Here is a 72,089-nt window from a genome sequence, read left to right as displayed (position 1 = left end):
TTTGATTCTCATAAAAACTGAAACCCTAGCCACATTTTGTATTGCTAAGATGATAAAACCCTGATTGGATCAACATAGATTGTTTGCATCATAGCTTGGCCGTGTGGCCTTTATTGCACCTTACTATCATAAGCCGTGTGGCTTGCATAGATCATATCACCTTGATCACATATAGAATCCGAAAGCTAGGATCGTATGCATCATATATCTATCTAGCCGTGTGGCCCTCTTTGCTTGCATCATGACTGTATGGCCGTGTGGCCTTGATTGTATTGCATTAAACCCTCATAGCCGTGTGGCTTACTTACTGATGCATTGATTATTACTTGATTGCTTCCTTGGCCGCATCATACAGGCCGTGTGGCCTCATTGCTATAGCCGTGAGGCTTGTTTATTAGAAATGCATTAACTCGATTGTTTACTTGGTCACACGATTTATTTTCTTATAAAGATTGAGTGATATATGATTACAGATGTCCAAAATCAGCAATCTAGATTATGCTGCCCTAAATCTCTTTGGAGATAATTATTTATAATGGGCATTAGACACAGAGATTGTCCTGAAATCAAAGGGCCTCGTTGAATGTATCATGGAGGACAATAATGTAAGTGAAAGTAATAGATACAGGGCAATAATGATTACTCGCCAACCCCAAGCCAATGTCGCTGCAGAAAAAAAAAATCTAAAGAAAGCAACCACGTCCATCATGATAAACCATACGGCTGTAACCGTGATGGATGGAAAAGACGTGGGCATAGCCAAACCACCTTATACGACCATGGACATAGGAATCACTATAACCGTGGTTGTGGACCTTGTTTTGGCCATGGTTAAGGGAGAGGATGCCGTGGCATTTCTAAGCCACCACACTCGACCAAGTCAGTGTGCCATAAGATATGTAATGGGAAATCATTAGGCTAAAACATCTTATTGTCTAAAAAGAATAATGTTGATTTCGACTTCTGTGTTTGCTTTGCTTTATGTCTGTGATTTTCTTGAATTAAGAACTTATATTATAAGATGAATGAATGATTTTAGATATGACTAAGAAAACGCCAATATATAAGGCAATGTTGCGGGTATAGTCAGTCAGATAAGGGCCTACGACCAGTATAGAATTGCCTAAAGGGCTACGGCTAGACTTAGTACATTGGCGCCTAAAGAGACTAAGTACATTGGTGCCTAAAAAGAGCACGCAGGCTTGAAAGACCTAATGCTCTATATCCACCCATAGAAGAGTTTATAAGATATATGATATAAGAATGGTTTCCATATAGAAACAATGGGCCAATGAAAAAAAGAGTGGTCGAAACTATACCTGCATTCTCTACTGATCTAGACTATGCAAAGATCAGTATGATAGAGGCAAAAGCCATGGTAACCATATTGGTATACCCCACGAAAATTATACACTATAAGGGATGACCGGATTAGCCATCCTGGTCTAAACTTGATGAAAAAGATTGATATTAAAAGGGCACACAGAGTTATCCCATAGTATCTCACGTTGTGTAACATGAACACAAGTGAAACTCATTAGGCTATAATGTCCCAAGCATCTGCAGATTATAGTATGATCATGAGGGGGAGTGAGGACAAACCCGTGGTCCATGACCATACTATAAACACGGATATAACAGCTTGATAACAGCTTGGCCGTACAGGCTATTACCTATAAGGTTCAGACTCTAAAGTCTATAAGCTTGGGGACATCACGAGTTTTACATGTATATAAGGTTAATATGCATCAGGCTATATAAGTGAGCATAGATATTTCCAACTCAGATTGAATACGGGTCATGAGCCAGACATATACAATCTTAAGAGACTATTGAATAAACCACCACAGACATATGTGCCGTCTAAGATGGAACCTGGGAAGAGGATTGAGAATATATGTTGGATAAAAGTATGTCTTTCTCCCACGAGTTCTAAGAGACCTTGAGCCAAATATGGGTGATCAGATTGAGGCCAGGTGCACGGATTGCATGACTAATGAATCCGACTATCCAACATTAGAAGGAGAAAGTTATAAGCTGGTAAAGATTAAAAGAATGATAAGAGAAATATAATGGTATCAACCATCATTGTCTTGGCAAGATCCTCGGACTAAAAGTATGATTTAAGACGTCCAAAGAAAGATTATACAAAGCTAGCTAATTTAGATGTCAGACACTGACCCGAAAAGAAAAGAAAAGAATGACTAAGTCATAACCAGCTTAGCACCAAACAAAATCTGATGTCCTAGAAAGAGACACATTCAAGTTGCTACAGAGTCTATACAAGATAGACCAAAGTGTTCCATAGGATAAGGAACCTCGGAAAGAAAAAGAGAAAGGTGCATAGAATACAAATCCGAGGTCATAAGGAAACCATACCAGACATTGAGAAAAGGCTGCGCAGCTAAACATCTAAGGTACCAAACCATGTAGTTTGGATGCCAAGCTACTAGGTAACAAAGGTCCTGGATAATGAAATCTCAAATCGATTAGATCATGTCTGGAACACAATGGAACCATATATAAGTGTTGACACACAAAGATATATTTGTACATAAGAGAGTAGCACTTGAACATAAAGATATAAACGAGGATCATGAGGCCACGAAAGAGTACTCATAAAAGATTAAAGATCATGAAAAGGAAACGTGGGATTTAAAGTATCTATAAAGAAGAGATAGGCGTATTGGCCATACACATATACAGAAACACCATCTGATATACCAGTGAAATAGATGGGTCTTGTGAGCAATAAGAAACCGTGAGAGATGGTACATGATCACAAGGTGTAAAGGTGTTCATGTTTTCCTACTAACAGCATTAGATCATAGCTTATTACAAAATGATACTCACAGAGACCATGGAACATATTATAAGGAGATAAACTCCTATGTGGTGGATGCTGCTACACAAATTCGAAATTGATAAAGGTCTGGTCATAAGAAAGAAATTATATACTGATGTAGTAAGCAGCATATGGATCACTGGATAAAGAACATCATTGTTCCTAAGCTGTTCGTGGATAAAGAACAACATTGTTCCTAAGCTGTACATGGATAATTAACAGTATTGTTCCTAAGCTGTTCATGAATTGAAACAAAACAGCTGCATATAGTATGTAATACTAGTAAAGGAATTGTATAAGGACAATCCAAATTCAGTCCATACATATACTTATAAAAGAGATTTGAATTCCTTGTGTTTACTTTATACTAAACCAGCCTAAAGAGAGGTTAATTGGTTGATACAGATGATTTATTAAATCTGTGTGGGTGTCTGTCTAGAGGTGTCCGACCCTTCTTCTTTGATCATGGCTAGTGGAAAATAAAGATCAGCCATCATGATTGCCGTCCATAAGCTCGTGTAGTCGAGGTCCATGACCTAATAGATCTTCCGGTGCGTGGTATGATCCACGGCAACAAAGGTCATGGGACACCATCAAGGTATGGATAAAAGACTGCAATAGCATTACCGAATGCAAGAGAGATTACTGATCGAGATCCATGAGTGTGTTCGGCCGAAGAGCCATAGCTTGACGAGATTATAAAACTCATTACAGAAATAATCATGGATCACATCTTGATCTAGAACACTCATGAGACAAGTTATAAACATGTATAGAAGAAGTCTATGACTCAATATGGATCGATCAGATTAGTGCATAGTCGATGATAATAAAGAAAGATCTATGGACAGAGACATTGGTACACATCCGTGTAGTAGATACACTAGAACATAGGTTTACGACCTGAGACTATAAGTTCATAAGTACCATGCTCAGTATATATATTGTCCACAGTGTGTTTAGTCTGTCCGACCTAATCAAGAGTAGTCGACAGCCAAAGGTCCACTTCTTGACCCACGCACACACGATGTCAGAAGACATGAGAAGAGACTGGAAAGGTCAAAGTAATCTAATTGCGGTTCAGTAATGAACTTGGCCGATTTGTTTACTCCCTACCTGCACGTTCAGGAAAGATCACACATCAGATGCGTACACTGAAGAAACCTCCACTGAGGTCCACATCAGGGGGAGTAGTACGTGTTGTACTCTTTTTCCTTCATCATGGTTTTGTCCCACTAGGTTTTCCTGATAAGGTTTTAATGAGGCAACATGAAGCGTACTACGATCCTGAATGGTTATGGCAGTCAGGGGGGAGTGTTATAAATCAATTAGTATATGTCCATAACCGGCCCATACAACAAGAGAGAGTTGGCCACGACTTGGAGAAAGAGAGATAGAGTCGGCCATGACATGGAGAGAGAGAGAGAGGCGGGTTGGAGAAAAGAAAACCATCTTTTTTTTTTCTTGTAATTGTTATCTTTCCATTATTATATATTAGTAGTTTTCCTAATCCTAGTAGATTTAGGTTTTGGATACTTTTCTTTTTACTTATCTTGTAATCCCCTATATAAGGGAACACTTATTCATTAATGAAACACAAAAATATTCAGACCTAAAACCTTCGTTTTACACCAGTATTAATTATGTACTCGCGTCAAATATCTGGTTTACTGGTGTATTTTAATGTTATTATGTCGTTGTCTATAAAAAAATTATCGAAGAGAAGAAAACAAAGAATGTTATCATTGAGTAAGACTTATTACATATTTCAAAATAAATAAATTACGTTTCAAAAGTATAATCATGAGTTTCTGAAACAAAAATGCAAATTTCTATCATGTTTTCAAAATGATTTTTTTTTTAAAAACCTCATTTCTAATACGTTTCCAAAAATTCCAATTCCAAAACGTATCAACCGAGTTTTCATGCAACTAATTAGATTGTAAGGTCCGTTTAAAAAAGAATAATCATGTTTTTGGTTAAAAATAAATAAATAAAAATTAGAGAAAATGAATAGCTTAGGTATTACAAATTTGTGATTCCAAATTGTTTAACTTATCTAAATTGGTCATACATTAAAGAGAATAATTAAAAAAGCATGGAAACAAAATCAATAGGTATTGTTTTCAACACTTAAACTGTGTAGCATTTGTTGTCAAAACAATAAAACACTCGACTTTCCAACCTTTATGAATCAAAGTTTTAATAACAGACCTTTAACAGAGTCTTAATCAAATATGTTTAAGTTGTTGACAAAAAAAAATATAACACACCTAGATCCTTACACCAAAATAGAGAGCTTCACTAAGTAGCGGAGCAATGAAACACATACTCATTTTACCAAGATCCTATTCAAGTGTCGGCTTAGAACAAAGCCAAACACCAGTACATAGTTCACTAGTTCAACGTACTATCTTCTCCAAACGCAAATACAAACTGATTATAATGCAATCCTCTTACAAACCGCACAAACGAAACAAACATTTCAAACCATGAAAATCAGCCTAAGAACCTAACTCAACACAAAAGCAAGAGGAGGTGTTACCATTGTAAGAATAGAGCCGCACAAAACCTTACCAACTGCAGACGGTGAACAATTATCTTGTAACGTTTTGAAGATGCAAGATGTATGTCCTGAAGTAGTCGTTGATGTAGTTGTTGACGCAGACGAATGTAGAGTCAAGATGCTGAGCTGGAATCGTGGAGAATTGAAGAGCAAGAGAGTATCTTGGAGAAAAGGCAAGAAGAATAAACTTGGGAAGTAAATTTATGATTTGAAAGACGTGGAATAAGTGCAATTCTAAGAAAATGAAAGTTGCACTTATTGTTATGGAAGATGTCCATATTCGTGAGGCCTTAGAGAAAATGCATTGAAAAACGTGGAATTAATGGTAAATAGCTCTGAGGATCGTTGGAATAGACAGAGACACGATGGCTGATTTTATAGGGAGAGAACAGCTCTTGAGTGTTGTCTTGGTTGTGCCGAAGCAGTTGCTGAAGTATTTGACGGAAGAGAGACATAAGCGTTGTAGCTTAGGAATCTTTCAATAGCGTGTGTTAAGGCGTTAACACTAAACGTATAAAAACTGAATTAAGCAGGTCTTGTAATAGATTGTTTAAAAGAGATTCTAATAAAACATAAGTGTTTGCTTGTAGTTTTTTTATCTTTCGATTTATTTTCGGCAGTATTATTGCGGTGTCTCTTTTGCGTTAACAACTTTGATGTAGAAAAAAAATTACCAACTGAGCTACATTTTCTTCGCATGCAATGAATAAAACTCTCTAACATTTATATTTAACCTGTTGCAGGTGCAATCCCTTCCCAACACGTGGGTCTGCATCTGGTTCCGTCAAAACTCTATTATTGGATCCAATGATTTGAAAGCTTTCACGGGGTTTGATTGACAAAAGAGGTTCTTTTCCAGAACATACAATCAACAGTGTGAAGGACAACTTTGAGCAGGGACTAGGGAGACTTGATTGGTAGTGGAACCGGAGGGTTCGAAAATCAGCATCAGTAATACTTAAGTTTCTCAAAATAATAATTTTATAAAATAAAAACGACAATTGACAGCTTGCCTGATCAGATTCCCAACACTTTGGACGATCCTCTTAGTCTTGACTCTTCTTGTTCACCTATTTTCTGATTTTCTTTTTTATCATTTAGTTCTTTATAAATCAACCTAAATATCATCAGATGCTTTGATGGCTTAAGTGTTTATGATGCACCAAAACAAAAGAATAAAATAATTTTTGATCAACTTAATTATATAAAATCAGTTTTTTTGGTGGAAGAAGATCCTCGTTATCATGAGATCATAATAATATATTTCTGTTTGTTTACGATTTTCTCCATCCTCTAATAAGAAGTCTCGTTGAGCTGATTTGCGGGAGGAAAGATTCTGGTCTGGTTAAATAGTAACCGTATCATGAAAAAATTAACGAGCACATTAGTGGTCTTTTAAGAGCCTGTACTCTTCTTCTTTGGAAAGTGGAGAACTCCGATCTCTAGACATCTCTTCAATACAGATATCGAGCTATCGAGGGTCGGTCATACTTAGATTTTTGTACACATTCTGAAACGTGCTCGAGATATTGCGTTTCGGCCTCTTTAGATTCTTCCTTGCTTTTGATCATCTATTGATTGAGGATTCCTACTAGATTCGTGGTAAGGTCTTTTTCTTTTGTTCTAAGACCATCTTCTGTTGATAATCGCTTTGATGCATATGTTCGGTTAGCAACCGCTCTTGTGTTGGGCGATCATTTGACTGGACCCGAACTCAGGAGGTCGGGCTATCAGAACTCGTCGTCGGTCTCTTATGGTTTGAGGACATTATCGGTGAAATTCGGCGAGATGAATTGTTTTTATCAGTAACATAGATTTGATTCGGCTGATCGGAACTGAATCTCATGTTCCGTTTCTAGTTACGATCTAGTAAGATCGATGTCATCGTGATGGGATGGTTCGTTTGTCGCGATATTGGACACCATATGAGATGGATCCACTTTTGTGCTTACAAGCCTTAGATCGGGTTCCTAGCAAGGATGTTTTTCGTTTCTCTTCCCCACAGTCGGAGCCAAAATGTAGATACTAAAATCTACACTAAGTATTTGATAATGTTTGATTGTAAAAACTAGGGAAGAAATAACATGGGAAACAATGTCCTCAGAACACAACGATATAATCAGGCCTGAGTCGTCGAAAATGGACTATATTTGTAGGTCGGATATCATAGAGATATCGGGAGAAGGAAGGATCGTGACTGAACTCGGAATCGAGCTGCCTACGTACCCGTCAAGGGATCAAGTCTAAACATAGTTCGGTTATAATCATCTCGAAAGAGATGTCGGTTTCATCGGTCTCGAGCAAGACGTCGGCTTCATCGGTCTTGAGTAAGGCGTCGGCTCAGGTTCAGATAAATAAGTCTAAAGACTTATTTACAGAGATCTTTACCCCTTTAGGTCAAACACCATGTGTTTGACAGGTCGTATCCTTATTTGGGCTCATAACGCATACGGAGACGTAGTCTTCACTCCATATAATAAGTGTAAATAATTAAATATCTTTTCTTCCACTCAAACAATACGAGTGATCGTTGTATGCTTGTAACATTCTTGGTCTTTCTTCTTGATTTCTTGGAGCTCGTGCTTGGCGAGCTCTTGTCTCTTCCTTTCTATCGAGCGGAGGCTTTGATTTTATGATGATGAGAATAGTTCATGGTTTCTTTTCTCCTCCTCTTTTCTGAGAGCCCCCCTTTTACTAGAGTAATGACTTTGTCTTTTATAGAAGCGATTAGTCTCCGCCAAATCCGTAAGGTTGTTGCACGTGCCTCATGAGTCAAGCGCTAGCTTCCTTATTTTAGAGATACCAAGACCGTTTTTTGCGGAGTGTTGTTATTATTTTTTGACTTCCTCAAACAATCATGGAAGAGACTTGGTGACATATTTTGGGTCCAACATTTGCCCCTCAGTCCTTCGAGTGAGGTAACGAAGTCGGAGGACGGAAATCTTCAAGAATCTGAAACAACGATAGACTCCAAGTTGATTTTTCTTCAGAGAGCTCGTAAAGTCGTTTGTCTTTAGATTGCAAAGTCGTTTGTCTTTAGATAGCAAGTTCATGCCAAAGAGACTGTATTGGGCGTTTGATCTAGGGATCTTCATGATTGGAGTCTGAACTTGATTTACGCTATTAAGTGAAATGAATTTAGCCGTTCAAGGTTCGTCTGATCATTGATTGATCGTTTGCGTTGGCGTATTGAGATAGGAGTTTTGTGTAATATGTTGAAAATGTCGCGGGAGAGACGAGACTTGGATGGAGCTTGGGGCTGTGCAGGTAGTGGCCGAGCTTGTCAATAGGATTTTTGATTTCGAGAAGTATGAAGAGTTCCCTTTATCTCTCATGGTAGATTGGACTTGTATGATGAACACATTTATCGAGTTCTTTTGTGAGTTTTTTGATGTGAATCTGGTCATCGATTTTGGGTCGACTCTGGTTTATGTAAATTGTTTGTGTTTGTGTAATGGTGTTGGAAATATATAATCCCAACGAATCATCAAGTCAATGCGAGACGATTGGCTACACGTCGATAGTCAAACTTTTACTTTGGTTCAGTTATAGGAGCAATTTATATTGCTCGTCCTCAAGGTGTTTTGCGAAATAGAAGCTGATCAGGAATCTAACTCGCGGGCCGCCGGTGGCCTAAGGGCGTGGTTTATATGTGTTGTTTTTGATACGGTCGATGAGAGTTTGGGTCGTTTGAGACCGTGAGGTAAAACTCGCTACGAGTTTGAGCTTGTTTAAAGTCGAAAATAGAGTTTAAGGATATTTTGAGCCAATTGAGACCGAAAAGTGAATCTCAATAGTAGTTCGAGCAACTGATAGTGTGAGAATAATGTATAAAACATTTTGCGGTTATATAAATTTATTTATGAAACTGTGATTTGAAATATTGATTTGAATTTGATAATATATAAGTTATAAAAGTAATGCGAGAATCTATTCTCTGATGCAATGTATTTATGTGTCAATAGATTAAAGATAATTATTTACTGACATGGGCGTATTCTGGTTTTAACGACTGTGATCTAGCAGAGAAGAAATGTTGTTGGATGTTTGATCGGTTTTTCCTTGTGTAGTTGATGAGAAGTTGATTATTAACTTGATATGTGCACAACTCATAGTACGCCGTCGTGGACCATGTCGTGCTTACTGCCTCTTGCGGCTTTGCTTTTCTTTGGAAATATCGTTTAGACAATATGTGATCTTAGAATATTTCTGCGTGGTTTGTCCAGATTTATCGTTTTCCTTAACAGGAAATGATTTCATGGTCGAAGCCTTTTAGTGATGCTTTGGATTTTGTTTGTGATTTTCCACGATTCGTTATAGATAAAAACTATTTGCTTCTTCTACGGAAAGAGATATACTGGCCCCTTAAGTAGTTCAAGATCGTTTGAAGTCAGGCGTTCGATGGCTCTTTTCATAATGAAGTGGATGGATTTGTCACTTAAGGAGTGTAGAATGCAAGGCTTGGGCTTTCTTCGCGCCTCTCCGGTATTTTTGTTTCGATCTACTTGATATCATGCTCAATATATTTCTGGAGGCATGATAAGAGCTTGTTCAAAAGCTTACTATCGATATGAGAGTGTAAAGTTTCTTTGGCTCCTTGACTTCAGCTCTTTGGGAATTGTGTTGGTCGATATTCTTGAAGAGTCGAACTCGGCCACTGAGCTGCTAAGGTTCCTTGGACATATGACTCGCTTTTTTCATGGAACAAGATCCAGTTTCGGCTCCTCGAGCTTATGCATCAGAGATCGAACTCGATGCCATTATTGGAGAAGGGTGACTTGTCGATCGTTCGTATTTCACGAGCTCGTTAGAGGTCGAGTCTGTCTATTTTTAACTCGGATGCAAGATCTGTTTGCTTAATGATAGTGGATATGTGTTTCATACAGTTCGTATCTGCGTCATTAGGGTTTCGGGAGCTCGATAGCTCGAGGGATTTTTGTGTTACCTTTGGTCGGTCAAATTGATTGGAGCGCGAACTGGTGGGCTTTCGCGTTCGAGCTAGCTGATCCAATCTTTGCTCAGTCTATTGAGACTTAGGCTGTGGTGGTCTGATTTGGATCGTGGTGCTGTCGAGATGCTTCTACGGTATAGAAATGTATGGATCGTAAAATGGAAAATTCGGGAGCACCTAGAGATTCTCTGTGGCTTGATCGTGTTATGTCGGTGGCGCTCAAATAGGACAAGTCGTCGAGATGATATGACTATAAATAGTGTCTCTCTTTGATCTTTGGTCTACGTAGTGGGACCTTTGTCTTAATTCACGACCTCTGTTTGTTGGAAAAGTCTCTTGACTCTTTTCTTTCCTTTTGAACATGGGCGGTTAAAGGGTTGACAATAACCGTTTTTTTAAATCCTTTGGCGGGATGTTGTCCCCCAGTTCTTCAAGTCAGGTGACGAGGTTGAAGGACAGAGAAGCCTCTAATCATGACTCCGAGCTCCCTTTTCTTTAATGAGAGGTTTTCCTCATTGGTCCTGAGCAAGCCATCGGCTTCGTCGGTTTTGAATGGTACATCGGTTTTGGTTAACGAGTTCAACATCGTGATCGTGATAGAAGAACTTGTACCCTTGTTCGTCTATCTTAGTTATAATATGAGCTTGGCTCTTACTATAATGAATACGAAGATTTTCTTATGTTGTAGGAAGATCGTAACGAAATAGTGTATCATCAACTTGAGATCTTGTTGGGCTATGTTCGTGATGGGAGAGAACCGCTTCCATCGAACACATGACTGTATTTGGCTCTCCTTAGCTAACGAGAGTTTCTTGGTCGTCTGTTTATAACGCATATCCACTTCTCGTTTGCTTTTCGTGCGGCGAATATCAATTATTGAATATATTTCTTCTATAAATAGTTAGAATCATTTAACGCCAACAATCACATGATGATAGGAGTATGGTGATCTTTTTAATGTTTTCTCTTGAGCGGTGAGAACTCTTCTTCGCTTGAAGGTGAGAGAGGGGTGCTTGTAGTCGTGGTTGCCAAACTTGTGATCTTTCGTTCATGGATGTCATGTGGGTAGCAACCCTGGTTCAAGTCTCTTATGATTCGATTTATAATCATCTCAATTGAGACATCGATTTTGTTGCCTTGAATCAGAAGCTTTCTTCATCGATCTCGAGCAAGATATTAGCTTTATCGGTCTCAAGCAAGACATCAAGTTCATGTAAATATTATCATATGAAAACGAGCTCTTACCATCATTTATCAGTATGAGGGGTTCGTTTTCGTAACTTTCTTATCTTCAGCGAACAGAAAAGAACGTATTCTTTGTGAAGAGTAGTAAAGAAATGCATCTCGTTTTCTTCTCGTTGAATAATCGAGTGGTGGGGGAAGCGTTTAACCATTATAAAAACATATTGTTTCAGTTACGCGGGAATGAAGTAATCATCAAAGTCGCTGCTCTTGCTGAGCGAGGGGAATTCTCTTTAACTCACGAGCTTTTCAGCCTTGGGATGTCGTTTTCGGGAAATCTCTCTCGTCAAACTTATTGTAGTGGTGATCCCATCTCATTGTGATAGAAATATGACGGGTTTTTTAGTTGTTCTTCCTTTTCTTATGAGAGCTCCTGCTCTTGTCTGGCAAGAGAGTGGAAGAAGATTCTTATTCTCAAGGTAGTAATATCGTTCTGCTAATATTTCTCTCCATTCTTGGTTTTGTCGAGTTGCTTTGTCGGATGAAGGATTATATTCTGGCCAAACACGTTACCGTATTTGACTCGTGAAGCAATTGGCGAACATGCTAATGGTCTTTAAGACTCAGGCTCTTCTTCTTTGAAAAGTTCGTATCTTTGTTCATTATTATAATGAAAATATGATTCGTTTCTCGTTGTAATATGGACACATTTTTACTTTGTGCATCATGCATAGAATCGAGTGTCTTCCCTTCTCAAATAGTCTGAATCGTTTTGTTGTCAATAATCACGTCTAGGCATACATGGTTTAATGAATGATCGATCGCACCAGGTTGGGAGGATGATTTCATCAGTCTTGAGCGAGACATTAGTTCAGTCTCGAGCGAAGCGTTTCCCTTCATCGGTCTCGAGAAATATGTCGGCTTTATCAGTTTCGTTGTCTCGAGAGAGACGTTGGTTTCATTGGTCTCGAGCGAGACCAATCGACGTGAAACAGCTATATTCCTTCCTTGAGTTTTGTTGATAACCTTCTACAGAGATGTGTTCGTACTGAAGGCTTGATATAAATTTTTCTCCTTCTCGTCCAACCAATCACGTGGTGGAATAGGCTATTTCTTTATTTTATAATCCAATGAAAGACACGTGTTACCTTCGGTGTTGTTTCTCTCGTTGAACCAAAGAAGTCTTTAAGGCCTCGTGCTTCTTCTTTGGGAAGTGGAGAAGTCTTCATAGTGAAAGATGTCTACGATTTTGGCTCCTCGAGGTCCACGAATTCTTGTTTGTCACCTTTCCATCAAACGGTGGTGTGGATATTCCTTGTTTCCTTGTTGGTGTTTTTCTCCAAGAGAGATATGGTGTAATCATCATAAAAAGAGGAAGTCAAAACCAATTCACAGGGCACATAGGACTATCATTTTTTTGGTGGAAGAAGATCCTCATTATCATGAGATCATAATAATATATTTCTGTTTGTTTACGATTTTCTCCATCCTCCAATGGGAAGTCTCGTTGAGCTGATTTGCTGGAGGAAAGATTCTGGTCTGGTCAAATAGTGACCGTATCGTGAAGAAAATAACGAGCACATTAGTGGTCTTTTAAGAGCCCGTACTCTTCTTCTTTGGAAAGTGGAGAACTCCGATCTCTAGACATCTCTTCAATACATATATCGAGCTATCGAGGGTCGGTCGTACTTAGTTTTTTGTACACATTCCGAAACATGCTCGAGGTATTGCATTTCGGCCTCTTTAGATTCTTCCTTGCTTTTGATCATCTATTGATTTAGGATTCCTACTCGATTTGTGGTAAGGTCTTTTTCTTCGCTTTGTTCTAAGACCATCTTCTGTTGATAATCGCTTTGATGCATCTATTCGGTTAGCAACCGCTCTCATGTTGGGCGATCATTTGACTGGACCCAAACTCGGGAGGTCGGGCTATCAGAACTCGTCGTCGGTCTCTTGTGGTTTGAGGACATTATCGGTGAAATTCGGGGAGATGAATTATTTTTATCAGTAACAGAGATTCAATTCGGCTGAAGTCGGAACTGAATCTCGTGTTCCATTTCTAGTTACGATCTAGTAAGATCGATGTCATCGTGATGGGATGGTTCGTTTGTCGCGATATTGGACACCATATGAGATGGATCACAAGCCTTAGATCGGGTTCCTAGCAAGGATGTTTTTCGTTTCTCTTCCCCACAGTCGGCGCCAAAATGTAGACCCTAAAATCTACACTAAGTATTTGATAGTGTTTGATTGTAAAAACTAGGGAAGAAATAACATGGGCAACGATATCCTCAAAACACAACGATATAATCATGTCTGAGTCGTCCAAAATGGACTATATTTGTAGGTCGAATATCATAGAGATATCGGGAGAAGGAAGGATCGTGACTGAACTCGGGATTGAGCTGCCTACATATCCATCAAGGGATCAAGTCTAAACATAGTTCGGTTATAATCATCTCGAAAGAAATGTCGGTTTCATCGGTCTCGAGCAAGACATCGGCTTCATCGGTCTTGAGTAAGACGTCGGCTCAGGTTCAGATAAATTAGTCTAAAGACTTATTTACAGAGATTTTTACCTCTTTAGGTCAAACACCATGTGTTTGACAGGTCGTATCCTTATTTGGGCTCATAACGAGCTCGTTCCTCGACGCATACGGAGACGTAGTCTTCACTCCATGTAATAAGTGTAAATAATTAAATATCTTTTCTTCCACTCAAACAATACGAGTGATCGTCCTATGCTTGTAACATTCTTGGTCTTTCTTCTTGATCTCTTCGAGCTCGTGCTTGGCGATCTCTTGTCTCTTCCTTTCTATCGAGCGGAGGCTTTGATTTTATGACGATGAGAATAATTCATGGTTTCTTTTCCCCTCCTCTTTTCTGAGAGCCCCCTGTACTAGAGTAATGACTTTGTCTTTTATATAAGCGATTAATCTCGGCCAAATCCGTAAGGTTGTTGCACGTGCCTCTTGAGTCATGCGCCAGCTTCCTTATTTTTAGGGATAGAGACCGTTTATTGCGGACTGTTGTTAGTATTGTTTGACTTCCTCAAACAATCGTGGAAGAGACTTGGTGACGTATTATGGGTCCAACGATAACTATTTTCATAAATACTTTAAGTTTATTATAAAAAAGATAAAATTAACCCTTCTAAATCATCTATAAATATTTAAAATTTTTTTATAAAAGTTTATAAATCGAATTCACCCCTAAATATTAAAACCCCAAATAAAAAATAACTAAACAATAAACCCAAATATTAATGCATTTTTGAAAATAGTACGCAAATTAGTATATTTCAATCAATTTATCAAATGTAAATTACAATAATCTATAGTTTTCCTAGAAAAGTATGGACATGTCTATATATGTTATGAGACCACGTAACGTGGATGAAAAAAAAGTGGATGCAAAATCCTTTTAGAATGCTTTTAGATACCTAACAATATTATAATATCTTATATATTAAAACATAAGTCACGACCTTCATTCATGTGTGATTTTTTTAAAAAATGGATCTAATGAACCTATTTCTAAAAAATCATGTTACAGTTAATATCTAATCTTATCATTTAAATTTTGAGCATACCAGAAATTTTTATTGGGCTATGAATAATTAGATTTAAACAATAGATGATCCATTAGATTTATAGATAATATAATTAAATATATATAATTTAATGTTATAATACTATACCTCCATATGTTAAATATTTAAATATTTGTCGATGTTAACTTTTAAAATTATGAAGATTTTCTTTTAAATAAAAAAATCATATTATCTAACAATGATTAATCTTTACTACCTTAAACCAATGAAAACAAATTTTAAACTATATAGTTTATTTTAAAAATTAAACAAAAACTAAATGTTTAATTATTTACTCGATAATATAAATCTATGAAACGAAAAGTTTAATTTTTTAAAAAAATTTCAAATTTGTGAAATGTTACAATTTCTTTGAATATGACAGTAAAATAATAGTTTACTAATTTTTATATATATAGTTACAGTTTTAATAATGAAATAACAGTCCGAAAATATATATATAGAAGAAGATACAAATACATGTGAAAGTTTGAAACAATCTATTCAATGAAAAAAATATACTGTAAATTTATTATGATTTAAAAAATTATAGACACATATATATTAGAATATATATCAATTTAGAATTGAAAACAAAATATTTATATAAAAATAAATGAAAACAAAAATCTGCGCGGTTGTGTGGGTGAAGATCTAGTTATTTCTTATTTAATTAGTTGTTTTTAGTGTTTTAAATATTTTACGTGTCCTCAAGTTACGTAGGACCAAGTTTACAAAAAAAAAAAGTTACGTAGGACCAAATCAATCTTCTCTTTACGTACGATCGTGAGGTATACTATTTTGGAGTTTAAGATGCACCACCACCCCGATAAATAGATAATTGAAACCCAAACTCGATCTTTAAAACCACAAATATTCTTACCAATGTTGACTGTATAGGTTTGTAAATTTACGAGAAGAATCACAACATTCTCAAAAACATATCCCTAATTAATTTTGGAGACCAACATGGCCCGAAGCTGGTCTGGCGTGTACGTTCTCGATCCCATCTTCACTGTAGCTTGTTGAATCATAAGATCATGAATCACCGAAATGCTAGCATGATTCAACTCAACATCCAAATCCATAAACGCATTCATCAATCTCGCTGCAGGATGATTTCTCTTGCTCGATTCCAACCTAACCATCGCATCGCAACCAAGAATCTTCACGTCAATAATCTTCACGTCAATATTAGCCGTTTCATTCTCCGATGCGTTTTCCCCGCCCCTACAGACGCTGGAGTCCGCGTTTCGTCTAGCGATCTCCTCCCTAAGTTTGATGAGCTCCATTTGAATCGCGTTTTTCTTTGATTCCGCGTTTTCCGCCCTCGATTTCAGCTCGTTGATGTAACAAATCGCGTCTCCTAGCAACGATGCTTTGTCCATCTTAGATACGTTTGGCACAGTCGCTCGTAACGCGTAGAATCGCATGTTTAGCTTCTCGCGTCTCAACCGCTCGGCTTGTACGTGATTCAACGGCTCTTTCCTACCGTTTGCAAGTTTTCTCCCGCGTTTCTTTTTCCGTTTGTTATCCCGCACCACGGTAGCTTCTATGTCAGAGTGAACAAAATCATCAATGTGACCGTCATCGTTTTTTATCTGACCGGGATAAGCATCCCGGTTCGCACTATGTATTTCGCCGGAGTGATTTCCCTCTAGCATGTCGAAATTTATTTCCTGAGATAAACTATTCAGGATTTGTGGATAAAATGGACCAGGATACGGGCTAAAGGTTACGGTGCTTGACCCACCACCGTTATCTAACTGTGTTGAGAAAAGCGGGAAGGGGTTTGAATTCGGGTCACCCGAAAAATCTCTGGATCCTTCGAAACTAAAAATGACCCGGATCTTATTAAGAAGATCCGGGGTTTGTTGGATCTCTGCAGTGGATCCTAGCTCCAACACGCCGTTATCCAAAGGAATACATACTATGGTTTGCAACCCAAATTCACCACCTGTTTTAGCACGATCACAACCCGACCCCAATATAAGTTCCGACCCGGTAATCCAAACTGGTTTATACGTAGCAAACGCCTTACCAGGTAACCCGGACCCACTACCAAAGCTAACCGTCATCGAAGTCAAATAAAACCACGATGGATCCGAAACTTCCACATCGTCTTCGTCCTCCATCACTAGCAAAGCTTCGTCGGAGATCATCGAGCTCCCGCAAAATGGTACTCCGGTTCTCATTCTCCGCCACCGTCCTCCTCCTCCACCGGGTCTTATCAGCTTCTTCGCCTTTGTAAATTCCGTCGCCCCATTTGAGCACCGAGTCGCCGGAAAAGTCGTAGTACGACGGTGTCCAGAAAATGGCGTAGGTCCAAGCTTCGTGTGTTCCATTTAACACAGCTTGTAACCGCTTCTGGAGAGCACTGTCTGGGCTGGGATTTGCCGAAGATAATGGCGGCCAGGAATCGGAAGAGGGAGAGTTCATGAGAGCCTCGATCATGGATGCGGTAACGTTTGTATTTAAGTGATCCATCGTATAGATAATTCTTTGATAGAAAGTGTTTTGCTTGGGAAATTTATAGAAAGCTACAGGGAAGGTTGTAAGTTACAAATTATCCCTTATATATTAAAAGAGAAGCACAGTAATAAATATATTCATACTATAATAGACACGTGACAGCCTCACGATTTGATAATAAGTATGTTAACGCGTTCACACTATTCTATATCCATAAATGTGTTCATACTATGTACTTTACGTTTTAAAAAAAAATATATTCATACTATAATAGATATATATATTCATACTATAATAGACACGTGACAGCTTCACGATTTGATAATAAGTATGTTAATGCGTTCACACTATTCCATATCCATAAATGTGTTCATACTATGTACTTTACGTTTTTTAAAAAAAATATAAAATTCACATACATGATTCCAATAAAACTCTGGATTTTTTCGGTTCGAATAAAAATAGATAACGAATCAAAAGCCAAACTATATATATTATTTTTATTGTTTACGGATAAAGTTGAGCAAAATATTTATAAATTTTGATTCGATTCGTTATCTGTTTTGATTTGAACCAAAAAATATGGATATCCGTAACTCTACGAAACAAATCAAATACTAAAATACAATATCCAAAAAAGAATCAAATCACAAATACCAATATTTTTAGGAACATATATCTAACTCGATCTGTTATATAGATATATATATATATATACATATATGTAAAGAATTATATATATATATACGTTATATATTATACTTTATATCAGTTTTACAATATTTTTATGAATTAAATTTATTATATTAGGTACTAGAATTTAAAAAGTTAAATAATGTTTTATTTTTGTAATAAAATGTTATTATTAAAATTTTCAATTATTTTAAAATTTTATTTTATTTACGGATCAAATCGGATATTCTTTAAAATTGTAAAACATTTCGGATATCCGAGTCACCGAATATCTAGGTGGCTAAAGATCGAATCAACACGAATGATTCCAAATACCCAAATATTCGATCTGTGCCCACCCCTATTTACGGATACAATTTTATTTTCTTTATATAAAAAATGACTAGTGTCAAGGCCTTTTTTATTTTAAATTAATTTTAATTTTATCTTTCATGTATTATTTTGAACAAAAATATCATTTAATATTCATTAACAATATCTTTATATATTTGTCAACTATTTTTATATACTTTTTACATACACATACATGTAAACCTTGATGTGAGCACTTTGTAACTAAGTATTCACCACAATTGAAGTATCTAATATTTTTGAAAGTTGAAATATTTTTTCTTAATTCTTCTTTCACTACCGACCAAATTGTAGTGAAATGATTTGTCTTAATAATTTTTTTTCTTAAACTATTTATAGAAACTATAATATTAAACTATTGGTCGACATGACGACTATCTAAAATTCATAACACGAAAATTAACAAATAATATTAATTTTTGGTTTTTACCAGAAAAAACCAAAAAAATCAAATATTTTTACCGAATAAACTAAAATGAATATTAATTCAAAATAATAGTTATATTTTAGAAGATTAAAAACCAAAAAAAAAACTTAAAACAGAACCAATATCCAGATTAAACAGATTTAATGTCTTTTTATTAAAAATAACGAAACTAATAATCACATTCCGCGCTTTACGCGGGTTATTAGCTAGTTTTGTTTGTAAGAACAGGACACAACATTTTATACACCAGTGAATTGTGTGATCAATTGATTTATCAATATTTTACCAATCACATAGCAGATATCATTATCTGTTGTTTTTTTCTTCCTAAATTACTTTCTCTTTTTTTTTATTGTTTTTTTTAAGGCCAATATCTTCTGAAAATGATTGTACGTAACACTCAATATTTTTGTTTTGTTGTTATCATTAAATCTTTGTTTGCTTGGCCCCTTGCATCTTTTTTCTTAAAATTAAAATATGATATATTATCTTTTGTAACCTAATCTAATCTATTAAAACTGGAGTACAAATTAAAATTAACCCTCGGTTTTCTTTAAATATTACAAGCTTATGCCACTAGCTTAAACCATGTTTAACACTTAAATCAAACCATTTAAATCTAATTTAAATAACTAACCAAACCATACGTAGTAGTTAACCCAAACAAACGTCAATTCAATAATATTACTAAAACCAGAATTAATTAAAAATATTAACTATTCATCACCTCTTCCTTTAAGGAATCCAAACTCTTATAAATTTGGAATCACACCAAAAATAGAATGGCATCTTATTATTGTACACTGCTCCACTATAAATTTTTAACCTTCGTATGGCAAACATAATCGTACACTGCTCCACTATAAATTTTTAACCTTTCTATGGCAAACATAAACCATATAATTATCATATATTCAGTCAATGAAAATTCAACAAATAATATATTATTAGTTCGTTATTTTTCGGATTACAAAGTGAGCATAAAAACTAAGAATTGTTTTTTTTTATCATTTGAATAGGATAACTCCAATTATTATTATATATCAATCATTTGGTCAATATCGACCAACAAACCTTTTCTATATCACAAGCATTTGGTCAATATCGACCAACAAACCTTCTCACGATACAATTTGTTTAAATATAATAATATATAATTAGTTATATGGTAAATATTAAAATATATATTTACTAATTATAAAAACAAATAATTATTTTGAATCAAAAATAAAAATAAACACCCGCACGGGTGTGCGGGTCGAAATCTAGTTCTTTTTAAAACACTGAAGGAATTATATCAAATAAGATTTCATGGTGGGTTTTCAGTTTTGGTTCAGCAAAAGTTTGTTTACTTGTTACATAAAATGACAAAACATCTAACTTAACTAATTAATTCACGGTCGTTGGAATTGTAAGATTCACCATGTAGTCTGGAATCGAAGCTTGAGTTCTTACCGTTTTAATTTTCATTAGTTGTTACATATCGGTAGATTCATTAGTCTTCCAATTATCAAAATAATTTTTCAAAAATGCTTAAACACTTTGGTTTACGGTTTAATGATTATTATTTAAAGTTAGAATTTTAGGAGCGGGTTGGGTTTATAAAATTCTATAAATGTTTTATAAATTACTTTAAAATGTTTATAAATAATTCATGATGGTTAGTTTAGTCTTTTCATCACAAACCTAAGGGGTCTTATTGAATTGATGATTTGAATGAATTTTAATAGCGAATTTGTCAAATATGACACAAAACTTGATTTTAAACTCAGAAGTATATCCAAACTTCAATCAAATATAAAAATAATCCAAAAGACTAGTAAAAATACAACCAGTCCCATATGACCAAACAAAAAAACAGAACTCATTTTTACGAATATAACTCTGAGAAGTTTTCTGAGGTTTTGTAAGTCATGTGTAAGACTTCAAGGAAGTCTTCTCATATAGTTGATAAAAAAAATAATTATAAATTTTATAAAAAAAAAATTTTTTGGGGGAAAATTTGAAATCATGTAATTATAAAGATTTGTAAATGATATAAATTTTGATATAGTAAATTTGAATTGTTTTGAACATAGATGAGTGAATGTAGATTGATCATGATATTCTTTGGTTTAGGGTTTGGTGATATCACTCAAATTACCCTAAGGAGTGATTTTACTCTTTCAAATAAAAGGTTCAATTGTAGTAATTAGGGATCGAATCCACAGAGAGCTAGGGCACACAATAGACTTTAGAAATCAAGATTAAGCTAGGCAAACAGTTTATAAAGCAGTAAATGAATGAAAGCAAGGTGAACAAAGTAGTTGTTCGATTGGTTGATTGAGGTTGTAAACAATTAAGAGAAATAATTAAACCTAGGGATTTATCAATCAAGAGATTCAAAACTACAATTGAAGGATGCTAATGGTTTATTGATTCGATTCTAGAACTCGATTTTAATAAGTAAGCAATCTAGCTTTCGCATGCAATTGCTAATCAGATGTCTAAGTCCAGTCTCAGTTGTCACTTATTGACTTAGAGCGAGCGTCGATCGATGCTATGGCCTGAGTGTCGATAAGTGCTTCCTCAAACAAGCATTAACGACCTAATCGATTAAGTTCAATTAGATTCCTAGACCAACTCTCGTATGCGCCTAGGTATAAAATCCAGCAGAGTTCGGGTTCCGTTAATTGATTGCACTTTCGGGCCTCTGAACTATCTTATGATTCTAGGTTCAAACAATTAGTCACACTGTCGTGCTATTCTAACTATACCAGATCCTAGTATTACAAATCACTCTGGTGTAGAGATCTATAGATAATCTAGCAATCCTAATTAATTATCAGTTTGACATTAAGCTCATGATATCCCTAAACCTAACAAGATGATTACTCAAACATAGAATCAATAACATAAATAATAGTCTGAATAACATAATAGATCAAGAAATCAATGATAAAACCAATGGAGTTCCAATCAATCTCTAAAGGAGAGTTGATCTTCTCTCTAAACCTAAGATAAAACAATAGAATATGATAATAGAAATCTTGTAGCCGTCAACAATGGCTTAGATATACATAAATAGGGTTTATGGTGGTCCATGGGCATATTGGTAACTTTGTGTGGCTTCTGGGCTTCAATCGGTCTTGAAATATGCTTGGCCCACGTTCTGGCATCACTGTCGATTGATGGCAAGGGTGCACCGTCGATCGACAGTCCTTCATCTCCTCGACTGCTTCCTCTCGCGAGGCAGACTGACCACTCTTCAGTTAAACGGGCAGAACCTCTGCTACAAGATGCGGATTAAACTCAGACCGGTGGCATTGGAAATATAACGCAAAGCTCTATCCTGTGTCAAAAGTTGGGATCAATCTAACGGTGGGAAGGTATCCATCCATAGCTAGACATCTGATACGTCTGTGGAGTTCTGCACTCAAAAGGTTCCAAAAGACACCAAAATCACCACTCTAAATAGACTCTATATCGTAGTAAATATATATTAAAAACTTATATACCATGGCTAAAAGTGGGTTAAACTTATATACCATGACTAAAAGTGGGTTAAATCCACGATATACCAGACCGGAATGGATGTCGACCGATGTAAGGATGTTGATATCGGTCGCCGCAGGAAAGGCTATGTCGATCAATGTCGACAGTTTCTCGTCGGTTGATACTTGCGGCAACCGTCTACTCGGTTCTTTTTTTTTATGACCAGCAGTAATTAAAAACCAACATAAATAGTATATTAATAAAAACTTAATAAATATTACCTAATATTGAGTTGCCTCCCACTTAGCGCTTTGTTATAGTCATTTAGCTTGACTTTGGAGGTGATTAGGCTAGTAGTGTTGAGAACTGGGACTTGTTGGAAAACAAGTATCAATCTCTTCTTTGCGCTTGTTGAACCATGTATCAGTGAAGTCTCTCATTGCTTCATCCCCTCTATGCCATTTTTCTTTCATTGTTGCAGTTGTGTTTTCCATCCTTTGCAATCATTCACTAAGACTCTCAAGGTTGAACTGATGTCTTCTAATTGTGGCGTAAGTGTCAGCTGAGATCTCCTCTCCATGGTAATGTGTGTCGGACATGTCTGATGTCCTCTTTGGTACTAGCCGGCCTCGGTTTGTAGCGTCGTCAACCGATATTCGATAATGAATGTCGGTCGATTTGTTGTTAGGTCTGTCGATCGATGACGATGCTTATGGTCGACGGGCAATGTAACTCGGAATCTCCACAAATTCCCCTTGTATAGCTTCAATCTTGGAAGTCAAAGCACTAATGTTAAGATCCATTGGGAAATAGATGTCATCACATCTCCCATCAAGCCTATCTTCTGTAGTTTCGAGAGCTCTATAGATCCCTTCTACCAACTGATCTATTTCTGCCCTGGTGTAAAAATTTTGTTGAGACTTCATCGTATGTGGGCGTGGTGGATTGTCGTCGACCGATGCTGGCATGCGGTTGTCGATCGATGTGTGGTGATGCTTGTCGATCGATGTATGTTGTCTTCTATCGATCGATGAAGGTCGAGCAACGCCGGTGGCGTGATGAATTCTGGCTATGTCTTGCTTCATCTCCTCCATGCAAGTAGCTAGCCAACTGATACTATCATTCAATGGATAGTAAACACCATCAAGTTTCATCTGGAAAGCTTATTTGTTCTTCTCTTGTTCACCACAGACTCCATAGAACATCTCATTGATCTTGTCCTTGGTGTAGATCTCTGGTACTAGTTTTGTCTGTGTGAATAGGCTAGCATGTTCTGGAAGACAGATGTAGGCTGGCTCATCTCGTGAAGCTCTTTCCAGAAGTCTTCTGATATCTTTATTGTGAACAGGAATGGTATGTCCATCTAGATCTCTGGCGTATCTCTGATTACCTCTGTAAACTCCATACTCATCCTTCTCTTCCCAGTAGAATCGTCGAGTACTGTAGAAATCAAAGGCTCTTCTGCTGAATTATGGCTGTCTGTCGACCGATGTTGGGACGTCAACGTCGATCGTTGGTTGAGTTGTCTGGAGAGATCTTTGTATGAAGCCTTTGTTTATGCAACCAGCTGTGTCATAGGACTCCTTTGTAGTTGGGCAGATGAACATCACATGGTGATGTTCATCTGCCCAACTACCAATCGAGTAGTCTCCTTCTCGTGCACGGTTGACTTTAGTTTCGATCGATTTGTAGTAGGCAGTGTCGGTCGAGGCTCGGTTTCAGTTTCGTTGATGATGTTGAGTGTCGATCAATGGCGATCTTGTCATGTTGATCGATGGTGCATTCCTTTTCCAGGAGGAATGATGTAGGAGTTTCTATTCCCCATCAAGGATGGCTCTGTACTCAGTAGCCCGTTCCTCCTCATAGTCTTCATCATACTCGTCTGTATGCATATTTTGTTTGGTGTAAGCGGCAATAGTGGAGTTGTAGTAGTCGTTCTCCCAATCATCTGGACAAGTGTCGACCGATTCTTCCTTTATTGTATCGGTCGATTTTCTGTTGGTACTGTCGATCGATGTTGCACTGTGAGTTTCGATCGACACTGAGTAGTCCATCTCGTACTCGGCTCCACATTGGCAAGCTGCAATGATTCCTGGATCATTGATTCTTCTGGAGATCGTATGTGGCTTTTTGACTGGAATAGGTTCGTAGTGGGCATTATGATCGATGAGTGTTAGACACAACTGGTTGGTTTGCAAGTTACACACTGCTCCCATTGTTGACAAGCAAGCTCTCCCAAGTAGTAGAGAAGAGTTCAAGTTTAACTTGATGTCCAAGACATGGAAATCAACTAGAACTAGGGCATTACCAATCGCACCTCTAGGTCTCTCACAATTCCTCCTGAGTTCCTCCAGGAACAATCCACAAAAGTGAGCAATTCCTGTGAAGGCTCCACCTGTAGACCCAGATGGTCTGCCATAACCTTAGGTAGGATGCTGACTGATGCTCCTATGTCGCACAAGGCATGTGGGAACTCAATACCCTTCACCGTGCATGGTATTGCAAATTGCCCAGGATTTCTTTTTTTCTTCAATGTAATCCTCATCCTCATCTTTTCTCTTGCTTCACAGAACATTCTCTTGATGTCTTCTTCTTTCTCTCTATTTTCTCTGAAGAACATCCACAATCTATGGGTATAATAAGCCTCTAAGAATGGCTTATGTAGAGGAATCCTGAAGACTCTCTTTCGGAAAATTTTCTTTTCCTTTTCATTAGCCCCCCTCTTCAGATGTTTTGCCAGTTTTTCCTTTCTTCTTCTTAGGATTCTTACAGTAGGAACCCTATCCTCTTCCACATGATCTTTTCCATCCTCTGAAGGTGTCCTGATGGTCTCTGGTGGGTTTTCTGAAGGTTTGGGTTTGGGCCCGAGTGCATTAATACGTGCAACATCTATCTTTGGCATTTGCACTCGGTAGGTAATAGGTGCTCGTCGATCGATAGGCGCTGGAGGTTGTCGATCGATGGGTGCCTCTGTTTGTCGATCGATGGGGGTGTCAGCATGTCGATCGATTCGTACGTAAACAGGACTGGGAGGATGTGGGTGTTTTGCTACAAACTCCTCGTGAGTTAGAATCTTCACAGTATTGCAAGGCGCGGTTGACTCCGTAGGCGTCGTCGATCGATGCTCTGGAGTTCCTGTCAATCGATTTGGACTGGTGTGTGTCGATCGATGTTCGATTTCTGGCATCGATCGACCCCAATGCGATCCGTCGAAACTCATTAACCTTTCTACTTCGAAATCTCCTTCTTGCAACTTCTCTTCCTTCACCACTTGCCAAAAATCATCCTCAATGATGGCATTCACGTGGTGTTTCATCACATCATCCCCTACCCCTCTTGTCGAGGCTTCCTGCCTCTTCACAACATCTCCTGTCTGTACAACCTGCATCTCCAGCTTCTTCACATGAGTGCTCAAAGTCTCAAACTTTGTGTTCAGGTTGGTGTAGACATAATCAAGATCCCCATTGAAGTCCACTGTCATTCGCTGTTGTGCCTCAAGAACCCTATCAAGCATCTCTTCATTCTTGCTCTCTTGAGTAGACGGCGGTGGCTTCTGGTAGTAGAAACTTTCATAACTTCTGTTGTTGCTGTAGTTGTTTTTGTAGGGTTTCTGGTACTGTGAATTTTGGTTGAAATTACTCCTATTTCTATAGGAGTTTCTGTTTCCACCCTGGTTTCCAGAACCTTGGAATCCAGTTCCACCAATGTAGTTCACCTCTTCTTCTTCCTCTGCTCTACCCTCTACAGCCTCTGCATCTTCAACCAAGCAAACCTGCTTCCTAAGATGCTTGTGAACACTATCCAGCTTTGCCTTCACCTCATCTATCTGATCATTCCCAAGGATGGTGGCATATATTTTCCTGTCAAATTCAGTGTTCTTGGTGCTGTTGCTGGATGCTAGGTTTTCAATAAACTTTACTGCCTCCTCTGGATTCCTGGTGTTGAAGTTTCCATTGTTGGAAGCATCTAAAGCCATCTGGTACTGCACCGCGATGCCTCTGTAGAAAGTACTGAGCAGTTGTACTTCATTGTATCCTTGGTGTGGACAGTCTCTCTGATAAGACTTGAATCTGATCCAAGAGCCTCTGAATGATTCTGCAGGCCCCTGAGTGAATGTGGCAATCTTACTTCTCAAGTCTTCAGCACGCGCTTCATCAAAGAAATTGCATAAGAATGCATTCTTGATGTCGCTCAAGGATGTAAGAGATCCCGGTTGTAACTGCTTGAGCCAATGCAGAGCTTCTCTAGCAAGTGAGTACCTGAAAAGCTTGCATAACAGGTAGTCCTCAAAGACTCCTTCGACTATAATAGCAGAAATCAGATCCTCGAACCTCTCCAGATGATCCATAGGATGCTCGTGGGATAATCCATGGTAGGGTATCTGTCCCACAAGCGTGTAGTACTGCACCTTCAACTCAAAATCCCTCTCAATAGTGGGAGGACGAATGGCTGATCTGTTGGTGTAGTATCGATCTGGACGGTTGTAAGTCAGCCAACGTTTTGGGTCGCGCAGCCTCATCTATAGGTAAAGTAGTATCTATAGCATTAGCATCAGACTCGTGGATTGCAGCCACCTGGGCATCTATCCTCTGACCTGCTGCATTACGCAGATGACCCTCCTGGTCATGCAGGTCTCCACTCTTATCTCGTACAAGTCTTAAAGTCGCAAACATGTCTCGTGGCTCAGTATCGATAGATGTCTGGGATGAAGTATCGATCGATGTCGGATGAATGATGTCGGTCGACGGAAGGTGAGTGTCTTCGGTCGACAGTGGTGAGCGAGTATCGGTCGACGGGACTAGTGTCTGGGTCGACGGTGGTTGAGCGAAATCGAGCGTCGCACAAGTGTTGTTGTCGGTCGATGAAGAGCGCGCTTCCTTGCGGATCGAACATTCCAAACTTGTAGGATCTGCTGAGAATAGCAGTTGAGTTTCCTTGTTTCTTCTGGTACTGCTGGGCATGTACTTGAAAATCCAAGAAAAAAATTTATGTCAGAAACTTAACAAAAATTAGAATAGATAGGCGATCAAAGCTCCCCAGCAACGGCGCCAAATTTGATATCACTCAAATTATCCCAAGGAGTGATTTATACTTTCTCAAATAAGAGGTCGAGTGGTAGTACTTAGGGATCAAATTCACAGGGAGCTAGGGAACCTAAGAAATCTAATATGATTTGTTAAGCAAGATGGTTTTAGAGATTTAAATATAAATTACAGTTTTATATTGAACAAGTATTTGTTCAATAGATTGGTTGAGGTTTTGGTGCTTAAAAAGAAATAGTTAGGCTTAGGGTTTTTATTCAAGAAACTTGGGATTATAATCCTACAGATGCCTAATGAGTTGCATGCATGATAATGTAAAGCTCACTACTTGATCAACAAGTCAATCAGCTCTCGCATGTTTTGACTTATCTATTAACTAGATCTAATGATCTCAACTCTCGTATGTCGATCACAAGAAAGTGTCGATCGATAATCCTATAGGGATATCGATCGATACACCTTTTGCTCTGTCGATCGATTATTCAATAATGATATCGATCGACACGCTTCTAGTAAACTTTATGCGTGGGTTGAATGGTAGCTTACTAAGCTCACTAGATCAGCTCTCGCCTTGCTCATAGCAAGAAACTTAGCTCAATTAGAATGTTTTCAGGATGAGAATGAAGCTCTCGCTTTTATCAATCAATCTTAGGGCAAGTTCTAGGTAGCTAATCTAGAAACAGACATTAATGAACAATCCTAATGATAACTATCACAACTCAGCAATCTATAGTTGGGGCTAATCCCTCCTAGCCTATTTAAACCCTAAAGTCTAACAATGGAACTACTCAGACATGGCCAAAAAATTCATAACATCAATTAGGTAAGAAAACTTCATTAGAATAGTAAATAGATATTAATGGAGTTCCAATCACAGAATATAACTTTGGATCTTCTCTCTAATCTATCAAAATCCTAAAAACCTTTGCTGTGAAAATAATAAAACAAGAAAAGCACACTTTGCTTCTAACATAGTGGCAAAGCTTATATAATTAGGTTAAAACTTGTCAAGAGTAATCTTGTAAAATGGTGAAGTCTTGGGCTTCAAGTCGGCTGTGACCAAACGGGCTTTCTGCGCGCTTCGCTGTTGATCGATGTCAAGACATGAACAACGATCGATTATTCCTCTCCAATATCGACCGATGGTCGAGCTCGATGGTCATCTCGGGTGCTTGCTCCAAATATCTCCAAAATGCTCCAAAATCATCATTTATCTCCAAATCATTCATGATCTTATAAATATAATAAATAGACTCTATAATATAATAATTATTATTAAAAACACCTATAAACCATGGATGAAAAATGGTCAAATCCATAGTCTATCAGCCACCAAGTCATGTTTGGATTCCGCCTAACTAACACCTATTATATATATTTTATATTTTTTTTCTTTTTCTTTTTCTTTTTTCTTTCTTTCTTTTTTGTTCTTTCTTAAAAAAAATAAATAAATATCTCTACCTATAAATCTAGGGTCGAAATAGATAGAGAAAATGTGATAAATCTACATAAGGCTTTACCTTCCAGACTTGTTTGAAGAATCCGATCCGATGTATACCAAGCCCCAAGACAAGCAGTTGTGTCAAGTTTAGTGTTGAAAGCCAGCTTTGGTTCATTCAAACAATCTCAACAAGTGTGAATAGTTGACAGGTTGATTCACTTTAGTATCTTTAGTACTATCTGCAATCAGTAAGTCTAGAATTGTGCTAAAGAGTGGTTAGATAACAAGAAAAAATCTAATAAGTTCATTATCCCCTTCTTGACTCAATAAAACTCTTTTGAAAACATTTTGATAAGATTCATGAACACACTAATATCAGTAAACATCACCCCAGACTTAAATTACACTGTCCCCAGTGTATATCTAGTCCGAGTTATGGTGAGAAATAATCATAAGTACAAAATTTAACAAGTAAGAACGATGACCTGCTCGTTGATGTAAGTGTCAATCGACACAATGAAGTGACAATTGATCGTTGGATCTGAAGTGCTGTCGATCGATGTCAAGCTGGTCTCATCGGCCGATGTACTGAGCAATCATCTACTCGAATCTGTTTTTTTTATATCAAACTCAAACACAATATTAGTTGAACCTCCCCCCAGACTTAAACAACACTATCTCCAGTGTTATACAGTCTAAGATCGGTGGAGAAATAAATAATAAGGACAATATTTAACAAGAAAAAACGGTATACCTGACTTTGATGTGAGTGTCGACCAACATAATTAAGTGGCGATCAATACTCTTGAAGCTCTATCGATCGACACAGTTAAGTGGCGATCGATCGATGTTAGTGATGCTCTGTCGATGATGCGCAGCCATCGTGGATCCTCCTGCAAACTCGTCTTCCTTGGATCTTTTTTTCGATGAACAGTAACTGCTATAGTAGCCCTGCTACAGTGTTACAGCTACAGTAACTCCCGATTTTTCCGCTACAGTGTCGCTCGATTTTCTTGTTACAGTGTCATTCGGTGCTGCTACAGTACCATCATTACTGTTCACTTTTTTTTTACCTTCAATAAATGTAAAACGAAAATCAGTAACGACTTAAAACTAAATGAAATTACCTAATAGTGGGTTGCCTCCCACTCAACGTTTATTTTTAGTCATTAGCTTGACTTTTGGATATCTGATTTAGTCTGGATGAGGATGTGAACTTACTCTAGAACAAGTCATAGTGTCGCTCTTTCTCATCTTGTTGATGGAGTTGATAAAAGCTCTTGCAGAAGCTTCCCTTTTGTCTCTCAGCTCTTGATCACATAGCACTCTGACCTTGGTAAAGGATTCAGAACCTCCTCTGCAGCACACTCTATACGTAAGACTTGCCTCTTTACATTGCAAAGGGACTAGTGACGGGAAATCAACATCTACATTCATTTTCTTTTTCTTCTTTCTATTTCTGGTCCTTCCCCCAGACTTAGACTTTTCAGTCTCAGGCTGTTTTGAAAGTTGGAGAGTTTCGACCGATGCTGAAGGCTTCATGTCGATCGATTCTGAAGACTGAGAGTCGTACGATGCTGCAATTCTAATGTCGACCGACGCTGATTCTGGTATTGCAGGCTCGCGATTTGAATCAGCTATAGGTCCTGGGTCTTCAAACATCTCTATACATGAAATAAGCTCCTCACTTTTCTTCTTTTCCATGGGATCTAGAAGACAATTTCATCAAAATTAGTCAGACACATCTTATTTCTCTAAGATCACAAAATGCCCCCACTGTAGCCATGAAGGCTCTTCCAAAAAGAAGTGAAGATGTCTTGCCTGATTTGATATCCACAGCATGAAAGTCCATAGGGATAATGCATTCCCCTATATCCACCTTAACATTCTTGATCATGCCTGCTGAGTTTGCTTGGGAGTTATCCACGAAAGTGAGACTATCTTTAGAAGGTTCCATCTTTAGTCCTAATAGCTCAACAGTGTCTATCGCCTTGATGCTGACTGCAGATCCAGTATCTCAGAGGGCGTTGGGTAAATGGTGGCTATCTATAGAGCATGGAATCAGGAACTTTCCAGGATCTTGTTCCTTCTTAAGTGTCCTCTTGGGCTTACGGTTGACCTTGTTGAATAGGAGCTCAATGTCCTTATCAGTCTCTCTGCTCTCTCTGAAGAAATTACCAAGTCTATACTTATGATATGCATCTTCGAAAGGCATATCCTTAGGAACCCTCTTCACCCTCTTGTGAAATCCATCAAGTTCCACTGTTAACTTCTCTCTTGAGATATTTGGGAATATAGGGTTTCCTAGATTTCACTCTCTTCTCAATTGTAATTTCTTCTTTCGTTGCCTGCCTTTCCATAGCAGGTTCATATCCATATGTTTGGTGTCGATCGATACCTGGTTGATGTCGTCGATCGACACTCTCAACGAAAGAGGTTTCAGCTAGGGTTGATTGCTCTTGCTCTGGTACTTCTGCAGATTGCTGACTTATGTTCTCTGTTTTCTTCAAGCAAACTGATGTCTGAGATGGATTTTGAGTTGCCTTCAAGCAGTATGCATCAAGATATGGTAAACGTACTTGGTATGGCATTGATGGTTGTCGATCGCTGCTCTTCTGATTTTGTCAATCGACGCTTCCATGTTGTTGTCGATCAATTTTTTCGTGTTGTTGCCGATTGACGTCATCTCAACTAACTCAAGCTAGGGTGGGAGGATGTGGGTGTCGAGCGGCAAAATCTGAGTGGCTCTGAATTGGAACAGTTTTGTCCGATCCCAAAAGTGGTGTCGATCGATGCTCGTCTGATGATGTCGATCGGTGCTCAGCTGTTGGTGTCGATTGATGCTCAGTTGTTAGTGTCGATCGACACCAATACGAGCTGCCTATGGATATGGAGCTTTCGACTAGGAAAGCATCTTCTTCCAGCTTCTCCTGCTCGAGCACTTCCCCAAAGTCATCATCTGAGATGGCATTAACCTGGTGCCTCTCATTTTCCACAGCTTTCCCTTTAATCAGAGCTTCTTGCTTCTTCACAGCTTCTGCAGTCTGAGAAACCTGGGCATCTAGCATCATGACATGGGCATCTAAGGTTTCAAATTTTCCATTCATCTCTTTGTAGAGAACATCCAACCTCAGATTTAAGTATGCACTCGTCTTCTGCTGAATTTTTAGGATCTTTTCCATCATCTGAATATGGTCCTTATTCTCATCCTTTTCTACATCTTGTTCCACCAATGAAACTTCATGTACAGAACCAATCTCAGCCTCAACGATCTTGTCACTATCCATTGCAGCTGATTTTCTCCTGTGCATATCCAGATTGTTGGAACTGTTGATAGACATCAAGGTCTCAATCAGTCTCTTAGCTTCCTCTGGGGTCCTTGTCTCGAAGTTTCCTTCGCTTGCAGTATCCAGCATCATATGATATCGCACATCAATACCCTTGTAGAAATTTTTCAACAACTGAATCTCCGTAAAACCATGATGTGGATAGTCCCTTTGGTATCCCCTAAACCTCTCCCAAGAGCTTTTGAAAGCTTCTGTAGGTCCCTGAGAGAATGTCCAAATTTTATCTCTCATCTCTTCAGCCCTTGCATCATCTAAAAATTCAGTCATAAACGCAGTCGTGACATCAATCCATGTAGTGAGAGATCCTGGTGGTAGGCATCTCAGCCATTTTTTAGCATTCCCAGAGAGAGAAAATTTGAACAGCTTGCAGATGATGTAGTCTTTGGTTGCTTTATCCTCTTGGATGCCAGACAAAAAGTCTTCGAGTGTCTCAATATGATCCGAGGGATTTTTATCATGAAGTCCACAATAAGGGTGCTGACCCCACATGAGAGAAGTGTGTGGGGTGTATTTGAAATCCCTGGATTTCTAGAGGTCGAATCGCAGACCTGTTGGCGTTCTCTAACGAGGAACTTTACAATCCTCAGTGGCAGTAGATGGCTCAAGGATTGCAGTACCTTGTCCATCTATCTCCTGATCTGTTACATTAAAAATATGACCTTCAAGGTTATGTAGGTCTCCATTCTCATCCCTCTGTAGCACAAGTGTCGCGACCATGTCTGCTCGCAGATTGGTATCGATCGATGTTCGAGTTGAACTGTCGATCGCCGCTCTGTCATAAGTGTCGATCGACATAGGAGAGGTGGTATCGATTGACGTAGTAGAGGTAGTGTTGATCGATGATGCGCATTTCTCTTTGCGGATCTAGCGTTCCAAACGTGCTGGGTCTGAGAAGAAAAGTAATTTCTCCTTGCTGCTTCTGGTACTGAAAGGCATGTACCTAAAAGACAAGGAAATTTTTTATGTAAGTAACTATGACAGTAAATAAAACCTAGACTAAACCTATTAATCAAGTCTAATGGCGAATCCTTGCTCTCCGGCAATGGCGCCAAATTTGATATTACTCAAATTACCTTAAGGAGTGATTTTACTCTCTCAAATAAGAGGTTCAATTGTAATACTTAGGGATCGAATCCACAGAGAGCTAGGGCACACAATAGACTATCTAAATCAAGATTAAGCTAGACAAACAGTTTATAAAGCAGTAAATGAATGAAAGCAAGGCGAACAAAGTAGTTGTTCGATCGGTTGATTGAGGTTGTAAACAATTAGGAGAAATAGCTAGACCTTGGAATTTATCAATCAAGATATTCAAAACTACAATTCAAGGATTCTGATACCACTCAAATTACCCTAAGGAGTGATTTATACTCTCTCAAATAAGAGGTCGAGTTGTAGTACTTACTAAGTACTACTTAGGGATCGAATTCACAGGGAGCTTGGGAACCTAAGAAATCTAATAAGATTTGCTAAACAAGATGGTTTTAGAGTTTTAAATGTTAATTGCAGTTTTATATTGAATAAGAGTTTGTTCAATAGCTTGGTTTAGGTTTTGGTGCTTAAAAAGAAAATAGCTAGACTTAGGGTTTTTATTCAGGAAAATTGGGATTATAATCCTACAGATGCGTAATGAGTTGCATGCATGATAATGTAAAGCTCAACTACTTTGATAAACAAGTCAATCAGCTCTCGCATGTATTGACTTGTCTATTAACTTAGAATCATCACCTCTACAATATTGCGATCCACATCTAAGAAGTCCTAATCACAAAACCACATTATACTATATCCTAGCTTAACAACCAAATTCATCTAGCCAACAACTTAGCAAATCTCGTCTTTCATTCCCCTCTACCAACCTCATTTCTTAGCATAAATAAAAGTGAAGGCTTTACCTTGGGAGTATCGATCACAGGATGCAAGGATTCTCAAACAAGTATTTAGACCTGCAGGTAAACATTTGTTCCTATCCTCTCTCTCTACTAATTTTCTCTCTTGGTCAAAATCTGCTTATATGCAAGATTGGACAGGCTTCTATGAATCAAGTCAAGCCTTAATGGTGGTTGCCACCAAGTCCTGTTCATTTCTTTTTGACCTATATCCTAGGATTATCTGTGAAGCAAGCCTTAATGGTTGTAGCCACCAAATCATGTTCTAATCCTTTACCTATGAAATTCTTATGAAGCAAGCCTTAATGGTTGTAGCCACCAAGTGCTGTTCGAATTCCTTCCTAATAAATCTATATATATATATATATTATAAATAAATAAATATATATATATATATTTTTTCTATATATAATCTATATTTCGAAAATAGAGAGAGATAGGGTGATAAATCTATATACACAAGGCTTTACCTTCCAGACTTGTTTGAAGAATCCGATCCCATGTATACCAAGCCCCAAGACAAGCAGTTGTGTCAAGTTTAGTGTTGGAGGACAGCTTTGGTTCCTTCAAAACAATCTAAGCAAGAGTGGATAGTTGACAGGTTGATCCACTTTAGTATCTTTAGTACTATCTGCAATCAGTAAGTCTAGAATGGTGCTAAAGAGTGTTTAGATCTCTCGCAAAATCTATAAGTTCATAATCCCCTTCTTGACTCAATAATAACTTAATTTTGAAAACATTTTAATAAGACTAATAAATAAATAAATATCAGTATACCTCCCCCCAGACTTAAACTACACTGTCCCCAGTGTAAATTCAGTCGGAGTTATGGTTAGAAATAAATCATAAGGACTCAATGTAACAAGTAAGAACGATATACATACCCGGAATGAATGTCGACCGATGTAAGGATTTTGAAATCGGTAGACGCAGGTAATGCAATGTCGATCGATGTCGACTATTTCGCGTCGGTCGATACTGATGGCAATCGTCTACTCGGTTCTTTTTTTTATGACTTGTAATAATTAAAAACCAACATAAATAATAGATCAATATAAACTTAATAAATATTAACTAATAGTGGGTTTCTTCCCACTCAGTGCTTTGTTATAGTCATTTAGCTTGACTTTGTAGGTGATTTGGCTAGTAGTGTTGAGAACTAGGACTTGTTGGAAAACAAGTATCCATCTCTTCTTTGCGCTTATTGAACCATGTACCAGTGAAGTCTCTCATTGCTTCATCCCCTCTCTGCCATTTATCTTTCATTGTTGCAGTTGTGTTTTCAATTCTCTGCAATCTTTCACCAAGACTCTCATGGTTGAACTGATGTCTGGTAAGTGTGGTGTAAGTGTCATCTGAGATATCCTCTCTACGGTAATGTGTGTTGGACAAGTCGGATGTCATCTTTGGTACTAGCCGGTCTCAGTTCGTAGCGTTGTCGACCGATGTTCGATGGTGAATGCCGGTCAATATGTTGTTGCGTCTGTCGATCGATAGTGCTGCTTCTGGTCGACGGGCAATGTAACTCTGAATCTCCACCAGCTCCCCTTGTATAGCTTCAACCTTGGAGGTCAAAGCACTAATGCTAAGATCCATTGGGAAATAGAGGTCATCACATCTCCCATCAAGCCTCTCCTCTGTAGTTTCCAGAGCTCTATAGATTCCTTCTACCAAGTGATCTATCTCTTCTCTGGTGTGGAAATCTGGTTGAGACTTCATCGTATGTGGGCGTGGCGGACTGCCGTCGATCGATGCTGTCAAGCGGTTGTCGATCGATGTGCGATGATGTCTGTCGATCGATGGAGGTAGTCTGCTGTCGATCGATGGAGGTCGAGTAACGTCGGTCGCGTGCTGAATTCTGGCTATGTTTTGCTTCATCTCCTCTATGCAAGTAGTTAGCCAACTGATACTATCATTCAATGGATTGTAGACACCATCAAGCTTCATCTGGAAAGCTTCTTTGTTCCTCTCATGTTCACCACAGACTCCACAGAATATCTCATTGATTTTTTCCTTGGTGTAGATCTATGGTACCAATTTTGTCTGTGTGAATGAGCTAGCATGTTCAGGAAGACAAATGTAGGTTGGCTCATCTCTTGAAGCTCTTTCCAGAAGTCTTCTGATATCCTTGTTGTGAACAGGAATGGTGCGTCCATCTAGATCTCTGGCGTGTCTCCGATCATCTCTATAGACTCCATACTCATCTTTCTCTTCCCAGTTGAATTTCCTGCGTCCATCTAGATCTCTTGCGTGTCTTCTGCCGAATTCTCGCTGTCTGTCGATCTATGTTGGGACGTCAACGTCGATCGATGGTTTAGTTGTATGGCGAGATCGTTGTATGAAGCCGTTGTCTATGCCACCAGCTGTGTCATAGAACTCCTTTGTAGCCTTCTGTTCTGGATTGCTGCATTGATGCATGAACAGATTGTCTGCTCCATTGGCTGTCTGAAGGATATCTAAGATATCTTCTCGAGATATGTGTAGTGTGCGGCCGTCTATTGCTTTTGTGTAGCCATCAGGGTCCCTGAAAATACCAAATTCATCAGGAGTTAGATACTGGTTATCTAATTTATCTTTTTCGCTTACAGTGGTTTTCAGTATTGGACGGTTATCAATCGATGTTGCATTGTTGTTGTCGATCGATTGTTGATGATGAGTGTCGATCGATTGTTGATGACGAGTGTCGATCGATGAACGGATTTCCCTGTCGATCGGATGGCTGAAACGACTTTTTTCCCAAGCAGCTTCTGCTTGAATCTGATCTGTTTCATCGCGTCTTTGCATGTTAAGCAGCTCCTCGTCTGTGAAACTGTCTTGTAATTTATCTGCTCATGGTGCGTAGGTTGTTGTTTCTACTGCAAAGCTTTCGTGGTGGTGTTCATCTGCCCAACTACCAATCGAGTAGTCACCTTCTTGTGCATGGTGCACTTCAGTGTCGATCGATTTGTAGTAGGCAGCGTCGGTCGATGCTCGCTTTCGGCATCGTTGATGAGATTGAGTGTCGATCGATGGTGCATTTCTTGTCCAAGAGGAATGATGTAAGAGTTTATCTTCCTCATCAAGGATGGCTCTGTACTCAGTAACTCGTTCCTCCTAATAGTCTTCATCATACTCGTCTGTATGTATATTCTGTCTGGTGTAAGCGGCAATTGTGGGGTTGTAGTAGTCGTTCTCCCACTCATCTGGACAAGTGTCGACCGATTTGTCTCCTTCTACGTCAGTCAATATTGGGTGGCCGCTGTCGATCGATGCAATGGGATGAGTGTCGATCGTACTCGGCTCCACAGTGGCAAGCTGCAATGATTCCTGGATCATTGTTTCTTTTGGAGATCGTATGTGGCTTCTTGACTGGGATAGGGTCGTAGTAGGCATTATGATCGATGAGTGTTAGACACAACTGGTTGGTTTGCAAGTTGCACACTGCTCCCACTGTTGACAAGAAAGCTCTCCCAAGTAGTAGAGAAGAGTTCCAGTTTAACTTAATGTCCAAGACATGGAAATCAACTGGAACTTAGGCATTACCAATCTGCACCTCTAAGTCTCTCACAATTCCTCCTGAGTTCCTCTGGGAACAATCCACAAAAGTGAACAATTCATGTGAAGGCTCCACCTGCAGACCTAGATAGTCTGCCATAACCCTAGGTAGGAAGCTGACTGATGCTTTTGTGTCGCACAAGGCATGTGGGAATTCAATACCCTTCACCGTGCATGGTATTGCAAATTGCCCAGGATCACTCTTCTTCTTCAATGTAATCCTCATCCTCATCTTTTCTCTAGTTTCACAGAACTTTCTCCTGATGTCTTCTTCTTTCTCTATGGTTTCTCTGAATAACATCCACAATCTGTGGGTATAATAAGCCTCCTCGAATGGCTTATGTAGAGGAATCCTGACGACTCTCTTTCAGAAATTTTCCTTTTCTTTTTAATTAGCCCCCCTCTTCAGATGTTTTGCCACTTTTTCCTTTCTTCTTCTTAGGATTCTTACAGTAGGAACCCTATACTCTTCCATAGGATCCTCTCCATCATCTGAAGGTGTCCTGACGGGCGCTGGTGGGTATTCTGAAGGTTTGGGTTTGGGCCTGAGTGCGTTAAGTCGTGCAACATCTATCTTTGGCATCTGCACTCGGTAGGTAATAGGGGCTCGTCAGTCGATAGGCGCTGGAGGTTGTCGATCGATGTTGGCCTCTGAGTGTCGATCGATGTTGCTGTTGGCATGTCGATCGATTCTGACGTTAACAGGGCTGGGCAGATTTGGGTGTTTTGCTGTGAACTCCTCGTGAGTTAGAATCTGCACGGCATTGCAAGACGCGGTTGACACTGTAGTCGTCGTTGATAGATGCTCTGGAGTTCCTGTCGATCGATTTGGACTGGCGTATGTCGATCGATGTTCGAGGTCTGGCGTCGATCGACACCATTGCGATCCACCGAAACTCATCAAACTTTCTACCTCGAAATCTCCTTCTTGCAGCTTCTCTTCCTTCACCACTTGCCAAAAGTCATCCTCAATGATGGCATTCACATGGTGTTTCATCACATCATCCCCTACTCCTCTTGTCGAGAATTCCTGCCTCGTAGCAGCCTCTCCTGTCTGCACAACCTGCATCTCCATCTTCTTCACATGAGTGCTCAAAGTCTCAAACTTTGTGTTCAGGTTGGTGTAGACAGAATCTATCTTCCCACTGAAGTCCACTGTCATTCTCTGCTATGCCTCAAGAACCCTATCGAGCATCTCTTCAATCATGCTCTCTTGAGTAGGCGGTGGTGGCTTCTGGTAGTAGGAACTTCCATAATTCATGTTGTTGTTGTAGCTGTTGTTGTAGGGTTTCTGGTACTGTGAATTTTGGTTGAAATTACTCATATTTCCATAGGAGTTTCTGTTTCCACCCTGGTTTCCAGAACCTTTGAATCTAGTTCCACCAATGTAGTTCACCTCTACTTCCTCTGCTCTCCCCTCTACTGCTTCTGCATCTTCAACAAAGCTAACCTGCTACTATCCAGCTTTACCTTCACCTCATCGATCTGATCATTCTCAAGGAAGGTGGTAGATCTTTTCCTCTCAAAATCAGTGTTCTTGGTGCTGTTGCTGGATGCTAGGTTTTCAATAACCTTGACTGTCTCCTCTAGATTCCTGGTGTAGAAGTTTCCATTGCTGGAAGCATCAAGAGCCATCTGGTACTGCACCGCGATGCCTCTGTAGAAAGTACTAGCAGTTGTACTTCACTGAATCCATGGTGTGGACAATCTCTCTGGTAAGACTTGAATCTGATCATAGATCCTCTGAATGATTCTGCAGGCTCCTGAGTGAATATAGCAATCTTGCTCCTCAAGTCTTCAGCACGCGCTTCATCAAAGAAATTGCATAAGAATGCATTCTTGATTTCGCTCTAGGATTTAAGAGATCCTGGTTGTAACTGCTTGAGGCAATGCAGAGCTTCTCCATCAAGTGAATATCTGAAGAGCTTGCATAACAGGTAGTCCTCAGAGACTCCCTCGACTCTAATAGCAGAAATCAGATCCTCGAACCTCTCCAGATGGTCCATAGGATGCTCGTGGGATAATCCATGGTAGGGTAGCTGTCCCACAAGTGTGTAGTACTGCGCTTTCAACTCAAAATTCCTCAGAATAGTGGGACGAAGGATGGCTGATCTGTTGGTGTAGTATTTGATCTGGACGGTTGTAGTCAGCCAACGTTTTGGGTTGCGCAGGCTCATCTACAGGTAAAGTAGTACCTGTAGCAGTAGCATTAGGTCAGGGATTGCAGCCCCCTGAGCATCTATCCTCTGACCTGCTGCATTACGCAGATGATCCTCCTGGTCATGCAGGTCCCCATTGTTATCGCGTACAAGTATCAAAGGCGCAACCATGTCTCGCGGCTCAGTATCGATCGACGTCCGGGATGGAATGTCGATCGATCCAAGGGTAGGTTCTAGGTAGCTAATCTAGACACATGCATTAATGAACAATTCTAAAGATGATTATCATAACTCAGCAATCTATAGCTTGGGCTAATCCTTCCTAACCTATTTAAACCCTAAAATCTAACAATAGAACTACTCAGACATGGCTAAGCAATTCATAACAGCGGTTAAGTATGAAAACTTCATTAGAATAGTAAATAGATATTAATGGAGTTCCAATCACGAATTATAACTTTGGATCTTCTTTCCAATCTATCAAAATCCTAAAACCTTTGCTGTGAAAATAGTAAAACATTAAAAGCACACTTTGCCTCTAACATGGTGGCAAAGCTTATATAATTAGGGTAAAACTCGCCAGGGGTAATCTTGTAAAATGTTGAAGTCTTGGGCTTCAAGTTGGCTGTGACCAAACGGGCTTTCTGAGCGCTTCGCTGTCGATCGATACCAAGACATGCGTATCGATCGATTCTTTCTCTCGAATATCGACCGATGGTCGAGCTCGATGGCCATCTCGGGTGCTTGCTCCAAATATCTCCAAAATACTCCAAAATCATCACTTATCTCCAAAACACTACTGATCTTATAAATATAATAAATATACTCTATAATATAATAATTATTAGTAAAAACACCTATAAACTATGGATGAAAATGGGTCAAATCCATAGTCTTTCAGATGCTAATGGTTTATAGATTCAATTCTAGAACTCGATTTTAATAAGTAAGCAATCCAACTTTCGCATGCAAATGCTAATCAGATGTCTAAGTCCAGTCTCAGTTGTCGGTTATTGACTTGGAGCGAGCGTCGATCGATGCTATGGCCTGAGCGTCGATCGTTGCTTCCTCAGACAAGCATTAACAACCTAATCAATTAAGTTCACTTAGATTCCTTGACCAACTCTCGTATGCGCCTAAAATATAAAATCCAGCAGAGTTCTGGTTCCGTTAATTGATTGCACTTTCGTGCCTCTCAACTATCCTATGATTCTAGGTTCAAACAATTAGTCACACTGTCGTGCTATTATAACTATTCCAGATCCTAGTATTACAAATCACCCTGGTGTAGAGATCTATAGATAATCTAGCAATGCTAATTGATTATTAGTTTGACGTTAAGCTCATGAAATCCCTAAACCTAACAAGATGATTACTCAGACATAGAATCAATAACACAAATCATAGTCTAAATAATAGATAAAGAAATCAATGATAAAACCAAAGGAGTTCCAATTAATATCTGAAGCAGAGTTGATCTTCTCTCCAAACCTAAGATAAAACAATAGAATATGATAATAGAAAGTTTGTAGCCGTCAACAATGGCTTAGAAATATATAAATAGGGTTTATGGTCGTCCATGGGCATTTTGATAACTTTGTGTGGCTTCTAGGCTTCAATAGGTCTTGAAATATTCTTGGCCCACGTTCTGGCATCACTGTCGATCTATGGCAAGGGTGCACCGTCGATCGACAGTCCTTCATCTCCTCAACAGCTTCCTCTCGCGAGGCAGACTGACCACTATTCAGTAAAATGGGCATAACCTCTGCTACAGGATGCTGATTGACCGCAGACAGGTGGAATTGGAAAGCTAACTAAAAGCTCTATCTTGTGTCAAAATATTGGCTCAATCTAATGGTGGTAAGGTCTCCATCAATAATTAAACATCTGACACGTATGTGGAGTTCTGCACTCAAAAGGCTCCAAAAGACACCAAAATCACCACTTTCCTCCAAATCATCTCTGAACCTGTAAATACTCTAAATAGACTCTATATTGTAGTAAATATATATTAAAACACTTAGACCAAGATTATCGCTGACACTTAAGTGGGTTTTTAAAATAAATAACCCATTTAATTAAATCAAAACAGAATAAAAGGGGTGTTACCGATCCTTAACTAGGGATTTTAGGAATCGTTTGGGTTTTTCAACCACGTGTCGAGCATACAAAATTTCTGAATTTATTTTTTCTTTTTTGTTTTCTTTCTTTTTTCTTTTCTCTCGGTTCCTCATCTTCTCCGTTTCCCAATCGATTTCTACAAAGACGACGACTCCAACAACAAAAAAAAAAATTAAAATTGACATATACTCCCTCTGTTTTTTATTGTGTTTATCTTTGTTTCATAATTTTAAGCCAATAGCAATTCAGTAAGTGCAATTAAGTTTTTTGAAATTTGCAATTAGTTAATAAAACATGTCTTGAAAATGTAAAAAATGGATCTTTTTAAAACAATTTTTTTTCCTAGAATATGTAATATTAAGGAACAGAGGGAGTATGTGTTTAGTTTTGTGTATATTACATATTTTAAAATTTGATTTTAAGTTTAATGAAGAGTTTGTTTATGTTTAATTTTGAAACACTTTTTTTTTGAAACATCGTTTATTTATGTTTAATTAGTTATTTGATTTTATGGATTTGGTTAGTTAAATTTTCAAACAAATAATGCACTAGAAGACTTCTAGAGAAGAAGTCTTCTGAGCGAATAGTAAATTAAGTTAGAAGACTTCACAGAAAGTCTTCTGAATCGAAATTATTTAACCTAATTGGAAACTTTTGTCTCACAATAAAAAGAAAATTTATATATTCTCTTTCTTCCTCTCAAATTGCCGCAACAAAAATATAATGTTTCTCACTCTAAAACTCTCTAACCTCTCTCTAATCTATTTAAAAATGAAAACACCAAAATTTATATCAATTGTTTGTTGGGGTCAAAATCGGTCACGATGGAATCAATGTCTGAAAGTCCCTGTAAAAATCAGCATGAACTTTTTTACGAAAAGAAATCTTCGTAAAGAGATCTTTACGAAGAACTTTGCGGTAAAATATTCCACTAATCTCGGTTAATTCGTTGAAACTAAACACCAATAGTCCGAGAACGCGTTCATGAAACGTCAGATAAAAATCCGGACAAGGTCGCTACATAGCGACCGGTCCGCAAACGAGCCAGTCGCTACGTAGCGACCGACCCGGGAACGTGTCGGTCGCGACGTAGCGACCGACCAAGCCATTCGGTCGGTCACTACGTAGCGGCCGACCAAACCTTTTGTTCGGTCGCTACGTAGCGACTGATCCAGCGCGGACCAGGTCGCTACGTAGCGACCAAACTATCTCAGACATCGATCAACTTGTACGACCCAAATCCGTGCATTCTCGTCTGTTCGTCAATGCTAGCTCCCATGTACCGCAGCCATATCATTTCTCACATCATTCCGATCAAATTTACCGTTGAAACTTTACGATAAAAACCGCAAGAACTTTTTTTTGTCGAAAACAAAATCGTAACACACGTTTCATGTCGAAAGACGGCCTAACGAGGTCTAAAACGCGACTACAAGCCCACCTACGATTCTTTAAGAATAGCTCATAGATATTATGACGGTTGATGTTTTTACTATAAAAACAAATATAAAGATAAGTTTCCGCAGAAAAATGTTAAGTTTCCGCGGATAAACGTGAATATCAGAAAAAATGGAATATCTCAATTTTTCACTTAAGACGGCATAAGGGCAGGAAGGGAAAAGCTAAAACCGACCTTGGAGGAGTATATAAGGAGTCCTAGGCGAGAGGCACAAGGGGAGAACTTTTCCAGAGAAAACTTAGCACTTAGAGCAATTTTAGGCAACTTTCCGTTTTTGTTATTCGAGCTGCGACACAATTAGGTCTTTGCAGTCTTAGGGTTTTAGAACTACGAATCTCGCCGACAGCTCTCGTAGCCCAGGCTCTTATCTTGTTGTAACGCTCAAACGCGGATTTGGAATAAGATCTATTTTGCTCTCTTTTCGATTTCTTATTTTTCTCGTCTTTATTTCGTGTTCTGATTGCTTGGCGTGTGGTTTAGCAGATATCTGGAACCTCTGGGAAATTAGGGTTTTCCTAACTTTCATTATTTAAACGGAAATCGACAGTGCGAATTTCGGTTCCCACAGTTTGGCGCTAGAAGGAGGGGGATACGGATTACCCTAACTCATAGTCGTAAAAACCTTGATCAAAACAATGTCTGGAAATACGAAAGATAAAATCGCAGTTCGCAACAACGCTGGTAAGACAACTCCAGCTGCCACTTTGCCTATGGCCAACGCTTACGCAAGCGCCACAGTTCTTGAGAAAATCAAAAACCTTTCCGCGACCTTTCGCCACAGGAAGTTCAATGAAACGAGCTCGCGATTTCTTTTTATAAACATAAAGGGAAACGATAAATCTTATCAAACCCCATAAGTTTGGCTCATTACCGAACTAAAGAAATCTCAACGTGTAAGGGTTTTACCAAAACACGTTTTCCAAAAACTTTTCGGAAAAGTAAAACTTCCTCTCCCTGAAACTGTAGAAAATCCCTTGGTTAATCGCGGAAAAAAAAGCACATCAAATCGGGTACATAACTCGCCGATGTACTTCTTCCGACTATCTTGCGGAAAACCCCTAGGTTAGGCGCGGAAAAAAGGAAGCACATCAAATCAGGCACATAACTCACCGCTGTACTTCTTCTGAATATCTTTTGGAAAAACCCTAGATTTATCGTAGAAAAAGGAAGCGCAGCAAATCGGTTATGAAAACTCAACGGCTGTACTTCTTCCAAATAACTTTCAGAGAAACGAAGATAATTTCTATAGAATCACTTGAAACCTAAAACGGCTGACGAAGACTAAATAAAGCAAAACGGGAGATCGTATCTCCAACGCTAATACGTTTTCTGAAGCCTAAGGTTTCATAAGAATTCAAGTATCACTTCCATAGTAATAAATTCCGCGAGTTGTCGATGTTTGTCACCTAAATCTTACTTCGGAAAAAACTACTCAAAACTTCCACGGATCAATCCCACGGATATGAGAAAAACTTCTGATTAAGTTTGGTTGCAATAATTAACCTCCTCACGGCTCTCGTACATCCAAAACTTGAAAACTTCTTTACGTAACAAATCTTGTAAAATTATGCTCGACAACATCTTCTGAAATAACATTTGCAAAAATTAAGCTCGATAACCTTTAACGAAACAACTTTCGTAAAATTAAAATCGATAACATTTTGCGGAATAACTTTCGTAAAATTAAACTCGATATCATTTTTCGAAAAACTTTCGTAAAACTAAAGTTGGCAACATTTGACAACTTTCGAAAATCTAACAACAATCGTAGAAAAAGAATCTCCGATAAGGAAAGAGATGGAGCGAAATCCGAGAATCAAAATTCGCCCATCCGCCTTTCTCCACGGTCTCACCATCCTTCCTTTCGCGCCTCGATCTGTCGCCAAAATCACATCACCAGGCAAGTCTTCCTGATCATCCTTGGCACCTCTTGATCATCGCTGGCTATTCCTAAACGGTAGAAAAGTTTTCGACGAGATGCTCATTCATTTTCGTAAATCTAATGATACTAAGATTGAAACATGGATCACGAAAACCGCAAATATTGGCAGCAGCCTAAACATGGCCAGGAAAGCAGAGAAGTACAGGAAGAAACAATATTCATGCTATTCGAAATGGGCAGACAGACACGAAAAGAGTAAGGGCAAATGAGCAAGCAAAACAGAGAAGAGGCTAACCCGAATTTTTGAGAGAACTAAGGTATTTCCGACTTGAAACCAGGCTTGGAATTTTCGTAGGAAATTACTAAGAAATAGAAACGCCTTTGAGACTGCCGTAGAACTTTAGGGAACTTAAAACCTAAGTGGATAGTCTAGCGAACTAAGTCTTAGGCGATTTTTCCTGTCCCGGTATATTGTTCCATGACTGTTCAGGCAGATCTTGCAAAACGATCTAAACTCTCTGAAAATCGAGAAACAATCGCCACGCATATTCAGATCACTTCCTAAAGAAAGAAAGAACTAGAGACACGAATGTTGTCTTAAAACCGATTTGTTTCTAGCGATTTTCTTAAAGTCGACATATCCCAAGTCGTCAACTGATATACCATGGATTTGACCAATTTTCATCCATGGTATATAAGTATTTTTCTATCTATATATTATATATTCTATCCTATTAGGTATGTTTTCAGGTTCAGAAGTATCTTAGAGTAAAGTGATGATTATGGAGCATTTAGGAGCTTAAAAGAGATTTCATCCGAGCTGACCATTAGAGGTCGATACGAAGAAGAGGCAATTGTTCGACGCACATCCAGTGCTGTCGATCGATACAGAAGAGAAGCCTAGACGATTGAAGATTATGATCGATCGATGTACATCCTGTACCATCGATCGATGTCGAGACGCGAGATGTGCGACTTGGTTCCAGCCGACTTTAAACCCAAGGCTTCACCAAATTACAAGATTACCCCTGACGAGTTTTTAACCTAATAGTTATATACTTGCCTAAGTGTTAGGAGGCAAGGGAATTTTTGGCCACTATTGTATTCTTATTTTCAGCAGAGAGTTTTAGGAGAGAAAATCATAGAGAGATTTGTGATTGGAACTCCATTGATTCATCTATTCTGTTTTATGCAGTTTTTATCTATATTTTGTGTCATGAATTGCTTAGCTATGTCTGAGTAGTTCACTTGTTAGATTCATGGTTAAATAGGTTAGAGGGATTAGCCTCAACTATAGATTTGCTAAGTTGTGATATTCATTGATTGATTGTTCATTATTGCTTGTTTTAGCTAACTAGAACATGAACCTAGGAATTAGCATGAGTCAAGCATCCTTGACCATCATGTCCTGAATCTAATCTGTCATGCTAGGACTGCTAGAGAGATGCTAACCGCTGATCTAGGAGACTAGTGAGCATTATCAACCTGCGCCTAGGGCTTAGCTAGAAGCATCGATCGATATTATCTTCTAACAATCGATCGATATTGCGAAAGGTGTATCGATCGATATCCCTATAGGATCATCGATCGACACTTTCTTGTGATCAAAAGACGACAGTTGAGATCCAAGATCTAGTTAGTTAACCAGTGAAACATTGCCATCGCTGATCACTGTGATTAAGGAGTTGAGCTATAATATATCATGCATGCAACTGTTAGGCATCTATACGATTATAATCTCCAACACCTGAATAGAAACCTTGCATCTAATATCTTCCAATAAGTTACACCGCCAATCATCTTGTTAGTCGAGCAATAGCTTGCTCAATTAGGATTGCTATTTACTTTTAAACCATAAAACAACAAACATTTAGAATTAATAATTTGACTAGATTTAATAGGTTCCCTAGCTCTTTGTGGATTTGATCCCTAAGTACTGCAACTGAACCTCTTATTTGAGAGAGTAATTCACTCCTTAGGGTAATTTGAGTGGTATCATCAACATCCAATTCACAGCCCCAGCGCCGTCTTTAAATCGACCAAGACTGTAAATCATTCCAATTCTCGGAAGAAGAAACGTACACAACCCTTCAAAGTATCAGTTCAACCGTTTTCTTTCGTAAAAAAAGGGGGGGGGGGAGAGTAGGTACATATACTATACTCGTATATTCCCAAACTTCAAAAACTTTTTCCTTGACATCAAGAAAACACTTTCGTCAAAGCAAACTCTCGCAACAATAGGCAGAAAAACATTTAGTCAATACGATGCCTCCATAAATCGTCCCCAAAAAAAGCAAACGACAACCTAAAATTCGTCTCAACGCTAGCAACATATCCAGACGATCATGAACATATCTCAAAAGACTATACAACATTTCTTGTCGCAATCATGCGTATAGAAAACCTGCAACAATATCAAACTGAAACTCGGCGATTAGCCAAAGTCTTGAAGCTCTGACCGGCTTTATAAAGCCATTTTCGTATATAACTTTCTACGAGAAATCTTCAAGCATCAAAGCATTTCTTTCAGTTTCCCTTGAACCAAGTGAGTCATGGAAAAGCATCGAGAACATTTGTGACGAATAAAACTCGAGAATAAATGTAGAATCAAAGCATTTGTTTCAGTTTCCATTGAACTAAGTGAGTCACGGAAAAGCATCGAGAACATTTGTGACGAAGACAACTCGAGAATAAATGTAGCATCGAGCACATTAAAGGGAACACTTTCTTCCGGATCATTGGCTAGATCTACCTCTGGTTGACCAATTCGTTCCAGAAACGAATGTGTCATGAGAATCCTCTAAAAAAACCAATGAAAAACGTTCTGCGACTAGATCGTAGTGAAATAAACTTTGGTAACGCTCCATGAGTAACTCCAAGAAACTTTCACCTAAGATCGAAATCACAACAGAAATGTTTCTCGTAAAACCCGTAGAAACAACGCTACTTTGACATGTGTATACATATCACCGATTTACAATCTTCGTAAAACCGGTCCCCATTACTTACACGAAAAATCCTTCGTACAATCATACCAAGTCTTACGAAAAAACCTTTGAAAGTAAACGTAACTGGTTTTACGTTTTCTATGACTATCAGCTATCTTAACACGGATAACTCTGGCAAACTTGGCCTATCAATCTCGACAAGCGCTCTTTGACCCTCTGTCAATTACGCCTTCCAGTAAAGGTCCAAACCAGAATTTTCCATCCCCTTTAAGGACGATCATAAACTAACATGACCTTAAATGTTAAAGTACCATGGTCTAATCCTTGACCTACAACATCCTTTGCTATCTGAGTGAACACATCCTTCACGCCAAGCCAAACTATTTGTTTAAAAACGTCGTGTGACTGTTAAGAGAATAATTATCATATAGCCCACAGTCGGAAATCATATGATAAATTCTTCGTAACGAAACTCAGTCCGAACAACCAAACGGTTAACGAAAAACAAAAACTTGTCGACAATCGACCAAGTTCGATACATTCCACAATTAACTTTAAGCCCGCTATGTTTTTCCCATAATACGCGGCATGTAAGGAAAAATTCGTAACAAAGCTTCTAGAGCTATACGAAACATCATCAAAAATGCACGAAATAGATTTCGGAAGGCCAACACTTCACAAAGCACTATGGAGGAAAACGCTTCTTCCCGTGGAAAAATTTAGGCATCCCCTCAGTCCTAATACCTCGATCGCAAATCAAATTATTAGCATCCAAAGAGGAACAACAATTTTGGCTCCGAACATCCGTAGACAAACCAGAATGTTTCTTAAATGCAAGGCTAAGACTAAACCCTTGCAATATCGTGAAACATCTTCAAGCCCGCGAACATTTCAAGCACGAAACGCGGCATACGAAAGAAAAAATCAATCTTCAGCATTGCGAGACGCCGCAGACGCCTGAAGAACCATTTTTCGACAAAATTACCTTCCTCGATAAAGGCACCTTCTTTGAAGACGAAACAATTATACATATTAATATCTTCTCAAACACGTGTTCTTCGCGAAGGCTCAAAAACGGTAATATCTACTGATAAGTTTGTTGCTGATCACAACAAACTCTTAACGTCCTAAACAGACTTAGCCATCTAGTAGAGATAGCTCTCGTACCCCCGACACAAGGGTAATAGCGCTATATAAAAAAAATCCAAAATTTTGGTCAGCACTTTTGAGAGACTTAAGAATTGTCCACGAAGTGATGCTCGATTCCTACCATACAAGACACGTAAGCCAAGAACATATCGTGAACTTTAAATTGGGATGAAATCAGGTCGAAAACGATACGGGAAACGTAAGTCGAAGTAGTCATCGCACCCCCTAAAGCCGTGATTAGACCTAGGTCTTGCCATAAACCCATCACACTGGTCTCTAACATCTCTATGCGTAGTAACAAACTCCCTGATACGAGATCCCAAAATTTGTCTCTTGGCCAATATTCGAGCGTCTTCAGAAATCCCGCAAGTTTACACACTGTGGAAAACTCTCGAAATAGATCACGGATATAGCAGTTCATACAGAGTTAGATTACGAGATGACAACTCGTAGTCTTCCCTCTACACCCATATAAAATGCCATCGGTTGCAACATGCCTGATAACCTCTACATATAAACTAGACCGTAAAGGCCTCGCTGGAAAACAGATCATAAGAACCTTAACTCCAAGACAAATTACGAAAGGCTTGATCCCTTCAACAAGGGTACATAGGCAGCCGTCATAAGGTGCACCCCAATCTTATCGCGTTCAACTCTTAGAAGAGCGAGAAGACCACTTACCACGGACCTTTTCAACCACTGATTCCGCCTAGCTTACCTAACTTGCCTAACTTGCCAAGCCACTCGCTAGAACCTCATGCTAGAAGCTCATGGTTCTAACGAAGTGGGGGGCTAACTATTGGGGTCAAAATCGGTCAAGACGGAATCAATGTCTGAAAGTCCCCGTAAAAATCATCATGGATATTTTTACGAAAAGAAATCTTCGTAAAGAGATCTTTACGAAGAACTTTGCGGTGAAATCATGCACTAATCTCGGTTGATTCGTCGAAACTAAACACCAATAGTTCGAGAACACGTTCATGAAATTTCAGAAAAAGATCCAGACAAGGTCGCCGCGTAGCGACCGGTCCGCGAACGAGCCGGTCGCTACGTAGCGACCAACCAAGCCACTCGGTCAGTCGCTACGTAGCGACCGACCAAACCATTCGGTAGGTCGCTATGTAGCGACCGACCAAGCCACTTGGTTGGTCGTAGCGACCGACCAAACCTTTCGTTCGGTCGCTACGTAGCGACCGATCCAGCGCGGACCAGGTCGCTACGTAGCGACCGATCTAATTAGCGACGGATCCAGCGTGGACCAGGTCACTACGTAGCGACCGAACTGTCTCGGACATCGATCAACGCGTACGACCCAAATCCGTGCATTCTCGTCTGTTCCTCAATGCTCGCTCCCATGTACCGCAACCATATCATTTCTCACATCATTACGATCAAAGTTACCGTTGAAACCTTACTATAAAAACCGCGAGAACTTGTTTTTGTCGAAAAGAAAATCGTAACAAATGTTTCATGTTGAAAGACGGCCCAACGAGGTCTAAAACGCGACTACAAGCCCACCTGCGATTCTTTAAGAATGAGCTCGTAGATACTATGACGGTTTATGTTTTTATTATAAAAAAAAATATAAAGATAAGTTTCCGCAGAAAAATGTTAAGTTTCTGCGGATAAACATGAAGATCAGAAAAAATGGAATATCTTCATTTTTCACTTAAGACGGCGTAAGGGCAGGAAGGGATAAGCTAAAACCAACCTTGGAGGAGTATATAAGGAGTCCTAGGCGAGAGGCACAAGGGGAGAACTTTTCCAGAGCAAACTTAGCCCTTAGAGGAATTTTAGGCAACTTTCCGTTTTTCTTAGTCGAGCTGCGACTAAATTAGGTCTTTGCAGTCTTAGGGTTTTAGAACTAGCAATCTCGCCGACAGCTCTCGCTGCCCAAGACTCTTACCTTGTTGTAACGCTCAAACGCGGATTCGGAATAAGATCTATTTTGCTCTCTTTTCGATTTCTTATTTTTCTCTTCTTTATTTCTTGTTCTGATTGCTTGGCATGTGGTTTAGCAGATATCTGGGACCTCTGGAAAATTAGGGTTTTCCTAACTTCCCTTATTTAAACGGAAATCGACAGTGCGAATTTTGGGTCCCACATTTTTCATTTTTTGTCTCATGTCTTTCTCAATAATTTATCTTGTTTTTGAAGCATTTTAATTACATGGTTCTCATCTTACACTCCTTTAAAAGTAGATCTATAAATTTAGATATGTATGTGTGTTTTATAAAGGTAGATATATCTCATTTTTCACTCATTTTTCTGGTTTGAAGCCATTTCAATGTTTTTGTATTTGGAGGTTTTTCAGATCTAAGTCAGACTTTGGAAAACTTCTGAAAGTCTTCCGACGAGTCTTCTCCCATGTCTCCTCTTTCATAACAGATCTGAGTGTTTTGGTAAGATTATATGTCTGATTTTTTTCATTTGGTAACCTATGGTTGCTTAAAGTTCTTACCTTTTTTCTTAAACTAAAACTCTCCAACCTCTCTATAATCTCTTAGAACTTGAAAACACCAAACTCTATATCAATATATCATTTTTTTGTCTCATGTCTTTCTCACTAATTCATCTTGTTTTGCATGTTTTTATTACACGTTTCTCATCTTCTACTCCTTTAAAGGTATATTTAAATTTTGGGAAAGGTATTTTTGTGTGTTCTTTAAAGGTAGATCTATCTCATCTTCCACTCATTTTTTTTTGTTTTAAAGTCATTTGAACGTTTTTGGATTTGCAAGTTTTTCAGATCTGACTCATCTGAGTCAGACTTTGGATGACTTATGATAAGTTTTCTAACATATAATGCTCAAGAAGACTTCATGGAATTCTTGGGAACAGAGTTTTCTCCCATGTCAAGTGGAGTCCAAACTTGTCTTTGCAGAGAAAAGATCTATAATAGTTTTGTTTATGATCGGTATTGTGATTTGTATGTGTACTCTTTTAGTTGTGAATTCTTTTGTAAATTTGAATAGATATTAATGAAAAAATTAGGTAAATATGTTCATGTCTACAACATTATCTTTCCAAAAATACTTGATATTATTGAAGTTATTCAAGTTATTGATACAACTTCAAGAGCAAACACAACAACACAAAAAAATTAGTCAAATTTACTACAACTAAGGGAGAAGACTTCTCAAGAGAACGTAGTCAAATTTTGAAAAGATCAAACATTACATAAGTTCAAACATATAACACTTTTACTAGAAGTCTTCTCGGAAAACTTCTCAGAAGACTCCTCGGAAGACTTAAATTTCAAGCGGGAAATTAAAATATAAGCAGAAATTTAAGCGGAAAGCTCAAATTTGAAGTGAAAATTGAAATTTTAAATTTCATGAAAGTTAAAAAAAGTATATCTTATGATATAAGAAGACACACTAAACCATATGACTTGATATTTTTGAAATTACTTAACACTTCTGAAAGTTAAAAACATATCTTAAAGTTACTTAACAAGTTTACAAAAACTAACGTAGAAAACTTCCGCATAAGTCTTCTCAAATTACCTAGAAACTTTAATAAACATGAATGTTGGTAACCTCATAATTATCACCAATTAAGTTATCAATTTCATTTAGTAGCTCCAATATTAACTAATATACATGAGTTAACAAGAAAATGTTAAAAAGTCTTTAAAGTTTTAAAGAAAATGAAAGTTTATTAAACATTGACGTAGACTTCCATGGACATTTTCTAGGAAGTCTTCTACATAGGTCATATTTGCAATTGAAAATTTACAAAAGAAAACTTTCGGAGAAGTCTACTCTACAATAGACTTCTTGGAAATCTTCTTTTGTAAATATTGGCCTAGTTTTGTTTTTGAAAACAATATCAAAAAAATACCAGAGAAGTAAGTCTTCTAGGATAAACAGGTTAGTTTTGCAATTAACCGAATTGTGTCAGAAATTTTACTTTTTCTAGAAGACTTACATGGAAGTCTTCCAATAGAAGAATAAAATTTAAATATTTAATTTTAACTAGACGATTTACATGTAAGTCTTTCGGCAGAGGACTTACACATAAGTTTTCTGTGATAACCAAAGGTTTGACCAGAATCTCGGAATAAACCTTTGGAAGACTTACGTGTAAGTCTTCTCTCGGAAAATTTACATGGAGATCGTTTAAATAAAATAAAATATTTAAGTTTTATTTTTCAATTGCAAAAGTAACCTGAGACAACTTTCACCGACAGTGAGAAGACTTCCACCGATAGTTACGGGTAACTGCAAAACTTCGAGAAAAAGTTAAATTTCTGACATAATTTGGTTAATTGCAAAACTAACTTGTTTATCATAGAATACTTACGGGTAAGTCTTCTCTGGTATTTTTGGGATTTTCTTGTTAACAAATAAAAAATGGAAGACTTCGGGAGAAATCGTCTTTTAAAAACAGACATAAGGTCAATTGCAAAACTAACATTTGCATTGGATAGAAGACTTCCATATAAGTCTTCTAATTGTATAAGACTTACACAGAAGTCTTCTAGCGAACAGATCTGGAAAAAAAATTCAAAAATCATTGTTAGATCCAATGAGGTTCATGTTTAACTTCTCCAAGCACACATCACTTCTTAATGAAAGTTACTCACTCGATCTTGACCAAGAATCATAAACTTGAGTAAGTCTAGTATGCTTATAATTTTTGAAATAAAAAGTTGGGATTTTGGGATGAAATAAAAGAGGAAGTGAAAGGAAAATGGTTTGTGTGTGTAAGAAATAAAAATATGAAGATGGAGATGTTGATTTTAGAGGCATTTAGAGCTTGAAATTGTTTGTTCATGGTGGTTGATGTATTGATGACAGTAGCAATGTTGTAAATAAAAGAGGAAGATGAGGATGATTGAGTACAACAATCATTTTCGAAAAAAATTCTTTTTAAGAAATAATGATATTTTCGTGAATAATCCAAAATTTTAGGGTTAATAGCGCAAATAAAAGTTTCAAAAAGTAATAAATTAGTTTATGTTTGACTTTAAGTTTTGGGTTATTTTTGGGGAAAACCGCCATTTAAATCCCCAATTTTCACAAATAAGCTAAACAAAGCTCCAACTTTTAAGCAAGCCAAATAAATACTAAACTTTTTAAAAAATTCTAAATTAATCCTAAACTTCTATTGACTCAGCTGTTTTAGTCATGTACAAGTCAAACGTTAATTAGACGTTTACATCTGTTAAATAGTAAAACGGTGCATTTTGATGATTCATTAAAATTAGAAATTCTGCTCGAGTCGTGAACCCTACTTCCCATAACCAACTAAATCCTATAAAATTTCCAGTGATTGCAGAGAGGAAGAAGGTGAAGATCTTGGGGACTTTGAAATATTGATAATGCAGCTAAAACACACCGTGAGGATGGACATGAACAGTGTGACACTTCACTGGCCATGCCAGCTAAGTGAGGGAGAGTAGCAAGAAGTACAAAAACAGAGTATGCTTTCACTTGGAGAATTATCCAAGAAAATAGATCGTGAGTTTGTTAGAGTTTTGTTCATCTTTTTTTTTTGGTAAAAGTTTTGTTCATTTTTGTTCTGAGTTCTGATACTCTTTAATGGAGTTCTCTCATTGTTGTTTTTTGAGTTGATTCTTCATATATACTCTTGAGAAGTGTGAGAAATGGTATTTCGTATCATGACCGTTATTCCATTATTGTGTTGTTGAAGCTTTCATACGGATTTACCGTATCAGAAACTCACGAGCCTTATTTTAACCCATGGTGAAAAGGAAAAAGAAATATTTCTGGAATTAAGGATTGCAGTCCACGAAGAAGGGAAGAACTCTTAATTTTATTGAGTAACCAAAACTCACCGTTTTTACTATTTAACAGATGTAAACGTCTAATTAACGTTTGAATTGTACATTACTAAAAGGCTGAGTCAATAGAAGTTTAGGATTAATTCGGAATTTTTAAAAAAGTTTAGTATTTATCTGGCTTGATTAAAAGTTAGAGTTTTGTTTAGCTTATTTTTGAAAATTTGGGATTTAAATGGCTGTTTTCCGTTATTTTTGTAAAAAACTCAATTTTAATATATGCAAAACCCATAGGAATTTTAAGGAAATATGGGATTTGACCAATATTTTTGGAGTTCATTAGGATGAAATTTGAAAAACTTGTAAAACAGAAATAGAAAATATTTTTTTACTTTAAAATTTTTCTTTTTAAACTCACAGGTAGGTTTTGCGCAGCAACAAAACATTAGCAAAATGATCCTACACGAATCAAATCATAACCATTGTACATTTAAAAATAACTGCTTATTTATTCCAAAATTCAAGCTAACAATTCCTCGATGGGAGAGAAAACAGCGAAGAATCCTCACAAGTTTTTTAATCAAAAACAAATTATTGTACGATTAAACTTTAGCGAAACAATCACCAAATCTACACATGTAATTAATTATATTACTCTGCAAACTAAACAATGACCGAGTGATAAATCACACCAAACTGAATCCAAGAGAAGAAAGCAATCTTATTTACAATTCAATTGAGTAAACATGCAATTCAGAATCACCTTAAAATCTGAACACTACAAGAAAACGTTTTCATAACAACGAAGATTTACGCCGAAAATATTTCCTCGTAAATTTACATGGTGTTTACAACGCAGTTACGAGAAAACCAAATTTCGTCATAAACTCCATGTAAATTTACGAGGAAATATTTTAGTCGTAAAATCCATGTAAGTTTACGAGGAAAGTACGTAGAATGAGAAATACGTCGTAATCGTTACATCGACATTACAAGGAAATATGTTACCGTTATATTTAGGTAAAAACGTGTATTCAATGTGATTGAACTTACCTAATTTCGTCGTAAAGTCGTTGTAAATATTATGTTAAAACCATGTAAAATTCATGTAAAACATTCCTAGTAAAATCGTTGTTATATTTCAACTACCCAACTCGAAAATTTCTCTATATATATGTCATTTCTCACAACTCTCTTCCTCACAACCCACAAACTGAAAAAAAAAATCAGAAAAAAAAAATTTCAAAAAAAAATCTAAGAAAAAAATAGCTGTGGCGGTAGTATTTACGAGTTACTGAGTTGGATATATTTGGGCAAAGATTCCGACGGGAGGGTGAGGAACGCATTTCTGAGCGGGCTAGAGACATTCATGCACCAGGCGGGCTGTACACCGATCACGCAGGAAAGCGGTAAGATGTTCTGCCCCTGTCGGAAATGCAAGAATTCAAAATTTTCACGCAGTGAAACTGTATTGAAACATTTATTAAACAGAGGATTTACACCACAGTGCTACATTTGGTATCAACATGGAGAGGGTTATGGGGAAAATGAAGCTAGTAATAGTAATAATAATTTTGAGGATGCTCATCATAGTGAAGAACCGAATCATTTGCGTAATGAATATAATTATCATCAAGATCAGAAGCAGATGGTAGATCATGATAGGGTTCAAGATATGATTAGTGATGCATTTTTAGAAACGACTACAACAATAGCTGATGGAACTGGAAATGTAGAAGAACCTAATTTGGATGCAAAATTTTTTTATGAAATGCTAGATGCTGCAAATCAACCAATCTACACTAGTTGTAGAGAAGGTCTCACTAAATTGCCTCTAGCAGCTAAGATGATGAATATTAAAACGGATCATAATTTACCTGAGAATTGCATGGATGCATGGGCGGAGTTGTTTAAAGAGTATTTGCCAGAAGACAACGTGTCTGCTGAATCTTATTATGAGATTCAGAAATTGATTTATAGTCTTGGGTTGCCTTCGGAGATGATTAATGTTTGCATCGACAACTGCATGATCTACTGGAAAGAAGATGACAAGTTAGAAGAGTGTCGATCCTGCAAAAAAACCACGATTCAAACCGCAAGGCTGTGGGAGGAATAGGGTACCGTACCAAAAGATGTGCTACCTACCAATTACAGACAGATTGAAAAGATTATATCAATCTGAGAAGACTGCTGCATCGATGAGGTGGCATGCGGAACATGTCTAGAGAGATGGTGAAGTTGCACATCCATCAGACGCAAGAGTGTGGAAACATTTCAACAAGGTACACGCAGATTTTGCTACAAATATTCGGAATGTCTATCTTGGGTTATGCACCGATGGATTTAGTCCATTTGGAATGTATGGTAGACAATATTCTTTGTAGCCAGTCATTCTTACGCCGTACAATTTACCGCCGGATATGTGCATGGAACAAGAATTTCTATTTTTGACCGTATTAATCCATGGGCCGAAGCATCCAAAACGGTCTCTTGATGTTTTTCTTCAACCGTTGATAGAAGAGCTAAAGCAATTATGGTCAGAAGGGGTGAGGACGTACGATTGTTCCTTGAAAAACAATTTTACGATGCGAGCAGTTCTGCTGTGGACGATAAGTGATTTCCCTACATATGGGATGTTGTCTGGCTGGACAACACATGGAAGATTATCTTGTCCATATTGTCTTGGATCGACGGATGACTTTCAACTGAAGAATGGTAGGAAGAGTTGTTGGTTTGATTGTCATCGTCGCTTTCTTCCACTTGCCCATCCGTACAGAAGAAATAAGACATTGTTTCGGCACAAAAAAATTGTCAGAGACAGTCCTCCTCCATATCTCACCGGCCAGCAGATCGAAGCAGACATTGATTATTACGGAGCTCAGGAAACAGTTAAGGTTGGAAGAAATTGGCATGTTCCTGGAAATATGTCTGATGGGTATGGTGTCTCTCACAATTGGCATAAGAAAAATTTATTTTGGGAGCTATCCTATTGGAAGGATCTTCTCTTACGCCACAATCTGGATGTCATGCATATTGAGAAGAAATTTTTTGAGAACATCATGAATACATTACTTAACGTCCCTAGGAAGACAAAAGATAACAAAAAGTCAAAGATGGACTTACATGATATTTTCTCAAGAAATGAGTTACATATCAAGAGCAATGGAAACGTTCCTGTTCCCATCTTCCGGTTGTCATCAGAAGCCAAAACAACCTTGTTTGACTGGGTTGCATCAGAAGTTAAGTTTCCTGATGGTTATGTTTCAAATCTGTCAAGATGTGTTGAACGAGTTCAAAAGTTTTCCGGAATGAAGAGTCATGATTGTCATGTGTTTATGCAATGACTACTTCCATTTGCTTTTGCCGAGCTCCTTCCAGCAAATATCCATGAAGCACTTGCAGGTAATTATAATTTTATAATATATATACATATGTTATGAAATGTTATTAATTTGATTACTTTTGCAATATACAGCCATCAGAGCATTTTTCAGAGATCTTAGCACACGTACGTTCAAGGAAGAAGTCATCGAACAACTTCATCAGAACATTCCGATCATATTGTGCAACCTGGAGAAGATATTTCCTCCTTTATTTTTTGACGTCATGGAACATCTAGTTGTCCACCTACCGTATGAAGCATTGCTTCGTGGACCTGTTCACAATGGATGGATGTATCCGTATGAGCGACAGATGAAACATTTGAAGGGGAAAGCAAGAAATCTTTCAAAGGTGGAAGGTTTAATAGTTGCGGGGAGTTTGACAGCCGAAACATCTAACTTCACATCATACTACTTTGCTTCAACTGTTCGTACGAGAAAAAAGTTCCTAGAAGATATGATGATGGTGGAGTACCGACATCATATCCAATTGATAGTGTTCCTGACATTTTCTGCGAAATTGGACGGTTTGGTGGTAAAACGAAAGAAGTATGGTGGTCATGTGAAGAGGATAAACATAGTGCCCACACTTATATTCTGCTCAACTGCGAGGATGCAGTGACCCGTTACTTTGAAAGGTAAATATTTTTGTGAATGTTAATTATATGAATTGAAGTTAATTATGTATGATTTGATTATTTTTTTAATTTGCAGCCTGTTTGTATCTCAAGTTGAAGAAGCAATACTAGGAATATCTGCAACTGATGTGGACACACTTAAAGATAAGCACTTTGTCAAGTGGTTAAAATCACAAGTACGTAATATATCTCATACATTGATTAATTAAGTAAGTGTTTTGATACTTCAATATTAATTAAGAATATCTGCTTTTTGTAGGTTGATTATGACGATCCTTATTATCCCGTATGGTTTCACGAATTGGTTCAAGGTCCACTTGCAAAGGTCACCACATCACCTATGTATTTCACACGAGGATTTACCTTTCACACATACGAGTATGGGAGACATCGGGCAACGAGTAACTACGAAATATGTGTGAAAGGTGAAACAGACTTTTACGGGATCTTGCAAGAGATTATTGAAATGGAATTTCCGGGGTTATTGAAGCTAAAATGCATCCTCTTTAAATGTGAATGGTTTGATCCTGTTATGAACCGAGGGATTCGGTATAACAAATTTGGTGTTGTGGATGTCAATTTTGGGAGAAGATACAACAAATTTGAGCCTTTCATTTTAGCTTCACAAGCTGAGCAAGTTAGCTTCCTTCCTTATCCTCGGCTTCGAACTTCCGGGATAAACTGGTTAGCTACTATCAAAATTACACCTCGTGGACGCATTGTCGCTGGAGAAGAACCGCCCTTGCAAGAAGAAGACGTTATCAATGAAGTTGAGGTACCAGAACAACCAACTGATGAAATCCTTTTGATCGACCCGCAAAACTTTCAATATGAAGATATTCCCGAAGATGCGACAGATGAAGCACGCGAAGACGAGTTCGAGAGAAGCGACGATGATGATTGTAATGATAGTGATGAGAACGAAAACGATTTAGAGTGATGTAATATTGATGAGAACGAAAACGATTTAGAGTGATGTAATATATGTAGCAAATGTTGTATTTCTCTATTGTAACGTATGTTTAAAGAAATATTGTTTTTTACCATCTTAATTTATGTGTAATAAATGTTGTTTTATATAATATGTCTTTCTTTAGTTTTTAAAAATTTATTTGGAGTTTTAGGGTTTTAGAGTTTAAGTTGGAGAAAGAGCAAGAAGTACTAGAGAAGAAGATATGATGTTAGATGATATGTGACTTTGGGGTTTAGGGATTTCATTCTTGGTGTTTAGGGTTAAGCGTTGTAAAATTGTTGTAAAAATAACACGTACATGGTAACTTCGTCGTAAATGGTTAAATCGATTCCACGTAATTTCGTCGTAAATAGAAAAAGACGGGCCAGGTAACTTCGTCGTAAACGGAAAAGCCTAGTAAATCGATTCGACGTAATTTCGTCGTAAATGGAAAAAGACGGGCCTGGTAACTTCGTCATAAATGGAAAAGCCTGGTAAATCGATTCAACGTAATTTCGTCGTAAATAGAAAAACGCGGGCCTGGTAACTTCGTCGTAAATTGAAAAACTGCGGGCCTGGTAACTTCGTCGTAATATTACGTCGCGTTTACGACGAAACATTTTCTATATATTGAGACGCCGAGAGCGAGAATTCCTCGTTCATTCCTCCCAAACTCCTTTGCTCTCCCTCTAAGGTTCACTCCCTTTCCTCTTCTATTTTTTTTAAGTTAGTTTAGGTTATTAATTAGTTAGGTAATTAGTTTAGGTGATTAGTGAGGTAATTAGTTTAGGTGATTAGTTAGGTGACGGAATTCTATAGTTTAGGTGATTACTTAGGTAACAGAATAACTTTTTAATTATGTCGTCGTAATTGATTAAATTTATTTTAATTTTTTTTAGATGGCTCCTAGAAGTAAACCAGCAGCACCTACTTATGCCCAGTTGTTTGGCGATGGTTCCGGTACATCTTCTTCCGGTCCATCGTCTTCCGATGCAGTTCCAGACTCTCAGAATTCTCAGAGAGTTTTTTCGAGTCTTCCTCTTCCACCGCAGATGCCTCCACCTCCTCCTCCAGCAGCTGCACCTCAGCCTGTCCCAGAAGGTGCAGTTCATCCGGATTTGCGTGTGCCTTCATTTGCTCCATTCGCGAGATATACGGTGGAGGATTTGCTTGCCCAGCCTGGACGGGAGGGTTTAGATGTTCTAGACCCCGATAGACCCCGAGGAACTTATTGGTAAGTTATTAATTTTTATTACATTAAAATTTAAATTATTTTTATTTTCTAACGGTTAAATTGTTTTTTGTTTTCAGGTTTGGGGCTAACAACTGTGTTAGCCGGAGCGTTTCGGCGATGATTAAGGGTTACTACGATGGGGCATATCCGAACTGGAGCAAGACACCAAATCACGTTAAGATCACTTGGTTTAAATGTTTTGCGGTAAGATTTTTAAATTTAATTAAATTTTCACTTTTAAATATATATATAGATATTTTTTAATATTTATTATTAATTGTATTTTTTTCAAAATTTTTGTGTTTCAGCAAAAGTGGCATTGGTATTTAGGAATCACCGAGAGGGTGAAGGCGGAATTCGTTGCAAAGGCAAAGATCCACCTCTGCAACACAGTCTTCGATTGGAAGGACAAGTGGGAGATCTACGGGTATGAGGGAAAGCCCACTGAGCTCATGAAGGATGTGTGGGATGGCCTCATCGCCTATTGGGAGCACCCCTCTTCCATCAAAAAGGCCAATTCGTGCTCGGCTTCTCGAAGGACGAAGGATAAAGATGGTCATTTGTCCATGCTTCACAGAACCGGACAAAAACCTCATGCATTAATCCGTCTAGAAGATGTAAGTTTTGCTTTAAATATATATTTTAAATTATTCAATTAATATAATTTTTAATATTTAATTTAATTTTTTTTTGTATTTCGAGAAGACGGGAGTCTGACCATCTCTGTCTGACCTATTCAAGATGACTCACGCCATATCCGACAGAGTTTTTGTGGATCCTGCATTTGAGAAACTCTTCCAAGCAGTGGCTACTCGGATTGAAGAACGGGAGACGCAACTAACCTATGAGTCTCCCGATGGATTACCCGTCACATTGTCCACCGAAGAGGCCGACAGAATCTTCGAAGAGCTACAACTTAAAATTTTTGTTTACATTATTTTTAATATTTTAACATAATTAACTATATTAATTTATGCTTTAATTTTATAGGTGGTTCCTAAAAAGAAGGGACGGATAGTCGGTATAGGCTCTGTTAACGAAGTTGCAAGGGAAACTTCGTCATACACTTCGAGACGAGATGAAGAGACTGCTCAGATGAAAGCTCGAATGGATAGCCAACAGGTTCGTTTATACTCTCTTGAGGATTTGCTAGACGTTATGGCCGTGGAAAACCCGGTTATGCAGAGAATGTTGAGTGAGAGACGAGCCGCTCTTGGGTTTCCAGTACGAGATCCTCATGAGTCTGATCCAACCCGTCAACAGCCGAGCAACCCCGCCGACTACTTCGAGGATATGTATTTTTTTTATATTTCTATTTGTATTATGAATTTAAATATTATTGTATGACTTTTAAATGCTTTTTTAAAAATATGTTTTTCATTTTCATATTTTGTTTTAAAATTTAAATTATTTTAAATTTCGAATATTAAATAAATTCAAATTTATTATATATATTAATAATAAGAATCGATGTAAACTTCACGTAAATGTTTACGAGTGATTAACGTCGAAAGATTTACGAGGGTTTTACATCGAAAGGTTTACGTCTTCTTTACAACGAAAGTATTTACGTCTGCTTTACATCAAAACAGTTACGTGGAGTTTACCACGAAAACTTATGTCTCGTTTACGACGAAACCTTGCTCTGCGCTTTACGAGGATTTTATTTCATCGTAAACATAACAAGTCGTTTACGACGAAATCTCCGTTACGACGAATGTTTTACAACGAAACGTATTTCGAGGTTAATTCGTCGTAAAACTCCATTTACGACGAATTTACAACGAATATTGCCCTCGTAAAAAATATGTTTTCTTGCAGTGGAAGCTATTTTCATTTATTCGACCAAACAATTATTGGTTCAGTATTGGAATTGATGATAGGTTAACAGAGTTTTTTTGAGTTGCTAATTTATCTTTCCGATTCTTTTTTTTGGCAAAGCAAATAGTTTATGGCGTAGCCAATCATGAAAAATCGAGCTTCTGAAGATGTAATTTGTTCTTCTGTAGGAACAGATCAAAATTGGTATTTCTATTTTTTACAAACACATTTTTTGCGTAATAGTTCAATCTAAGAAAAAAGACTAATCTTGTTTTTCCCGAATAACATCTCTTGAGATGGTATTTCTATCTACTGATTTTTAACTACGAATCTTTAACAAACAACTCATAATAATTCTAGATATTTATTCTATTAAAACAGCAACATGACTTTTTGATATAGATATAGTGTAACTATTTTAATATAATTATTAAAAAAATTATTAATTATTTAAAAAAAATATTATACAAAAAACATAAATATGATTAAAAACACACAAATATAAAAATTATTTTTTTTCTAAAAAAATATAAAACAAAAAGTATACTCACCCTTTAAAGACGAATCAGAATCTAATATTCTATTAAATGAAATCCTTATTTTCCAATAAGGAGGGATTTAGAAAAGTGTTTATAAATACTAGATCCAATAAAGTAGGATTTAGAACATGATTATAAATACTAGATCCAAAAGGTGAGATTTAAAAAAAAAAACTTCTCCAAATCATTATTCCAATAAGCCCCTTTAATGTATTTATTTATGGAAATAATTATAATTATTTTTTAAGAGTAAATTTGAAAACTGATATAAAATTAAAATTCACCTTGAATTAAAACATTGGAGGTAATATATCAAAAGTTATATTTTTAATTAAAAATAAATATTAATTATCACATATTATTATCTATCTTTTATATTATTAAAGCAGAAGTACAAATATAAAACTATCATAGGATTTACTACTTATTTACAAGTCTATGCCATTGAAATATTAATAAGCCTAACATTAAATATTCTTTATCTTTTCCTTTTTCTATCAAATCATTGCTTAAATCTATTAAGAAAGCTTTTTAATTATGTCAACGACCCTATACGTTCATTTCCTGAAGTAATATTAAAACATATAATAAATACAAAAATAGTACGAGTGGATTTCTTGCTGATTCGCTTTGATCTGTTTTTTTTGGATAAAATCTTTTAAAGTAGCATATCAAAAATTATATCTAATTGTCTTAAAAAATATATTAGTAGGATAAAATCTCAATTAATTCCTATATTATTTCTATACCTTAATTCACTATTTAAAAAATATATGACTACAAATCACTATAAACAGAAAATACATTCGAATTAAATAAAATTTTTGAAATTATAAAGTGATTTAGAAATATTTCCAATAATCTAGCTAAGCAATAAATAAATATCATAACCATTTAACCGAAACCATTATATTAGGCAACCGACCACATATACTGAATATCTAATCTATTAAAAGTGGAGTACAAAACTAAATTACTTCTTAGTTTATCTACTTATTTACAATAGTATGCTAATGAGATATTTATTAAACCTATATTTAATTATGTTTGTCTTTTCTTAATTTAAATTATAGATTTTTTCAATCGAATCTTAACCAAAATATATTTTCCAATAGATTTACTAATATATTTTGTATTAACGTATTAAATGTTTTCTGATATTTATTAGTAATAAATAATAAAGTAAAAACCACATATCATAATAAATTTATATAATATATAAATAAAATATAAAATAGTCTATTCATAATTATTGGTATACTATTTTCATATATATATATATATATATAAGTCCAATTATACCAATAATTTATGAAACACTGTGATATAATAAACTATTAAAATAACAGAAATATAATTATTGAAAATAATAAATAAAATTTTCATGTTTTAAAATGTTATACTAACATTTAGTTAATACATTTTAAATTACATATATATATTATACCACTTAGTACAAAAAAAATTTAAAGTGAAAACAAATATTCAGATAGTCACATGTCAAACTCTAAGAATAAACAATAACAGTGCAGGATAATTTTTTTTTTTAACACATTGTTTGAATAGAAATTATAATTCCAAATTTTTTTAATTTATTTTAAGAGGTGTTAAAATTTTGGATTTAGAAATATTTATGACCCAACCATATACTTTTAGTATGAATAATTAAAATTTATATCAGAATATTTTATTAAAAATAAAATTGTACTTGTTATAACAACATAATTTACTTCTAAATCCAAATTAGGGATTTGCCAAATATGACACAAAACTTGATTTTAAATGCAAAACTATACCCAAACTTAAATCAAATGCAAAAGTAACCTAAAAGCCTTGTGAAATTACAGCCAGCTCCTTGTGACCAAACAAAAAAACAGAACTCATTTTTACGAATATAGCCCCACTATGTCTTTGAGTCTTCTGAGATTCTGTTAAGTCTTCTGGACGACGTCCACGGAAGTCGTCTGGTATAGTTGATCTTAAAAATAATATATAAATTTTGTAAAAAATATTTTGATAAGCGAAAAAAATAAAATAATGTAACTATAAACCGTCTTAAGTGATATAAATTAAGATATAATAAAATTGAATTGTTTTCAACATAGATGAGTGAAAGTAGTGAATCATGATATTTTTTTGTGTAGGGTTTGACAACATATGTTGTAGTATTGTATGTATTCTTAGGGTTAGATTTCGGAAAGCTTAAATATTTTTTTGAAAAATTAAATTTTTGCCTACATGTGATTATTTCTGTGTATAGTAAACACTTTTTAAGTTTAATTTGATTTTATGAAGTTTTTAGTTAGTTAATTTAGTTTAGAAGTTACGTTTAGGGTCTAGACGACTTCCATGTAAGTCGTCTGGTGAATAATTTAAACTCGATCACTTACAGGGAAGTAGCCTATACCGGACAGAACCTTTAATTTTTCCAATGTACTTTTAAACCTAACCGGACATTTAAATACTATTTTTCACTATTTCACAACTTTTCGAAACCCTAGCGCCGTTTCTCTCCAAGGGCGATTACGAAGGCGACGCTCTGATTTCTCACCGCCGGTAATTTCTTCGTTCTCACCGCCGGTAATCTCTTGTATTCCGTCGTTCTCACCGCCGGTAATCTCTCCTCTTACGACGAATCTTGTTTCTCCTTCATGCCGTAGAGTATTTAGTAGTTTAAAATGACCATCCGCTTCCTTTTTTTCAGATCTGAAACCGCGTCTCGTTGAACTCCGCCGCGGTAAGTTATTTCTCTTGTCTGAAGGTGTTTAGCCACTGTAAAACCCTAAAAATTGTAGTCTTGATTCTTCTTTTCCCGTCGATTTTTGCAGATCTGTAACCGGTGTTGTCGTAGGAAACCATACGTTCTCCGACAGTAAGTCATCCATCTTTTAAAGAAATAGTTTGTCTATTTATTCAGATCTGCATGCTTAACAAGATTTTGAGATCTGTAGAATACGATTGTTGTAGTGTAATACTGAAACATAACTCAGACGACTTCGAGGAAGTCTTCTACGAAGTCTTACACTATGGGAGACTTCCTAGAAATCTTCCAGAAGACTTAAGACTTCATAGAAGACTTCTTGGAAGTCTTCCAGAGTGTAATACTTCGTAGAAGACTTCCTGGAAGTCGTCTGAGTAGTATTCTCACTAAAATTTACATGCAAGTCCTCCAGTATTTGTATTTAGAATAGTGCGCTTGTTATGTGTTTGAGATGCTTGTTTTTGATTGTTTTGCAGGCCGGAAAATGGTTTTACCAGAACTCCCGCTGAGGATACATACATTAGGGGAAGAGCCCCTGCAGGCAAGAGCATTTCATATCATACTGATGACTTGAAGTTATTTGCTGCTCTAAAGAACGCTCTACATGCTGACGAATATGAGGAGCTGAAGGAGTCAAAGTTGGGAATGTTCATAAAGTTCAAGGAGCTGGATTTTGGTTGGGCTTCAAGGCTGGTTCATTATATGCTCGGTTTCCAGCTTGACATCAAGAAGAAGTAAGAGCTGTGGAGTCTCGTTGGTCGACAACCAGTGAGGTTTTCACTTTTAGAGTTTGAACACCTCATTAGTCTGAACTGCGATTACAACGAGGACCTGGAAAATCCAAGGTGTGAGGTTACAAAGGAGATGGATGCTTTCTGGGATATGTTGGGTGTTGATGTCGATGCTGGCCCAACTACTGAACATATAATAGCAGCATTTGGGAGATGCGAAGAGTGGTCTCAGGATGATAGCATGCGGCTCGGATACCTTGCCATCTTCACTGGATTCATTGAAGGGAGAAAGTACTCAACCGCTACACGAGCTAGTCTTCCAAGGCTAGTGATGTATTTAGAAAAATTTGAGAATTGTCTTTGGGGGAGAGTGGCGTTTAAGGTGCTGATGGAGTCTCTGAAGGGAAAAGATTTGCAACAGCATTCTTACACTGCTGATGGGTTTATTCAAGTCCTCCAGGTGTGGGCGTACTATGCTCTGCCAGAATTTGGTGCGAGTTATGGGAACCCCATACCAAACAGACCGTCTCCGCTGTTGCTGGCTTACAAGGGTGGCAAAGGATGCAAAGGTTTTAAAGAGGCCATCAGCACACATGTATTTAAACTTCACTCCCAAAGACTTTCCAGGCTACTTAATTTAAAGTCTTCTCTGAAGTCTTTTCTGGAAGACTTCAGTCTTTGCTAATCCATCAAATATCTAAGTTGATATCTTTTATTTTCTGCAGACTAGCGTGATAAAATTTATTCAAAAGGACTTTGGTGAAATGTTTCCGCGATGGGACTTTGATGTAGAGGACTCGGCTGCGGAGAACATAATCAAAGTCATGTTTAATGCGAAATCTAGATGGAAGTGGACTATGGATTGCTGGGAAGTCACCGGTACTAAGCCGAGTGTGAAGAAAGAAGTTGCAGCGGAGACAGAGAGTGGTGTGAAGGAAGAAAGTGGAAGACCTAAGAAGAAAGCTCGTAAAGAGATTCCGTTGAGGCACGTGCAGAGGCTATTAAAGTGGCTCCTACAGAGGCTCGTTCAGAGGCTTCTGCGACTGTTGGTGGGATGACCAAAGAGAAGATTGAAAAAAGCTTCAGGGACATAGCTGATGCCATGAGGGATGGGTTTAGGATGTTGCTTGATACCACTCAAATTACCTTAAGGAGTGATTTATACTCTCTCAAATAAGAGGTCGAGTTGTAGTACTTAGGGATCGAATTCACAGGGAGTTAGGGAACCTAAGAAATCTAATATGATTTGTTAAACAAGATGTTTTAATGATTTAAATGTAAATTGCTGTTTTTAATCAAGCAAGTGTTTGCCCAATTGATTGGTTGAGGTTTTGGTGCTTAAAAGGAAATAGGTAGACTTAGGGTTTTTATTCAGGAAACTTGGAATTATAATCCTACAGATGCCTAATGAGTTGCATGGATGATAATGTAAAGCTCAACTACTTAGTTAACAAGTTTATCAGCTTTCGCATGTTGGACTTGTCTATTAACTAGATCTAATGATCTCAACTATCGTTTGTCGATCAATTAGAAAGTGTCGATCGATGATCCTATAGGGATATCGATCGATTTACCTTTCGCTCCGTCGATCGATTATTCAATAATGATATCGATCGACGCGCTTCTAGTTAAGCTTTATGCGCGGGTTGAATGGTAGCATACTAAGCTCACTAGATCATTTCTCGCCTTACTTATAGCAAGAAACTTAGCTCAGTTAGAATGTTTCAGGATGAGAATGAAGCTCTCGCTTTTATCTATCAATCCTAGGGCAAGTTCTAGGTAGCTAATATAGAAACATGCATTAATGAACAATCCTATAATGACAATTACCACAACTCAGCAATCTATAGTTGGGGCTAATCCCTCCTAACCTATTTAAACCCCAAAATCTAACAATAGAACTACTCAGACATGGCTAAGCAATTCATAACATCAATTAGGTAAGAAAACTTCATTAGAATAGTAAATAGATAGTAATGGAGTTCCAATCACAAATTATAACTTTGGATCTTCTCTCCAATCTATCAAAATCCTAGAAAACCTTTCTGTGAAAATAATATATCAAGAAAACACAGAAAAGCACACTTTGCCTCTAACATGGTGGCAAAACTTATATAATTAGGTTAAAACTCGTCAGGGGTAATCTTGTAAATTGGTGAAGACTTGGGCTTCAAGTTGGCTGTGACCAAACGGGCTTTCTGCGCGCTTCGCTGTTGATCGATGTCAAGACATGAACATCGATCGATTATTCCTCTTCAATATCGACCGATGGTCGAGCTCGATGGTCATCTCGGTGCTTACTCCAAATATCTCCAAAATGCTCCAAAATCATCACTTATCTCCAAATCACTCCTGATCCTATAAATATTCTAAATAGACTCTATAATATAATAATTAGTAGTTAAAACACTTATAAACCATGGATAAAAGTGGGTCAAATCCATGGTCTATCAACTCCCCCAGACTTACCCTTTTGGTTGTCCTCAAGCGAAACAAACAAACAATCTCTGTGAAAGAGGTTTGAAAACAGCATGGACTCACATAATTTAAAACATAGAATCATCACCTCTACAATATTGCAATCCACATCTAAAAAGTCCTAATTCCAAAAGCACATTATACCATATCCTAGCTTAGCAACCAAATTCATCTAGCCAACAACTTAGCAAATCTTGTCTGACATTCCCCTCTACCAACCTCATTTCTTAGCATAAATAAAAGTGTAGGCTTTACCTTGGGGGTATCAATCACAGGATGCAAGGACTTTCAAACAAGTATCTGGACCTGCAGGTAACATTAGTTTCTATCCTATCTCTCTACTAATTTTCTCTCTTAGTCAAAGTTTGCTTATATTCTCAAAATCATTGACCAAGATTGGACATGCTTCCATGAATCAAGCCTTAATGGTGGTTGCCACCAAGTCCTGTTCACTTCTTTTTGACCTATATCCTAAGATTATTTGCGAAGCAAGCCTTAATGGTTGTAGCCACCAAGTCATGTTCCAATCCTTTACCTATAGAATTCTTATGAAGCAAGCCTTAATGGTGTTAGCCACCAAGTCCTGTTCGAATCTCTTCCTAATAAATCTCTAATAGATATATATTAATTATTATTATTTTTTATCTATCAATAATTTGAAAATAGTTAGAGAAAAGGTGATAAATCTATTTACACAAGGCTTTGCCTTCCAGACTTGTTTGAAGAATATGATCCCATGTATACCAAGCCCCAAGACAAGCAGTTGTGTCAAGTTTAATGTTGGAGGTCAGCTTTGGTTCCTTCAAACAATCTCAACAAGTGTGAATAGTTGACAGGTTGATCCACTTTAGTATCGTTAGTACTATTTGCAATCAATAAGTCTAGAATGGTGCTAAAGAGTGGTTAGATAACAAGCAAAAATATAAAAGTTTATTATCCCCTTCTTGACTCAATAAAAACTTTTTGAAAAACGTTTTAATAAGACTCATAAATAAATTACTATCAGTAAACCGCCCCCAGACTTAAACTACACTGTCCCCAGTGTAAATTCAGTCGGAGTTAAGGTGATAACTAAATCATAAGGACTCAATGTAACAAGTTAGAACGATATACCAGACTGGAATGGATGTCGACCGATGTAAGGATGTTGATATAGGTCGTGGTAGGTAAGGCAATTTCGATCGATGTCAACATCTTCTCGTCGGTCAAGACTCATGGCAATCGTCTACTCGGATCTTTTTTATGACCTGCAATAATTAAAAACCAACATAAATAGTATATTAATAAAAAATAAATAAATATTACCTAATAGTGGGTTGCCTCCCACTCAGCGCTTTGTTATAGTCATTTAGCTTGACTTTTGGAGGTGATTGGGCTAGTAGTGTTAAAAATTGGAACTTGTTGGAAAAAAGTATCCATCTCTTCTCTGCGCTTGTTGAACCATGTACCAGCGAAGTCTCTCATTGCTTCATCCCCTCTGTGCCATTTTTCCTTCATTGTTGCAGTTGTGTTTTCCATTGTCTGCAACCTATCTCCAAGACTCTCAAGGTTGAACTGATGTCTTCTAAGTGTGGCGTAAGTGTCAGCTGAGATCTCCTCTCCATTGTGATGTGTATCAGACATGTCTGATTTCACCTTTAGTACTAGCCGGCCTCGGTTTGTAGCTTCGTCGACCGATGTCTGTCTACGAATGTCGGTCGATATGTTGTTGCGTCTGTCGATCGGTGCAGATGCTTCTGGTCGACGGGCAATGTAACTCTGAATCTCCACCAATTCCCCTTGTATAGCTTCAATCTTGGAAATCAAAGCACTAATGCTAAGATCCATTGGGAAATAGATGTCATCACATCTCCCATCTAGCCTCTCTTATGTAGTGTTCAGAGCTCTATAGATCTCTGCTACCAACTGATTTATCTCTTCTCTAGTGTGAATCTTGTTGAGACTTCATCGGAGGTGAGTGTGGTGGACTGTTGTCGACCGATGCTGGTGAGCGTTGGTCGATCAATGTTGGTAAGCGACTATCAAGCGATGCATGTTGTCTTTTGTTGATCGATATATGGCGAGAAACATCGGTCGCTTGCTGAATTCTGGCTATGTCTTGCCTCATCTCTTCCATGCATGTAGTTAACCAACCGATGCTATCATTCAGTGGATGGTAGACACCATCAAGCTTCATCTCGAAATCACCTTCATACTTCTCTTAGGCCCCACGGACTCCATAAAACATCTCATTGATCTCGTCCTTGGTGTAGATCTCTGGTACCAGCTTCGTTTGTGTGAAT

General features: G+C 37.6%; 1 protein-coding gene and 1 pseudogene across 1 annotated transcript; one reads left to right on the top strand and one right to left on the bottom strand.

The window, feature by feature from the left end:
• Positions 1-16,024: 16,024 nt before the first annotated feature.
• Positions 16,025-17,757, bottom strand: LOC106417823 (annotated as a pseudogene).
• A 17,404-nt stretch (positions 17,758-35,161) lies between these two features.
• On the top strand, positions 35,162-68,387 carry LOC106417003. Its single transcript, XM_013857868.1, has 4 exons — positions 35,162-35,205; positions 67,075-67,287; positions 67,405-67,924; positions 68,055-68,387. The coding sequence occupies exons 1-4, from the start codon at positions 35,162-35,164 to the stop codon at positions 68,385-68,387; spliced, it is 1,110 nt and encodes a 369-aa protein (XP_013713322.1).
• Positions 68,388-72,089: the final 3,702 nt, after the last annotated feature.

This window comes from Brassica napus, chromosome C9 (assembly GCF_020379485.1).
Source record: "Brassica napus cultivar Da-Ae chromosome C9, Da-Ae, whole genome shotgun sequence".
Lineage (NCBI taxonomy): Eukaryota > Viridiplantae > Streptophyta > Magnoliopsida > Brassicales > Brassicaceae > Brassica > Brassica napus.
The sequence above is the reverse complement of the archived record's forward strand: the minus strand, read 5'-3'. Positions and strand labels throughout refer to the sequence as shown.

What these genes read in the sequence shown, in the direction of transcription:
- LOC106417003 (XM_013857868.1), top strand. Translation starts at nt 35,162, where the DNA reads ATGAATGTCGACCGATGTAAGGATTTTGAAATCGGTAGACGCAG. An exon ending in TTTGAAATCGGTAGACGCAG is followed by an intron (nt 35,206 to 67,074) that starts GTAATGCAATGT and finishes ATTGTTTTGCAG; the next exon opens with GCCGGAAAATGGTTTTACCA. An exon ending in AAGAGGCCATCAGCACACAT is followed by an intron (nt 67,925 to 68,054) that starts GTATTTAAACTT and finishes TATTTTCTGCAG; the next exon opens with ACTAGCGTGATAAAATTTAT.